We start from the raw sequence: 72,089 nt of genomic DNA on the forward strand, positions 1-72,089 counted from the left end.
TTCTAAACCCAACGTGTGTATCGAGACCCTGTAGAGGTTAAACGCTTTCGTTTACAACAAGATCCGCAATATTGATGACTCCTATTGACATGTATTTAGGGGGCTGCCCTCTTACATATTGATGAAGCGGATAGCCCGGATGTTTGCTGTTAGAGGCCTGTCATTCAAGCACTTTACAACACAGCACACTGACGTAATTCAAGCGAACGATCAAACTTAAAAGTCGAATTATACCCGATGGTTAATCATTAAATCTGTTATACGAAGCTATCGTCTTTTGCGTCCAACCTGAAGAACAATTCCTTCAAGAACATTATCGAAGGTCAAACCTCTTGGTTACCTGAATAGCGGTTAAAATCCAAGAAAAACTGCATGGAGTTGAAAGCTAACACAACTCACTGCCTATTGCTCTTATGGCCGCTCCAGAATGAAAGGCACATTGTTCCCGATTATACTTTATTAGCCGCAACATGCTACACTTAAGCCGACTGTACATAAAGCCATTTAATAGGCATGCGAATGACAACACACTCGTCGATTGAACGGTGGTGCGCTTGTGTAGTTTCTCTCCCGGTGAAATAAAAACTGCAACTTTGATCTCCTGTCCGCACTGCTTGGGTTTTTGCAACAGCATTTCGTCCGGTACAAATACGGTTGAACGAGCTAATGTTATATCAGAGCTACCAACGTTCAGTTGTTGATATATACTCTGTACGCTTTGCGCTTCTATACGGTACACATTGCCATCTGTTGTCTACAGTTGACAGCACATGTCATTTGCCTCCTCAGTGATTTGTCTGTTTTCATTGTATGAATAGAGTTGAAAAAAATAAACGTTAAACTTTTCATATTATATCTGGTGTATGGCATCGTTGACCGTTTCATTCGCGATTTTCCAATTAGACATATATGGAATTATACTACAAATACAAACATCGGCTCTCCTTTGAAAGAACTTAATGAAGGCATAAAACAGTTGCTAATCTGTTATATACTCAGGCTGGAAATAAACGTCAATATCACAAAATATTTCGTAAGAACTGAAAAAAGTTTATATTGGGAATATTTCAAGGAAAATATGATAACATATTTATAATTTTTCGTGGATGAAATCTTGCGTAGAGAAACGCGACAGATTTATGCACAATGTTGCCATAGATGCTTAGTAACGGCGAACGAACACTCCAAAAAAACACCATGAATAACAACGACAACAATTAGGGATTAGATTTTTTAATAATTTTTCTCTGAAGTTCAACCCATCTAAAATATTCATCACAGTTCAATCGGAATCTCGGTGGTGCTTCTGTGCTCCGTCCTACCCTGGGAGTAGACGTAGTGGTTTTATTGTTCAGACCTGTTGTTTGTTCGTGGTGTTTCTCTTGTCCCGGGGCTGGGTGCCGGTAAGGGTCTATAACACCATCACACACGGAGACCGAGGTTGTGCTAGTCTATAGCATCGCCACCAGGCCAGACCTATACGTCATCCGGTCAGCGCAATTCCTCGGGGATTCCCGCCTCTGAAATGGTGAGAGAAAAGGCAAAATGGGGAAAAATTAGGTTCCACAGTCGATTATTAATATTCTGCTAAGGCTATCCCTCGAGAGGCAGTACAGGTCATGAGCCATAGTGATGCCTGGCCGCATTATTGGGCTATTTGGGATAAGGAAACCGATACGGGCCATTTCACCCTAATGAACCGTCCGATTATTTGGAAGCAATACATTCCATACAGCGGCATAACGTTAGGCCCAATTTAATACGGAGGAGTAAATTTGATATATGCGTATTGACAGAGCATCAGTTTGACTCCTTCAATAAACGGCCATAGTATATCAAAATGAATGGCTCTTCCGAAGTGACTCTCCCGAAAATCTAAAGTGTCTTCAATCGTTACACTCCCTGAAGCGGCCACATAAGTCACCTATATGGGCGGTGCTCAGTCGCATATCCCCCAAAATATTGGTCCGGCAAATGCATTAGACAGGGTTTAAAAGCCAGTAGTATGATCTGATAAAGCCGTTTTATACGATATTAACACTAGTCTCAGCCACAAACGGCACGTCTGTGAAAGAGGCTATATTATATTCTCTTATCTGGATCACGCCCAGTATAAATATAGTTTGGAAAGTTTTCGGGCCTTGACGAATTTCACACCGCATCGCCAAATAGTGCATTGACATCATGTAGCGTGGCGGTAGGGAACACTGAGTACCTTATCCTTCCGATGGGATATAATGCATTACGTTTTTATTTGTTTATTTCATGACCTTAAGAGACTTACACAAAAAAACTAAAAAGAATAGAGACCATTATGTCACTGTGACACAAGACTGTGGGGAGTTTGTACCACAATGACAGCAGGAGAGATAGTCCCACCTAGATCGCAACCATACTGGGTCGGCTATGAATCATATCTAGACCTGTACTTCATTTATTTTCCCGGATGACCCATTTAAATCGATCTGCCCCTCAAATTTAATACCCCGGGGAAATTCTTTGGCACGTCTCTCATTTGTTTCGCACCAACCGTGGAACGGCCAGGGCTGATCAGCCTGACTGGCAGTTCTGGTACCCACTGAGCAAGGCCATAGCGGGATGACAGCAACCATGGTCTCTGGTCATTGTTTTCCCCAAATTCCTAGTCAAAGCTCGGTGCTCTTGTACAGTACTGGTATTAACACAGCCTTCACATATTCAAGGATTCTTACCTCTTATGTACTACAAAGTGATGTAACAATATTGATTGTTGATCTGTTATTTCTTTTTTGGTTTAAATAATGGTATGTAGAGAATACTTCACTACACTAAAATGATTTTTAAAAGTGTGTATAAGAAGGGGAATCCAGATGGCTTGATTATCTCATGGTTATCATTGCTCGAGTGCTAAATTGCCGGAGAGTCTGGCCTTTGTTAAGTGGAAGCAGTAGTTATAGCTGCACTGCTCCTAATATCTCAGCCACTGTTGTCAGCTGTCATATAGCACCATAAATCACCCCTCTCGTTACCAGCCATTTATAACCCCATGTTGTCACAGTTCCCTTGGTCTGCGATTTGGCTACACTAACCATGAGCATGTGCGCCATCGCCAACAAAATCGTGCGCCAAAACAAGCGGGAAAAGTCAACCTAGGGAATAAAAATGCATTCACCAAGATACAAAGAGCGAAAAATATTCCGCAACGAGGGGCAATATTACCAGCTGAAACTGGATTATCACTCCCTGTGAATTGTAGATGACAGTTATCCCCAGAGCAGAAAAAAGCAACAAAAACGAGCAAGTGAAGTCGTCATAGAACGGGATAAGGCATGAGTGGATTTTCAGGGGAGGTGGGGGGTGGGAGGCGACACAATGATGAACAAGGATCAAAACTGATGGTCTTTTTTAAAGCTCTCTAACTTAAATGATCAGCGGTGAAACTACAATCTAGTTTTGGAAGGTTATATCGACGGGATGCTGTGTTTTTTTATGTTGTTGTCCCTTGTTGACGTCAGTGGTGGGGGTGTATTGAAGCCTGTAGGATTTCCAGTGTCTGTACGTTCCCATGGCTGACCTATAGGGAGCATTTAGCCCTCTCGTGTAACACCCTCTGGGGGTAACCTTGGGGGAGAGTAGAGGGGAATGTGAATCCGCGTCGGAAAGATCTCTAATTTTTATTTCATTTTCTGATGATATGTGGCAAATTTGTTTCCTCAGACTGACTCGTTTTGCACGCCGGCACACCTAATTGTTTTAGGCCCAATGCGATTCAATAGAACGAAAGCTGGAAATGTAATAGAGGCGACGAAGGTCCAGCTCATTTATAACCCGGCTTGCCTGTTGTAACAGATCTCTTTTTTACACCTACTCTTTCAACACTGCCGCTAGGTGGCGTTCACAGGGATCAAACTGTAAAATACAACGCCAGGCGAAACCCTTTTACCTCTGTGATGCATTAGCAGCAGCTGCGCCTCAATCCAGCCTCTTTGCCTTTATCTGTCAGTTCCTGGCTTTCTCGCCATTGTCAAGACACCAGCGGTGATATCCGAGTCCCTTACATCATCACACTCTGAAACATTATCAAATTGGAACATTAATAGTACCAGATTGCACTTCTCCAAATGGCTGTCAGGCGGACAATCTGTCCTTCATGGTGATACGTTGGTTTGGATTACAAAACAACTTTGTACATGGTCTTCTATTGCTAACCAATAACTTTGTTGTAGGAGGGGAAAAAGTTGAGTGCTCACATCAACATCATAACCTATTTACAAGTTAGATAGTCAATGAAAACAAAATAATAAAAAAAAAAACACGGAATTGTGGTAAGATATATGTTTGCGCACTCCGCACCGTAAACACAACATAACCCTATAGTTCAGGGCATATCCTGAATCAGTTTAATAAAACGTGATATCAGTATATCAAGTCAAGTGGCCTAATGCCACTTGACTGCAAAACGAAGACATGGTCACAATGTGTGAACGAATGCAATGATTGGTGATGCAAATAATTGCTAATAAAAGATTACGGACAAGGTCGTTGAAAACATGAGGATATCCGCCATCACTAACGGGTAGATTTTTTCGTTTGGTACAGATTTAACGATTTGCATTGTATTCGCCAGGACATTTAGGGGCGATTTTCTTACGGCTTGATACTTATCTATTAAGAGTCTGATGATAACAATGTAGAAAAAAAGGCAAAACCAATGCTTGTTTTGTTCTTGGGTTCCGTTTAGTGATGTGTAAGTTCAATAGGCACTAAAACACCAACATGTACGATGAAAGTACAATTTGGAACAATGGATTCTAATGTGATCTTTTCTGCCCATTATTGTAACTAGTGACAATATGGTAAGAGTTTTTTCACTTAACACACTCCACCTGCTAGGCTTTTGACTTCAAAGCGCATGTACTTACAGGGCTACATGTATGAACTTTGAAAAGAACTACCTGAAGCATGAAGCATGAGTACTGATACTCAATGGTTTTTAACAGACCACTGTAGAATGTGACATTTTACCCGACTGAACAAATTCTGAAAAAATTAAATCGAACTATTTTCCTGGACAACGTTTAATAGTCTTTAATCTGACATATGCTTCATTTTAATGTTTTCTTTGCCTTTAAATGACTGTTTCAATGAGTGATTGATTGGCTGGGTCATCGCAGCCTGTGAACGCATTTATCTGTTCAGTAAGACTGTAACCGTAGAGTTTGATCTTCAAAGCGTGACCGAGGTTACATATTAAATTCAAACGGTTATGGTACGACATATTTTTCAAAGCTGAGAGCAACTGCACATCAGAAGAGAGCTAGTACTATTGACAGATACGGTTCAGATGTGCGTGTTTTTCCAACATGCACAAACTGATCCTATTTCACATCGCTGAATACTGGAAGACTTATTCATAAGAAAGCAGGGTATCAGCTTATTTCACGCCACTGTTGGATAATTGTAAACATATTAAGTACATAAGCAATGAGAACGATGTTGTCAGCTATTACCATCGGGGGAAGAATGGGTTCCGAAATGTTCGTATGTTTAGAAAGATTCCGGATATGTGTGGACAGAGCTCCCTTTCAACATTGAATCCTTCCAGTCATAGAGTGCGTATTAAGGTACCCCGTATACATACATGAACAAGACACGTCGGCATTGAAATTGCAGTCATCTATGTTTTATATGATACACACTGGCCCAGTCTCTACTCTATCACATCTCGCGTTCAGATCTAAATAAGAGATCCGTCATTCTGTTATATATCTTGATATGTGTGCCTAGGGTCGTTTGAGGCTTGTTGACAAAGCATGGACTCCAACACTGATAAAAAAAGAGACATTCGCCAAAGACGAGGGGATAAACACCGCTAGTTGCCATTCTATTAGCTAAAACGTCGCGTGCATTCTTTATTGCACGCGATTCTTCGCGTGCCCCTTAGTTAAATTATAGGTTGTATTCTCAAAGTGCCAGTAATGATTTGTACGACGATACCTCGACTAATACGAGATTTCCTACAACGCGGATTCGGTATTGGACCCGCTGTATTGACCAAGACTTGCGCGCGCCCTCTTGAGACCAAAGACACCGTTAAATTATTAATCATATTGATATAAACGTTATATTATTACCAAACAATATTTGTTCTCCTCGGAGGCCAGTGGGTCTGGCTGAAACAGTTTTCCCCATGTTTGTGAGTAACTGATACTTTTTTTATTGCAACAACCCCTGTCACTTGTTGTATGTGATCGTCTGTGGATTATTTTAAACTTGCAAAACAAAATTCACTGGAAGCATTTCGTACTGACCAATTAAGTCACTGCAAAAGTATGCTTAAAAAAGGGAGATAACACAGTAACAACCAAGGCCATCACAAGATCCAAACACGCTGCCCACAAAAGAAAGTCAAATATAAACACATGATAAAAAGATTACTGTAGAGCAAAGGTGGTCAGGGGGGGGGGGGGTACTTTACATGTTAAGGAGTACATTTCTCTTAACGACAAAATAATACTTTTCCATGGACCACGCCGAGCAATTTAACAGAACTGTTTACTGCTGCAATGCGATTGACCGTAATATGGCCTAGATCACATCTCATCTTGTCTCTAACTATCCATACCGATAAGGCGCAGTGACAAACCTTTTATTGCTGAAATGGTTGTTTGAGACTTCCTGGTGTAAGATCAAAACTGTACAGAGCCACGTGCATTTGCATGGTTATTAAGACCAAAGATGTTTAAACCGTTAATCAGTGGAGGAACTCTAATGGTTCTTGACAACTGACTTCAGGGTTCAAAGGTGGGGCGGCTGGGTGCAAACAGAAGGCGGGGGCTGGATTAAGCAGATTATTGTCACCGGTATAATTCGATTGCTCTGGGCTTGTTATCGCCACACAACAGATAACGGTAGGAATTAACCAAGACAGTTCACAACTTATGTGTCTCCGGTGGTCTACGAAGGGGTAAAAGTTTGAAAGCCAGGGATGAGTAAATATACCAAAGGAGGGTAGGGGGTGGGGGTGCATATACACGGAGGCGATACACTTCTGACGACATATATAGCGCTGCAAATGGCATATCATGCGGTGTGTCATGCAGCTTGTTTCAAGGGATGTCCACATTTCCACATCTATATTTCTCTTGTGTTAGTATTTTTGTTTCGATGACTCCACCGTGCAGAAGAGGCGTGTTGGCTTGTTATGTGGTACACCATGTAACCTATTGCGCCAGATGTCCCTTTCTTCAGGAGCATGCATCTATTTGTGTCACACCTGAAGTTAATAAAGACATTTATAATCGAAAATCTCATGAGCTTATGAAGCAAGTTCTAACCATGCTGTGCAAGACTACGGTGTGTACGTTACTGTCTGTAGAGATATGGCACCCTTTCTTGGTAGAGCCATGTCAGAAGTTTGGAAATGGACTGCTGTTGAGGACCTGCGTGTCCAGTATGTTCGGGCGTGATCAAGAGAACTTTTAGAGTAATCAGACCATTTGACTGTTCTGACAAACACACGGAAACGTTGGTGTAGACAAGTCAATAATTTTCTAACCGCACAATCAATTAGCTTCAAAGGCCGGAATTATTTAGAGAGTAATAGGATGCAGAACGGGTGGCCAAATCCTTGAGCGAGTTTGTCGCCACCGGGCTCGCCATCACGCCTAGAATTTTCACGACAAAGAGTAATGACGCAGTTGAAATTCTGCGCGCGTTTAACAACAACAGAAATATGATGGAAAATATCATGCTTTAAATAATACACTGGCCGCAGTGTTTTTCTCCTCTGATGAATGGAATTAATAGAATAAAACTGACATCATTAATTTTGCCGAACACAGTACAGAAAGAAATCGGTCGACCTTCTGGTCATAGCCGTGGCTGGGACGGAGGTATTCTACGCACGCTTCTGGGATGGGGCGCCAGTTTCTGGACGTGAGAGAAGCGGGCCTCAATTGGCGGTATCTTAGAGGCTACGGTCGCCGTCCTGACCCCCTCACTCTGGTCTGCTTTATCTAATATTGCCGCTGTAATGATGAATTCCGCGGGGACGAGCCTGGTCGCTTAGATAACAATGATTATGACTGGTCCATGATCAGAAGTGAAAACCGACGGTTATAAATCAACATCATTTAGCAATCTATGATGGGTTGGTCGTTATTTAGGAAATATCCCAGACCATGTAAGCCTGGCAAACAGCTCTGCACTTGGAACAGCACAGCTCGTCCCACAACACGCGATTTTAACAAGTTTCGCTCTTTTATTGCCCTTTGCCTGGCGTCCCGGTTTCACCCGCCCTCTATTGGGAGTCCAATGGAAGGGATATTCCTTAATCCCTTGGATGATTGTTCTTAATTTCTTTTGAAAATTTTACTCTCGGGATGAAGTCTTAGTTGAGAAAGTTCGTGACTCAGTTTGCGTGCATGTTGAATGGCGTAAACGAACAGGAAGGGTGTACGGTGCATTTATCTGAGAACTAGTAGATGACGATTTGGAAAAGGAGGAAGGGCGCAGATCAACGGGTAATGGAACATTGTGCAGGAATTGCTTGAAATTCTCACAGGAACATCGCACAATTAATTTTCTTTTACAGCACTGGGCTATGAATTGGTGGGTGCAGCGAACGACTTGTATTACCCCTGCCCTCCTGCTCCCAGATGAGGACATCCCATGGATGATGCGAAGACACCAGGAAATGTTATTATCAAAATAGCAATAAGGAATTATATGCGAGGAATGGAAGAGAAAGTTATTAACGCGATACCTTGTCGCCACGGGGCGTGTTAAATGAACAACATACGTTCTGTAGGTGCCTTCATAACTAGACTCGGCTCGGGATTCCTTATACAACTCAAAAGCTTAAGGTGTTCATTACGATTGCTCCAACCTCTCATAGAAAATTCCATCATCGTCGAGAAAAACAGACATCGTTGGCCTCTGCCTAATCGACCTTCATCTGCATAATTTTTAATACAATTTTCTGATGCCCCTGAATTCCTTTATTTGCGCCAATATCTCTCTGGTGGGAAGGCTTTTGTTGTTTATATTTCATGACCACCAGACAGTACTTTGTTATACAAGCGAAAAATAGAGGCGTAAATTAAATGCTTTTTGATATTTATTATTTATTTATTTGTTTATTTATTCGATTGGCCTTTTTCGGTGTATTAAAAATATCTCACTTACAACATTTACATGTGACACTAATAAGTTTGAATATTTGTACGTGAATGTATAATTAGTTCGCAGAATATAAACGTTTTTCAGCTTGTGGCCAGCATGTTCAGGTATACCGCAATGATTTGTTGTTTACAAAAATAAGAAATATATGTTAAAATTCAATCCACCACAGAGCTGTGTAGAAATTTATATGACGATATCGTTGGTTTCCACGTAGTTATTACACGAAATGTGGAGTCTTTATGGATTTATGCATAACATAATTTTCAAAAGACGAAAGGGCATAATACACGCTATACTTTAAAATATATCCACGTACATAAATAGTGAATAGGCAGATTGACAAGAGCTATAGCACTAGTTAATATGACAATGTTGAATGTAAACAATTCTGTACAGGTAATTCTGCTGCAAGAACTGTGTAGAACCTTCTGTTAACATGACCGGGAAAAACCATTGCTGTAAATATCGACTACAGAAACAGCCATAATCCATTTCGAATTTCTTCTTCAGCTAAAATTATCATTAAACTGGAAATCAATTTGACTGAAAGATTTACTCCGTGCAGCGTACAATGCTTCGACATGTCACGTGACATCGATTTAGTTTCAGAAGATTTTATATTGGTAATTAAATTATTCTTCCGCAAATTCGCCTGATTTGTTGCAAATTTTTTGTTCCGGCATGCATGTTTTTTTCCTTGATCCGTTCGCGTTTAACTTGAACTTACGCAGAGCAAAGTCTTCGACATTAGAACAATGTACGAGTGGAATTACTCAGCGACGAGCTATATTTGAGATAATGCCCACACGCATGGGGAGACAAACTGTAATGCGCAATACTTAATTGCGCGTGGAGATAGGACTTGTTCTTTTCTGGCTCGTGGAAGAGTTGAGCTTTAAATCTATGTTTAATTTGTGCTGATAGCCTGCTAGAACATTCTTTCCGAGAGCTGTATGGTGCGATTTCGCACGGACCATTGTCACACGGATTAGGCGTAGACGATTTGAAGATTCAGTCACCGTCGGCAGGTATCGGAGCAATCACGTACACCTTTCGTCCGGCTGATGATAGGTTTAAAAGCAGATTAATTTCAATGAGATATTTGCGCACCTGTCAAATGTTTAATTGCCTTTCGTCAATCTCGAGTGATACTTCGTCATATTAAATCGCGAAATGAAGTTGGGTTTTTTTTTACGCAATAGGCCAAACATGAAACTGTGGGTTATATAAAGAAACAGGTGTGCTCGTTTCCATCACTCATACGAGACGATTCATCTCAGTTGTCTAATTACAATTAAACAACTACGATCCATTTGGACTGATAACACTTTGAAATCTTTAAAGCTTTATGAAGTCGTGCTTGAGTCTCTTAATCGGTTGGCAAGGAAAAAAGCGTATTCCCAACCAGTGACTACCATTTTAATGCCTTTTAATGTACGCCTTAGAAAGCTTTGTATTTTTAAATAATTTTATCATGACTAAGCAATTTTTGGTGCCAGGCGACAAGGCGCAACAGACAACATCGGTTCTAAAATCAAGATGGCGTCGTGAAGGGAATTCTTTAATGAAAAGAGATCGACAGCTGAGGCTAGTCCGCTTGTTTCTAATCCAGACATCGAATGGACGACAACGCAGAGAGGAGTAAAACAGACTTGGTGGGCTAAGGGCTAGGATTATTGCTACTCAACAAGATCACAGCTTTCAAAGTCTCTCAACAGGGAGCTAAAATCAATTTTCTACTTGTTGTTGAACAAGATAACGGCTCACGCTGCAACGTTCACATGGTCTAAATGCTGAGAAAACTTTCATGTAATCAAACAGCCCCCCCCCCCCCCACACACACACAATTACATACACTCACATGTTTCGAGGAGCTGATTAAGTCATTAAAGGCGTGCAATTTTCCTGGAATAAATTAACACCTTCACCCAAACAGGAAATATAGTTGTGAGATCTAAAGTAGACAATTCCGAGACAGATTTTAAACTCTGATACTTATATTTCCCACTGACTGCATAGATCTGTATTTATGCGCATTTATAAATAACCGCATATTTCGTATTTACCAGACTTTTAATGTTTTAACATTGACCTTGCACTACTGTAACATGAGGGCAACTGGTTCATTTTTTGCTAATGTTCTGCTTCGTGCTTCGTGAAATCAGGAGTTTGTGTAACCAGTTCCCTTTACATATTTCCGTTCACAAGGTCAATTGCCATTATCATGGCAATTTATGTAGACCTCAGTTGCATAAGTGCCTCAATCACAGTGCCACATTCAAAAGTTCACAAGTTGATAGTTTATTTATTAATTTTATTGGGTTCTTACGCCTTATGCGAGAATATTTATTTATTTATTTATTTATTTATTTATTTGATTGGTGTTTTACGCAGTACTCAAGAATATTTCACTTAAAAGACGGCGGCCAGCATTATGGCAGGAGGAAACCGGGCAGAGCCCGGGGGAAACCCACAACCATCCACAGGTTGCTGGAAGACCTTCCCACGTGCGTCCGGAGAGGACGCTAGCACGAGCTGGACTTGAACTCAGAGCTACCGAATTGGTGAGAGGCTCCTAGGTTACTCGAGAATGATTCACTTATACGTCGGTGGCAAGCATTGCGGGAGGAGACCAGGCATAGCACGGTGGAAGTTCACGACCATCCGCAGTTTGCTGGCAGACCTTCGCACATACGACCGGATAAGGGAACCATATATAGAATATATACATATATAGAAAATGCATATTACATACTGTCAAGTTTCACAAAGTTGTAGTCATATATCGTGTTCTGTTAACTGTGAAAGTATCGCTATCAACAAGAGCACTTGCTAAAAATCACGTTTCACTTCAGCAAGTGCCACATGGCTGCGGCTATGTATGTTACTGTTGTGTGTCACTTATACACTGGCTAGAGCATACATTTTACGGTCTAGCATGATTACATGACTGGGACAGTGTATATTTACATTTCATCGTTATAAAGTTCATGCATTTCACAATTTGGCGTGATTGTGGCGACGTATGTTACCGTTACATAAGTGTCACTGTCAAGAAGTTCAGCGAACGCATTCTGCTCTTCAGCAAGTGTCGCATACTTGTGGTAATGTATTTATCTGTTGTATAAGGGTCATTATAGATCAACTCTTGTGGAATGAGTCAAAGTGACACACAAACCCATCTGATCAAGTCCCGGGAAAGACCTTCTACAATGCAGGTGTCATAAGGTCGGCATTGCACGAAGTGACACACTTGGTGACCTTCTTGCCTTAGATAATGAGACACCGGTTAAACCAAAATGTGTGAGACTACCTGGTAGATGAGACATATCTCAATCGCAATGTTCCGAACAAGCTGTCCAGGGAGAAACGTCTAATTGATGTGAAAGCGATGTTTTCATGTCCGCTAAATGGATTCATGTTTGGCAAGGTGTGCGTAATTGTTCTGCGAAAAGGACTTAAGCGCAGTTTCTACCTAAAAGGTGCCAAATGCATTACTGTAATGTGTAACAGTGTTTAGAGCCAAACCAAGGCATTAACTGTATGGGACAACAATTGGCAGCAGTGAACGTGTAAACGATCCCGCCGTGGCTGATTATATCGAGCGCCGTCGCCATTACGGTGTTCACACCCAACAACCGTAAACTTGCGGAGGGGGGAAGACAAGGATAGAGATTATCGGCAAACTAATACCAGCAAATGAGTAGGACGGATTCAAGTGTCTTGTTTTGTTCTTTCACGGACGCAGCAGAAGCAAGGAACGCTAACAAAACTTTAAACTTATGCCAGGTCCAAACTTAGTATATAGTCACGTTTATGTAACAGCTGGCATCATTAGTTCTTCACATTCAGCATCACCGTTATGAAAGAAATATAGATCATGTGGCCGTTTAGAAAATCACCGTAAACATTTAAAATCGTTTTACACTCATCAGCCTTCTATATCAGTTAGAGGTGGACAATACCTGTCACATATGACTATTTGTCAACTGTCACGCGGCCGTCGCTGCTCTGGTCATGCTCCCCATGCTGCAGCCTTTTATACTGGGGGCATTCGAGATAAAGGTCAACAAAATGCAAGAATAAGGAAACCGCATGATCATGTATATTCCCCACCAATTACTGAAATCAAGCATATAATGAAATATAGTCTCAGATCGTGTACATTTCTTTAAGATTTAAATGTGTACATGTATAGGTGACAAGCATTTCTTGAATGGGAAATGCTTGGAATTAGTTTGTTTTAAAAAGGCAAAGCATCACCAAGGTTTCATTATGTATCTATACGGAGTAGCTCGGATGCAGGTGTTAAGGTGGTAGATTCAGCCATGAAGGCAACTAGTGCGCATGCGCACGGAAATGTATATAACAGCTCTTAGCGTATACAGGACAAACCTATGAGCTCATACAGGACGAAAACGTCATCTGATATTTCCTATTTTCGGCGCTGTTTTGCTGGCCAAATATGAATGACATGTACTTTAGATCTGCGCAGACCATGTTGGCCTACTACAGCACGGTGTCGTAAATGGTTTCGATCCTGGTGTGTTGCATCTATCAACGAAGAACTTTGGTAGATACTCCATTTGGTTGTATTTACCCACATGTCCGTCCTGTTTTGTTCATCCTTTCGTCAACCCTGGTCGTATTTTACCGGTTACCGTTTGGGCACGTCCGTTATTCCCATCATTAACCGTTGATGTATGTGTTGAGTTTATGTAATCAAGGTCGCCAGGTGCTTGCTAGATGACACTGATCATGTCTTATTGTAACAGCGATGTCATGTAAAATCCACGGATGTGACTATTAACCGGTTTGTTACTAAACTCAACATGTCACGCGGAGCGATGAACTACATGTATACAGAGTACATACAGTTATTAACCAATCGACAGGCATCTTGCTGAGGCTGCAATTTCATTGGTGGACACATGGGGTCAACAAGGGTGACATATATCGAAAAATAAATTGTTAGAGGAAAAGAATTCGGCGCTTTTTAAAAAGTCTGTTAAGGAATTGGGTCGATGCGTTAGACGTTGAAATATACTACCGTACTCAATTTGTAGTATCTCTCACCTTGAGGAATGCTGGGAAAGGGATCTTATTAGACAACGCAATAAGTTTGTTAGTGAAAATACCCGCATGTTTCGCCCTGACAGGTTTAGTGTATTTTGTGGAATTTAGGGATAATTATACTTAATTACTGAGAGCGAGAGAGAGGTGGTTAGCGGAGGTAAGGGTAGGTGGGGGAGGGGGGCTCTGTTATTAAGCCTATGTCACAATACAACTTTTGTTCAGAGAGCCTGGGGGCATCTGCAGGTTAGGAGATCGCAGCTCTTCCTAAACCCGGAAATATTGTATTAATACCACAAACACGACATCGCACTTAATTTCAGACTGACATGGGTAGATGTTTTTTTCAAACCGAAATTCAACTGCACCGAAGAACCATGAGTGTCTTCAGTTTAGCGATCATTATGTGTACGTCGGACTAGTTTGTATTGGATGCATTACCGGCGTAATTCTATATCCCTTGCTAACCTAAAACTTTAATAATGACAACTTTGTACATTCTACACCTTCCTAGCAATCGGTGAGAAAACTTACAGCCTGTAAAAATGGACCACTATTAATCTTTACATTTCATATGAACAATGTTTCGACACGCTCATGTAGTCCAACACCTCCAGTGGACATCAACTGGTGGCACGCGCCAACATGACTAATTAATATACCCAATTAGGTCTAATCAATGATTTATAATGGATACTGATTCTCTGATTTGATTAAATCTAGTGACCAACAGTGTAAGGACTCATTTACTGGAATGGTGATAAGACGATAACGAAAACAAATGCGTGCACAATATGACATGGAAATATTATTACCAGTAAAGTGGTACAAGAAAACATGTACTTGACCAATTTGTAAATTGGTACTAGAAGTAATGTATTGAAACTACTAGTAAAGTGGTAAAAGAAGATGTTTGTTCGATTGGAGTTTCATGTCGTACTCGGGAATATTTCACTTATACAACAGCGACCAGCATTATAACGAACACGGGCGGTTTGCTTATAGATATTCCCGCGTATGACTGGAGACGAAGCCAGCACGAGATGGACTTGAATCCTCAGCTACCGCATTGGTGAGAGGCTCCTGGGTCATTGTGCTCTTGTTATACAGATACCATCTCAATAAAGCCAGTATTTTCTGTTTGTTATTAAATAGGCTACATTCATTTGACAGGCTTGTGTCTGTGCTAATAATTATAACACAAGGTGTTTATTGGTATATAATTAAACCGGTTGATTAATTGCACTGTAAGATTAACTGGATGTAGAAAAAAATGAAGGACTCATCGGAGCATTCACTAAAGAATATTTGTTGTGTTTTCATCATGAAGAAAATAATTAACGTGCTTTTGGCTTAGTCCATTGGAATTTCTTTGATAAGAAGCTAAGCAACTCAATTAAAGATGGTATCAGCTCCACTGTCCTATTTTGTTTCGTCCATTCAGAGAGAGTTGGTTTACACCTCACTGAATACGTTAACAAAATACTTCGTCATCACTCTTTTGTTGTTACGTCATTACCAAGCAGCCCACTTCTTTAACAATGCTAAAGCACGACGAATTCAAGTAAGACTGCGTGTTGAGGCTGACGTTTGTAAATTAGGTGTAAACAGTAGATGGTGATTTCTAAGTACAGCGTACACATTTGTTGTAGTTTTATTCTTTTAGTTGTTTTGGGGGAACGTTATTTATTTCCCCGCGAACGTTGATTTAAAATGTACGAGTCACAAAAATTCGCGCCTCCGCCAATACACTAATTAGCATTACCCTGGGGATTGAACAGGCCTCGCACCTTGTCGCGTCGGACGTGGATTTGGAGTGTCGGGCAAGAGTTGGATGTCAAAACTTGACAACTTAATTGAGCCTTTTTTTTAAGCATGTAGGTATTTATAGAGGAAGTCTTCTCCCTTAAAGTTACCCACAGTTCAGAAATTGATTAAGGGAATGGCTTGGAGGAATGTAGTGGTACAGAGTCCCACAGTTTCTCGTGGGAAGAAAGAGATCATTGACTGAGATAGTCCCGTGTGTCTTGCTCTAGGGCTCAGAGATAAGACTCGTATTTGATCTCATACTTTCCCTCCCTATCATAAGACGTTAGCCCTTTTTCTGGTCGATTTTTTCTCCTTGTCTATCCTCCTATATCTCTTTTGCTACGAACCGAAATAACTGAAGAATTTGTGAAACCTTCTTTAGGTAAGGAAACCTCTTTTTTTATTAGGAAACGTCTTTTATAGTTTTGAAACTTCCATACATCAATGAATTATTGATACACGATTTAAGAATAAAAATGAAGTCTCTGATTAGTTTTCCGTTAAACAACCGTTGAAAACTATGGATTCTCATATGCAACGAATGGTCAATCTTTTTTAAAAAAATTGGAGGGGGGGTTGGGGGGGGGCGGAGTTTTGATGGACAACTGGAATGCGACGTAACTGGGGCATATCACCGCATGAAGGGGTATAAACAATCGTTTACAAGTATCTATATGAGACAAGGAATCAAACTGTAGGCGTTTTCTAAATCTAGAGTAATGTCGTGTCTCACCCATGCACGCGTGGTTGGGCATCCAGGTCTGAACGGAGGTTAAAATACGGCGATTAACTCCCACGGTCTTGAGCAGACGAACCCAAGGCGAATCTGATTGATTTCAGCTGTCATTTAAACAGATAAAAAGGCCAGATAATCTCTAAACAAAACTACAGAAAAAAGGTTTTCTCTGAACCTTTATCATTGATCGCTTTGAAAAGGCCACAGATCATAGACATCAGCCTACTTTTACAGCTATGAGCACCCAGAAGCTGTATACTCTCCTATTCTCTTTATTACAAAGATTGCAAGAACAATCAATCGAGTATAGTGAATAATAGCGACGTGGACACAGGCTGCACAGATAAATATAGATTTTGTTTTTGCTAATCACACTGATATGTAGTTCACACATGCAGTGAAGATTTGAATGGAGACAAAGAAAGCGTGATAGAAACATTGGGAGAACAGAGAAAGATGTATAGATATCTTTTAAACCTTTTTCAGTCCTTTTCAAATGTCATTCTAACATTTACTTAATTATTTATTTGATTGGTTCTTTACGCCGTACTCAAGAACATTTCATTTATACGACGCCAAAGGATTATGATGGAAGGAAACCTGGGAAAATGGCGACCTCCTAGTTCCACCCACCCAGCCTTCCTGCGTATGTCAACTGAGAGGAAACCAGCATGCACTGGATTTGAACTCAATCCTGGGTAATTATGCTGCGTTAGCACGCTAGCCACTAGAACACTGTGGCGCCTTATTCTAGCGTGCATTTTGAATTCATGTGTGGATTGGAGAGCCACACACATTTGCAGCGATGGACAAAAAGTTGCCAAACCACACATACATAATGCTCGTTGCGACTACCAGGTCCATGACATATAAGATCGCGTTTTCGAATCCAGCTCTCGCTCTTTCGGTAGCGGCAAACGGTGTTTCAGGTGATAGCTTTCCGATTTCCTGCACAATAAACTTTTCCTGATGGCGTTAAACACCAATCAATCTACTGCATAACAATAACGCAAAACCATTACTCAGAGCTGTAGCTTGGTTGTTCATATGAAATGCGTGGAGAAAACATATATTTTTTGTCTGTATGTTCTTTTTTGTACGCTAACAGACCGATTCCTTTCGCCATTCAAATTATCATTTTTCGCTTTTGAATTTAACAGATTTTCTTTTGAAATACCAAACTTCAAAGCCAGTGACTGTTAACTGATTCAGCTGAGGGGAAATATGTAGCAGTAGCTCATAACATAACACTATTTAAGCAATTTAATTAAGCAGATCTAATCATACAGTGACTTTAGGCAGTACGCAATTAGTATTAAAAGTCATTAGGCACTGTGCCTGTGGTGAAACATATTGTTGTATAACGTGAATTGCATAAAATACACATATCTGTACATTTTATAAATCTTTTGGAATTAAACATTTAATTATATCTCCAAGCTTTTTGTTGCTATGATTGTTACCACAGAACCTTTGAACCGCACAATATTCTGCACGTAGTGTGGATATCTCTAACATATGGTTCAATGTGATGGGAACGGGGTCGGACATATTGTGGATATCGTCATCTCTAACATGTGGTTCAATGTGATGGGAACGGGACCGGACAGATTGTGGATATCGTCATCTCTAACATGTGGTTCAATGTGATGGGAACGGGACCGGACAGATTGTGAATATCTTCATCTGTAACATGTGGTTCAATGGGTTGGGAACGGGGCCGGACATATGTACTGTGGATATCTTCATCTCTAACATGTGGTTCAATGTGATGGGAACGGGGCCGGACATATTGTGGATATCTTCATCTCTAACATGTGGTTCAATGTGACGGGAATGGGGCCGGACATATGTACTGTGGATATCGTCATCTCTAACATGTGGTTCAATGTGATGGGAATGGGGTCGGACATATTGTGGATATCTTCATCTCTAACATGTGGTTCAATGTGATGGGAACGGGACCGGACAGATTGTGGATATCTTCATCTCTAACATGTGGTTCAATGTGATGGGAACGGGACCGGACAGATTGTGGATATCTTCATCTGTAACATGTGGTTCAATGGGTTGGGAACGGGGCCGGACATATGTACTGTGGATATCTTCATCTCTAACATGTGGTTCAATGTGATGGGAACGGGGCCGGACATATTGTGGATATCTTCATCTCTAACATGTGGTTCAATGTGACGGGAATGGGGCCGGACATAAGTACTGTGGATATCGTCATCTCTAACATGTGGTTCAATGTGATGGGAATGGGGTCGGACATATTGTGGATATCTTCATCTCTAACATGTGGTTCAATGTGACGGGAATGGGGCCGGACATATGTACTGTGGATATCGTCATCTCTAACATGTGGTTCAATGTGATGGGAACGGGGTCGGACAAATTGTGGATATCTTCATCTCTAACATGTGGTTCAATGTGATGGGAACCGGGCCGGACATATGTACTGTGGATATCGTCATCTCTAACATGTGGTTCAATGTGATGGGAATGGGGTCGGACATATTGTGGATATCTTCATCTCTAACATGTGGTTCAATGTGACGGGAATGGGGCCGGACATATGTACTGTGGATATCGTCATCTCTAACATGTGGTTCAATGTGATGGGAACGGGGTCGGACAAATTGTGGATATCTTAATCTCTAACATGTGGTTCAATGTGATGGGAACGGGGCCGGACATATACACTGTGGATATCATCAGCGGCAGGTGTTGGGACGGCGCTGTTGATGTCCTCATGCGCTACCCAGATGATGATGATGGCTTTAGTTTTATGTCGGCTACATTCTATTCAGTGACGCGCACCAACTCAGCGATATATGTTTACCAACTACAATCTTTGTATTTATTTCAAGTGATCGGTTCACTTAGGTCACTAATTTCTGTTTGGCCTTAGGACACTGCATTACATCAACCCCCGTCAACAAATTAATTTCTTTGCAAACTATATATAATAACGACTTCTTTCCGGATAAAAACGGTATATTGTCACGATTATGTTTTGGACAATGAACTCTGCAAGCAGACAATTGAGTATATCATGGTGGAATGCGAACTAGAGAACATCGATATAGGTTTCAGTCAACCATCAGCAGCTGGTTGAAAAGAAAACAAAGGTTTGATACTAAAAAGCCAGCATGATTTATTTGCAGCTCTGCATACAAATACTCAACGCTACGAAAACAAATCAGATGCAAATTAGGAGTAATGAATAAACTTTACAGTCGATTATGGTGCATTGAATAAAGACACGATAATCGGTATGCGGTTTGTTGTAATAATTATTCGGAATAATTTAACACAAATTAGTGTTATTGTTTTACTTTATCACAGAGGTTATGTTGAACGAGTTTACCCACCTGGTCATTGACGACATCAGTTTACATCGGGAGACGTTCGCACGTCAGCTGCTCGCCACCGTGTCACAGCTATCTACAGCTTGGTGTAAAATGACCAGTACTGATGACAGGTGTCAAGTGGAGTGACAAGTGTTCACCGGGAAACGAACACCTCCTGCAGAAGTTCCGTTTCCTTTTTTCTGACTTCATTACGTTTTCGCCGGACTCAGTTATCTTTATCAGACTCTAAAAGAGAAGAGTAAACAGAAATAGAGAACAATTTGACCTCATGAAAAAGTTCCGGCAGGTGACAAAAATCAGAATATTAGTAAATATTATAGTATTAATAGTTCGCATATATTTAGTACATGTAAATGATAAAGTACATACGTGTCTAACTCCGGTCAAGACAATTTCTGTCTTTTCACCCAAAACTTAATCATTTGTTTTCATGCTGCACGTGATACTTGCATGTACACAATTTTATAGTAATCTACAGTATTTCTAGGTAAAACTGTTATAGACGCGAGGCGATATATTTTCGCTGTAAGGTATCTGACGTAGGCCACTGTAGTGACATAAAGACACCCACACTGACATCCGTTTCACTTTACCTGTTATGGTGTGTATTACCAACGTCGTTGTCATTGTGACAGTACCGTATGATCTCAGAGCTCGCGAGATTGTGTGAGAGTGACAAATACACGGTACTGCCTTGTCCACAGAACGCCTTCCCTACTATATACAAGTTTTTTACCGTCATACACCAGCAGGCTGGCGAATGCCTGGTGTGTACTCAAAATCTTTACACCTCTGAGTAAACGCGAACTGGAAGCCATTGTCAACACCACCACATAGTGAAGGATAGGTGTAAGTAAGCTCGCCTTTCAGAAATTCTTGTGCTCGGACGAACAGCAGAAGATAATGTGTGTGCTGTACAAACAAGAGAGTCCAGTATCTGCGACCGTCAGTACACAGGGGCCAGACTTCAATGGGGCTCGACTCGGTATGATCCCCATTGTCAAACGTCTTAACACTAGTCTTATATAGACATTACAAACATAACAGCTGAATGGAAAAAATCTGATGAGCCACACTGACCCAGAAATACCCTGCCCTGGGCTCAGTTATGTACTGTTCACGGGATTGATGCGCCGACAAAAATGCCACCGGTGACCGTCTACATGAACATATAAGTAATCTGTGCAGCCTTGACGTTTGATGTATATAAAATATACAGGAAATAAAATGTGTCGAGACCATGTGCATCACATCAAATGATAACTGGTTTTGGGTTAGATTCTTCTTTTTCATTTTTTTGAAAAGAAAATAAAAATAGGCCTACATTGGTGCGGGATAAGTCCATTATAAGTTCTGTGGTGGAGTGCCTTGAGACAAAAAATTTTGTGGTCGCATCCTTGCAGAAATTCTCATAATACCGCCCTCATAGGGCTTAATCTGGCTTGGACTCGGTGCATGTCTACTAAGAGAATACTTGTCACAAGCGAGTTGATGAGATTGTGCAGAATTTTTTACTACCGATTAAAAATAATTGTTGATTTATTTATGGGATTAGAGATAACGAAAATTTCTCCATGTTCCTGACAAACCTACAAAATGCCGCGGTCAAGGCAGCCAATCGAAGCGTACAAATGTATATGATAGGCCTACAGCTGGGCATGAGATGCTTGTTAACTGTATTCATTCGATAAGCGTAGGAAGATATTGGTACCGGAAGTAGCTAGAAAGGGCGCAGCAACAACAGCAGGGCAGCATTTGGTGAAAAGGCCCTCACGATACATTACATGTAACGATGATAAACATATAATTGTCGTACAAATCGTTCTGTATAAAACATATCCCGCGAACCAACAATGCCGACAAGACCAACAACCTTTAAAATTCTTTTGAGGTTCTACCTTAATTCCACAAACGTGAAATAAGGTTTGTTCGTCGGAAATATAGCGTGTGCTTTTATGTCCTCCGACCAGGCCAGAGACTAAGGTAAGATCTTTGAAGATCAAATATCGTGCCGGCAACATCAAAAGGAGGGGCCAGCCGTGTAAACTCGGGTATAAGATATTATCCGTCCTACACTTCGAGAGTGGGCTATTTGGTCACGTTGAGTACACTATCTAAGTTAGGCACCTCGAACTTCGTAACGATTAGATGTCATACGTTTCCAATTAGCCGCTAATGATCTGCGCGTCTTTGCGAACCAGGTGTGCAAAATGTATCTCGTCGGCTTGTCTAAATACACTGAGAACATCGATTCAATAAAAGATGCCTTAATTACGTTAAATTTGTCATTCTTGTCACAATGTCTATCGAGTGTGGGCCGGCCTCATGGCCAATTGTTAATTCTTATGGACAACAAAGCGCGCAAAAGCAGGTTAATAAGCACACATCATCGATGAAACCAATCAATTACCACGATAAAATCAAGTTCGGTAAACCAGCCCATGGTTAATACATGTTAATGAAGTCATGAATTACATAACGTGTGTGTACCTGAGATAAAAGAATATTAGAGTTGTATTTCGCCAATTCTGTTTGCCAATCATAAATATGACGTCATCGTCAAATTTAAACAGCTGTAGACATCGTCTTTAACACATTAAGCAGTTAGACACGGGGGAAATACACAGACCAAAAAGTTAGCTGTACCCCTAAAAAGTCTTTCTTGATTTCTATTGAAGAACGACACTATAGAGTATTTACTTCAGGATTAAACATATGGGTTGTAAGACCATATATGTGTCGTAATTTTTTTTAATTGAAATCTGGTATATAAAAATGTCTTATTCGATTTTTTTATTTAAATTTTTTCTTATACATATATAAAGAACTTTTAGATCGGTAATGATAATATGTATGAATTTCTCAAAGGAATTTTGAAATTAATGTGTACCGGACACAGATAAATAATTACCCAGCAAGGCCGGTAGAGTTCCTACAGATATGGCTGTCTTTGCAGGAGTTTATCAATTATAACCAACAGCAGTAAAACAAATTTGCCATTTGTCTTCCGTAGTCTCTCAGGAGGGTCAACGTGGCAGGTTTATAAGTAAATTTGTGGTTACTAAAAGAGCGGGGTTAGAAGGGCCACCATCGTACAATCTACACAGGTACGCCTAGGGAATAAATTATTACAAATTTGTCGGGATTTGGTGCATGCGATTCTACACAGGGTTGTTCTGGTTATTATCAAGTTATAACGGAAAATGATAAGTGCCCGATCAGTCTCTAATTCTTTCACGTCCACATTGCTTACCCGTGGATGAAGAATAGCCCTGGCTATTCGCAGGGGGCAATTTCGCATGTGTCGGCAGTAAATTGTCTGCAATAATTTATGGATTTGGTTGCCAGATTGTATTATCAGGGTTTGTCTGGTTTTATTTGACCACGCTTGGAAGAGATTGGTGGCTATCCTCAACCTGACCTGGGATTAACGTTTACACAAAGTTTGAAATATCTCTGAGGAAAGAAAAACGAACATAATCTATACATGTCCACTTAAAAAAGTAATCTGTTTTTGTCTGAGTGATGCTAGAAATTATTCTGTTTTTATTAACATAATATTCTGTCATATTCAACATAATATCTTGTTAGTCTAAAGAATCTTTACGTTGAAATATGGAATAAGTGTTTTATTTTTAACACAACAATCTGCTGCATTAGCAGAATACATTCTAGCATCACTCAGACAACAGATATTGTTGTAAAATTAAGAGATTACTTTTTTGAGTGTACAATGCATACGTAATCATTCGTGGAAAATCTTGATAAAATAGTATAAATATCCAAAACTAGCGTAATTCTGCGACGATAAATTGATGTTCTGTCATTCCTCTTAATTTTTTGTTTTCTGTAATCCCCTGAGAGGCTGCAATGCAAAGCCATCAAAGAGAGTCTGGCGCCTAAATCCTATATATACTGGATGACTGACTGATTCATTGACTGCTTCACTAACTGATTGGCTGCTTAAGTCATACGACTGAATGAATTGTGAGCGTGTAGACGGACTGGCTGACAAGGCGAATGATCGGCTGATAAACAGACTGGCTGTTTTTTTTAATCACCCATTTGTAAATTTATTTGACTGGTAAGTTGAACTCAATAAGACGGACCTGGAGTTTTCGGATTAAACTACCGCCCTTTGTCAAGTACGTGACATACCTCTTGACTTAAAGCCGGAGCCGACCCAGAATGACCTGGATTCGAACTCACAACGTCTCTGGTCAAGAGCGAGCTATACCACCTTAACCAGATGAGTCATAGCGGATTGTATCATAAAATGACTAACTGATTCATGTTTCCGCGACTTAATGACCTACGAACTTGCCGCCTGTCAAACAGACAAAAAACAAAACAAAACAAAAAACATACACACACACACACACACACACACACACACACACACACACACACACACACACACACACACACACACACACACACACACAATCACAAACTGATACACCGTTCACTGACCAAATAACTATGTGAAATGTGAGATTTATATATAGGTTAAGATACTGACAGAACTAGTGCATAACGGACTCGTGAACTGAAAAAGTAAGTAAAGCACAAACCCGTTGTATATGAATATCTGCCTAAATGACATACTGACTAAGTGAAGAACTAAATGATTGTCACATTATCTGGTAAAGATCGATTTACCGACTTACGATATGAGTCACAGATATCGAATGACTAGCACAATGACGGTCCGGACAAACTGTCAGGTAAACAAGTAAAGTTCGACTCAATGATTTACGTTATATGATTGGCAGGTGTTACATTTAACCTACTAACAGACTTACGGACTGAGCGAATGCACTATCCCGCTCTGACAATTTGTCTGCCTTCCCGACTTGTCTTGATCATCACCTCTGCTTTACGTATGCACCTATATTTCACGCACTGTAAATATATAGCACTGACTGGATCCATCGCCAGTTAAGTACTCACTTATAAAACTAAGTTAGTATCGTAAAATAGGTAAAATTAGACCGTGTACTATTTAGTTATAAGCCACGGTGAAATAGGTGAGCAGGTCTAATCTTATAATACAAAACAATTAAAGGGATGCTCATCAGCAGAGATCTAACCTAGATATTAATTTATTAATAACTTTTCAAAAATTCTGAAAAAAGGACGCAGGAAAATAATAAAGAATGAAATAGCGAATAATGTAAATACAAAAATAAATCGGAAAAATCGGAACAGCGGAATAGAGATACATATATGATGTACTTAAAATTGGCTACATTCAGTATTTAATATGTTTATTGACCAAAATAACAAGATAAACCCATTGCAATCCGTTCTACATGGATGATGACCATGGCTGTTTGCGGAGGCTTTCCCGGCATTTTGGTCTTTGTCATAAAGCTGTTTTATACTACGTCGTCATGCATCATGTGGAAAACTTTGCTATACCGCGGCTCATTGAGAAAGATTGGTTGATTGGTCACTTGATTGATTGATTGATTAACTGATTCATCTGATGTTTGAAATGCTCTTCGGCAAACATTATTACAATATATGTGATAAGAGAAGAACGCTCGATTTCTTTGGTCAAGGAGAACAGAATTGTAGCCACGTCATAACAAACAGGTTATATCGGGCATGTGTCAAAGACATTTAAAATGAGTCTTTAATTTGTGCTATATGACCTTAACTCAGTCTATACCTCTCTAAAACATATCCTACAATTCAATGTCGAGTGTTACACTATCATGTAATATGTCTCTTGCCTTTGAAACTTTGTAAACTGTTTGAAACGGAACACTCTGTTAATGAGTAAGTGATGTGGGACTGCATGCTGAACATTGTGTAAACGATCTTTATACTCCAGTATGAAGTTAATAGAATGCGATGTTTTGTAAAAAGGGCTTGGTGAATGGAACCACACTCTAATACCTAGTGCATTGCTTCCTTTTAAAGATTAACAGCAAATATGTGAAACAGTCTGAGCGCAATACATGTATTTAAATGGCGGCAATGTGGAAAACAACGCAAGTGACATGGGGAGCCATGCAAAGCAATAGTGAAGTGTTCTTCGCAACGAGGAGTTAGCAATTCTCCAAGGCAATATGAAATATATATGAAGTGAAGCGGCAGAGGTCACATGGGCCACTTGTAATCTAATTTAAGGTGTGTCTTACAAGTAAATGAACTTAGGCAAAGTGATAGTTTGCTAATTCCTGGCGGGGCCTATCGGAGCCTTCCTCCGAGCATGGCAGACGGTTTTCCCGCGTATTCACCAAGAGGTTGCTGTGCCAGCGTTGTGCCGAGAGCACAGGCCTCAGTCACATGGCGACGGAGGTGACATTGAATAGATATTAACCTTCAAAACTATTCCACGCAGTGACGCATGCGCTCCACTGAGAGAGAAAGGAAGCTGACGAAAGAGAAGCACTTGATGTGCTGACATCGTTTATATGTTCGCGAGCACAGCTGTCATCTATGTAGGTGGCGCACCGATCAACTGATCCATCAGTTTTTGTCGGCATTTTCAAAGGAATCTAGGTGATTTGTCTTAACTTTAAAGGCCCAATTACTCCTGACAAGAAGTTCATTATACGCAGGCCAGTGATCGCTTTTGTTTTGTCTCCGCGTTTGACTGACGTACATCACAATCTTATTAACAAATTAATTGTCATTGTATAATGCTGTTACAGCTTCAAGCTTGATTTAAAATAATGTCTTTAATGAATGTTTTACTGGAAGACCAGTAGTTCGTTGCTTTTCTATCGTATCCAGTGGCTAGACCTTATCATCCAGTGATTCAATTTCTTATCAAGCAGCAGATTAAAAATCTTTAATCTTGAATGCATGAGGATCCGTATATATACGAGCTCGGATTAAGATCGGGAAAGCCAATCGTATATAGTCTGTGAACCAAGTAACTGAACTGACTCTTTTTACAGATTTAAGCTCCAAATTTTTCTAACTTTTGAGCTTAATCATATACATTATACTCTAATGTTAACCCCCTTACAATCAGGCTGATACCACTTAACAAACTCATAAACAGTGTTACTATACTTGATCTCTCCACTCTTAAACTAGTTGATTTACCAGTGGGTTATAAACAGCCAATTAAAAAAGATATGGCTTTGTCTGCCGTAAAAATACAATTATGGGGGGAAAAAGAGTGAATGAATGATGCAAATAATTCATTAATTTGCCGGTTGAACTACCGTACCTGTATTTGATTTGAAACTCTTTCGATTAATTCAGCCCTGAGTTCGGCGTGTTACATAATTCAATCATTCATTCTGTTGATGTCTTTATGTATTCTGTCGTCCATCAATTCACTCCATATAGCCATGCTTTACCTACCACCTTACAAAGAAAATCAAAATTATCACACGAAAATCAATATCTGCAATAAAAACAATATCATGAGATGGAGAAAAACATCATCAAAACATTCAATAAGGCGGTGACTAATCATATTCTCAAACTTATAACGGTGACCTCATCTTTAGAAAATGATACAGTGACAAGTTATACCTGAATGCAGCGTATTTTCTTCAGTCAAGAAGATTTTGTTACCGGTAAAAGTAAGGTTGGTTTCAAGTTGCCTAGGGGGAGAGTAAATTACGCAGTGGCCATTTCCGATATCACTTTCGAGCACATTGGTTCTGTGTTCGACAGATATGCCTAATTAAATTGAGATTAACTAATGGGGGCAATGAAGAAAGGGAGGCGTTGTTTGGGTTTAATTATCAAGATACAGGTATTTTAATGATTTTGATGAAATGTTTTTCACTGTTAAAATAATGCCAGACAAGTGCAATGAGAGATTTTAAATTGTGATTTAAAAGTTCTTTATTTGACTGGCCACAGGTCTCTTGTAAAAACCAGTTTTCTATTTTAAAGCCTTTAAAGTGCATTTGAGCCATTCATCTCTTCCAGCTGTGTCCCTCTGTGCGATAATTTACTTCCAAGTTCTTAATCTGTCGTAAATCTCAAACATTAGCTTTTAAAGTTTCCCCACGCTGTTGTTGCATAATGGCTACCTGCAATGACCAAAGTTGACGATCTTTGTATGCCTCGTTACCCAAAACACTAAATGGCTTTCACAGTCTTTATCCTCTCAGAATTGATACTGAATAAAGGACATCAAGTAGAAGATTCGACTATATCGCTCCATTCGCAGAAACGTTACAAAGTCATTTCTCTCAACAGCCACTTGACAAACCGTTCGACGCCTTGACTTTGAGATTAGAGTCGTTTCTTGTCATTTCACACGGTCCGCTGTCGTGTCTAAAGGAACGTTGTGTTTCCCTTTCGATAATTGGAAAATGATGTAAAAGGTGCCAAGTGAAGAAAGGTAGATACAAAGGTGATTGCGTAAGTGATCGACGATCAAAGGTCAAATTTAATTCAGTCGAGAAATTTAGGGCCGTCAGGATTGTCAGGTGGTCACTGACCGTATCAGCTAAATTCTCCAAGACACACGGGTGTGTGTAAACTGATAGGCCTCTCTCAATGTACTTAATCCTCGAGATATAGGTATATGAGGACAAAGAGCAAGTCGAGGTCCCGGCTTGGGATATATGAGACCTGCTGATCGCATGGGCAATGGGTTGTCCGTTCTGGGAAGATGGCAACACTCCGGTGATTGAAGTTTCTAGGGGGGAGGAGGTTTGTGTGTATGTTTAGAGAGAACACAGGCCTTCCCACAACCGGCTATTCTGTAGCCCAGTTAAGTTCAACTAAACTCTGGATATAAACCGACTCTTGTGAACAACTCACGTTTCTTCTATGTCAGGACTTTGTGACGACCTAACGCCTCGATTCGAACAAGAAAATGATTTCGAGTTCTTTCACACGAAGAAAAACCTCCAGAGAGCGGACTTCTCACAACGTCCATGGTTGGGGCACGCAGTGTTAATTGCGCTGTTCCCACCCCGAAGGCGCAGAGTAGGCTTGGGCACAGGCCCTCGGGAGGCCTGCGCATGGCCGACTCTTTCAGGCAATGGTGACAAGCTATTTCCACATGTCAGAGGAAAGACAAAAATGGCGCTTTAGCATGCAATGCTAGTTGGCGGAAAATGTCCCAATGCCAATGGAATGAATTCAACTGTAAGCGCTCTTAACACCCAAGCCCTGACTTTAAATTAGCCATGTCACATGCAGAAGGAAATCTTGAGAGGGCCTCATACAGCCGCTTTGAGGGCTCCGCAATTACTAACTACTGAACACACCAATTCCTTGTGGAACAATCGGGCTGGTTTTTTGGACAGGACCGAACTGAAATATGACGATAAAATAATAGCGATGGGAGACCGAGTCAGAGTTAGACGGGGTTGAGCGAGAATATTAGAGACCGAAATATGTTCTCATTTTAGACCATTTTTTTTTTCAAGAAATATTTTAATTTCGGTAACTATAGAAGTACTGGAGAGGCGCTTGACTGCGGTCAATGCCTTGTTCCTTGGGGAGCGATTAGATACCAAAAGCCCATTAGCAACGAGATCGCCACGTTTATATGCAAATTAACGGCAAGGAAAAGGTGCCACGACAACAGCTTGTTTTTGGGTACAAACTGCTTTGTCACATACCACAGGCCATTTACAGCAAACCTCAATTTGTGAACCCATATGCTAGCCATTAGCTAATATGCAAATCGCCTTGGAGCATTCTTTTCCCCTGTCCTATTTATCACCCCTTAATTCGCTTACCTCCCCCCTTTATCACTGCTAAGGCTCCCGTTGGAAGAGTTCTAACACTTTAGCTTAGTGTGCAAATAGAAATGGTTAAACCTTATAGCCTATACCAAACTCTTGGAGGTATGAATCTAAGTTATCCGAGACACACGAACAGCAACTGTTGAAAAACAAAAGATGAAAAACTGAATTATCCAGTTGTGAAAATCTGGAAAGCAGAAACTTCCGTGTCATGGGGTCGTTCATTTGTACTTTAAATGGATCTCACTTTAGAAACATTTTGAACCAAGCATATCAAAGAAATGTTTAGTTGTATGAGTTCATTTTTCAAAGAGCTTATTTAAAAAAAAATAAACAAGTGACTTACAGGTTACTTTGTTAGTAGTCATTATATAAAGGTCTTTCAGTCCAGGGTTTACGTGGCATATAAGTCAGTCTAAATCTGAGGATATTAAAACGTCTATTTCTTCATATCATTTAAGGTCACACCAAAATTGCAGGTATACTACACCATACTGTAATGTGGTTCGCTTTGATCTGTTACATCGCATTATCCAAGCAGGCGTTTACGCATAGGACAGTGCAAGCATGCATATTTTTATTTTTAAACGGAGTTTTGAAAAGAAATATATGCCTTATAAATAAAGAATTATATATATATATATATATATATATATATATATATATATATATATATATATATATATATATATATATATGTGATATATATATCACATTAAATAAAACAAAAAATGTAACAGTGCGATATAGGATATACACATCTTTCTCTAACAGTTCCAAGAATATGTGTTTAATGTATCCTTGACAACGCCTTCCATAATCTTCATAATCGTCACTTGATACTGTGCATGAATTAGTGTGAAACTGAGGCCAGAAAATCTTTTAGATAAGAGATAAAAAAAAACATTTAGATAAGATATCTACCACTGTTTCCTTTTGTTTATATGTGTGGCACAGTCGTCAGTGCCCTTTTCTATAAACACATGATTAGAGTTGAAAACAAAGTCTAACATTCTTAATCAGAGAAAATAAAAAACGTCCAAAACGTTCTTAGATTACGGAAATTGCTAATACTTAATGACTATTTCTTAGGCGAGCTGAATTAAATGAAATGCTGGCACATGTATAAATGTCGAACACATGAATTGCGATATTAAAGAGTGATTGGTGAAAAAACTGATTAATATGTCAATCAATCCATGAATCAATTCAATCAGTTAAACATTAAATACATCCGCGAATGAATAGATGTTATTGGTGGTAAGTGGCGTGTGAACAGAAAAACGTTGAGAAGAAACTGTATTCATTGAAGCTTGTGAATTTCGCGCCTAATTCACCGGCTATTTATTGCGCCTTAAGACATTGGCATCTCCGATGTTTCCCAGCGATAAGATCACACTGGCTTGGGAAACGATGAGGGTTTAGTAGATTATCAACATATATACACTGCTTAGCTTAACTATGTGATTGGTTTCATCTCAATATAATTCAATTTGTGCAGAGGAAAATTAATGGCGATTGCCTTGCTGTACTCAGCGAGAAAAAACGATCTTGGCAAATGCCTAAAACTCGTAAAAAGCCAATGGTCTAAGTCGGAACACAATTAAGGTCATCAAACTGTCTTATAACTGAAGGAAAGTGTGTAATTTGCCACAATGAGGATTTGAGTTTGCCCGTTGATTTATTTCACTTTTGTCAAAATTTGACGGCAGATTACGATCGAGAGGGGGAATGAGCTGTGCAATGGCGTAATCGGTCTTCTGTGTAGCCACCTTAGGTTACCTTATTCCAATAAAACAATTATGTAACAGACTAAATTAGTTAAGAATGCCGACTCACGCGTGGTGTCAAGTACTCCCACAGGCTGGCCGGGCTAGAATTTGGTTTGAGATTATACCAGAGCCAAAGGTCATCGAGCGCACTTCCGTTTCGTTTCGGGACACAGTTCCCGATTTCGTGAGTCAGCCCTAACGGCTCGCGACACCCCATTACGTTAACCCTATCCTGTCAGGCGCTTTACCCTGATCCCCGAGTCTGAACCCTTTCTGGAAGTCTTACCGCTCTTCGCCCATCTTCGTTTTGCTCGACTGCTCTTCCAATCAATTTTCCAACCTGTCTCTTTGGGCTGTGTTGATTTCATGCATTGTCACTCGCCATTCAGACGTAATACATGCAGCAGTCCACGTTGTTTGAGCTGCCGGCACTCGCCGCCTGACTCTGCATGCTGGCGGGTTATTTGGGAAAGAGAAAGGAGATAGAAAAGTCCAAAGATTAATAGAAATACACTAATTCAAGCCTCTAGTTTTAACAATTATTCTACACCAGCTAGTTTGTGTACAAGAACAGGGGTTTTCGAGCAATCGTCAAAATTGACCGTGCCCCGGACGAAAATGCCTTTCGATAAGACGGAAGAAAAAAGTCAAACCCTGAGACAAAACTCATGTGTGCATTTCGTGCCTTTAAGGACTGATTTTAGGACATTTTTCCTTTTTGGGGGCGGGAGGAGGATGCGCTTGTATTATTCTGTGTGCACACCGTCTTCGGCTGATGAGCGTCAATGTTTTCTGATCACATAACCCATTACAATTGTTATGGTGCGACGACCCGGTGGAATAAGAAGACTCGGTTTGGCCAATTGACACTGGGAAGACATCGTGGGGATTACGCTTCCTCTTTACATGTTTCCGCATCCACATTCGAGGACAAGCCCAGTCGCCCCAACCAATACTTAAAGCTCAACTCAAACTGTTTTCTTAAGTTCTCGCTTCTATCCAAAGCCTCCCTTTCTCTCTCTTCGCTTGTTTTCGTTCTTGTCGAATAACATGTCAATTGGATTGGTAATGTCTTACACCTCAATAATCATTGATTTAGACCTGGTACTTAACAAGCCAAAAAAACTATGGAGACAATCCATGTTCTTTCTGAACCAATATTGTTGCTTTTAAAAATGGGCACTTTACAAGTCTAATGTTTGTCCTGAATGGATTCAATTGTGCAATGTTATTTCTTCCCTACACATGATGGACTTCTGAAGTAGCAGCCTGAGCCAATGAAAATACTTGAAGCCCATCAGGGTCATATTTCATGACCAAAACAGGATTATTTCGTTCAGAGAGTAGTGAAAACAAATTTATTCACGATACGAATTAAAGTATACATATAGAGTATTCTACAGGAACAATTCTTCTATAACATTTCCCTGGATAAAATTTCCATTTTTTTATTTTTGGCGAATCTAGATTTTGCTGTTCTTGAAACATTACTGTTAGGTTTTCATTTTATTTCCTCTTTACCCGTTTATTTATTTTGTGCATTCCATTGACGTTTTACGCAACCAGGCACTCTAGAATAATAATAATAATAATAATAATAATAATAATAATAATAATAATATTAGATAAGAATTATGACGCAGAATTATGACGCAAGGCACCCGGGCAGAGCTAGGGGAAACCCACGACCATCGACTGTCTCTGCACCCATAGAACGCAATCTCTTGATCTATTGCTGGGTTTGAGCTGGCTTAGTGATGTAAAGCGTTGCACTTGTTACGACCGAACTATCTCTGACCAAGGAAGTCTCAGATTCAGGAGTATATATATGCCTGACATCCCAGGAACTGGTTTCCTCCCCCAATAAACCTGACCGCCATCATATTAGTGACAAAGGTCTATGGTTGTATGCTCCAGGCACTCTGGTTTCCTCCCCAAATAAACCTGACCGCCATCATATAAGTGACAAAGGTCGGTGGTTGTATACTCCAGGCACTCTGGTTTCCTCCCCCAATAAACCTGACCGCCATCATATAAGTGACAAAGGTCGGTGGTTGTATACTCCAGACACCCTGATGTCCTCCCCAAATAAACCTGACCGCTATCATATTAGTGAAAAAGGTCGGTGGTTGTATACTCCAGGCACTCTGGTTTCCTCCCCAACTAAACCTGATCGCCATCATATAAGTACCAAAGATCGGCGGTTGTATACTCCAGGCACTCTGGTTTCCTCCACCAATAAACCTGACCGCCATCATATAAGTGACAAAGGTCGGTGGTTGTATACTCCAGGCACTCTGGTTTCCTCCCCAAATAAACCTGACCGCCATCATATTAGTGACAAACGTCGTTTGTTGTATACTCCACATCACTGTGGTTTCCTCCACCAATAAACCTGATCGCCATCATATAAGTGACAAAGGTCGGTGGTTGTATACTCCAGGCACTCTGGTTTCCTCCCCAAATAAACCTGATCGCCATCATATAAGTGACAAAGGTCGGTGGCTGTATACTCCAGGCACTCTGGTTTCCTCCCCAAATAAAACTGACCGCCATCATATTAGTGACAGACGTCGTTCGTTGTATACTCCAGGCACTGTGGTTTCGTCCACCAATAAACCTGATCGCCATCATATAAGTAACAAAGGTCGGTGGTTGTGCACTCCAGGCACTGTGGTTTCCTCCCCCAATAAACCTCACCCACGTCGTAAACGACACAAAAAAAATTGGAACAAATCTTTCAACACGAACTAAACAAATAAACAAAATTGAAAGAAAAACATGTGATCGAGACAAACAAAAAAGTCTCCACCAGTCCACTGGCTGATTTTTCTGTATCAGCTGCGTGCGAGGATCACGCTGAATAGGCTTTGATGATTAAGGTCGAAGCAGCAAATCACCCTGATTAGAACTAGGTTATATATTCTGACGACGTCGAGGAGATACCGGTAATTCTATCAACTTCAAGTTGGCCCCCCGAGGCATTCGAACATGGACCACCTCTCTCGGCGTCCCACGGCTTGCCAGCAGAGCCACAGTCGTGAGCTTTGTTCGGAAAGCTTTGAGCCCGAAGGCAGACGGGCTTTTTCGCCCCTAATCGCGCAAAAATATTTTTCAGCTGAGAGGAAGTCGCTATATATGAGAAGTAAACAAGTGTAAGTTTTAGTAGTATATTGGATTGTGCGAGACATAAAGTTTTACGAAAATCTAGAAAAAAAATAGTGTCAATTGAACAGAGTTGTAAATGTCAAACGTAAATGATACCAGGAGGTCAGATGGGACAGTCGTGCTTTGTTTCCCTTGCATGGCACGGTCTAAGTGATAAACAATTTAATTATATGCACGAGTCCACAATTTAAGTAGAGATCAATAAAGTTTGTCAGCATTGAGAGTTAGATCGATAAAACTGACCACACACAAATTACCCCAGCGTTTTGCCCGCAGAAGAAAAAAAAAACAAAACGACAAAAAAAAAAGAAGAAGAAGAAAAATGCTCGCCAAGTATGATTTGCAATGCGAACTTGTGTTTTGCCATTTACATGAACAGTTATAATAAATCGTAAGTGAGGTAAGTAAGAGGCCGTATTTCAATAGTTACGCGTGACCATTTATCAATTACCCACTGTCACCGTTGTTCTGGTTTTGATGGCTAAGCTACAGATCTTTTATTATGTTAAGGCTATCTTGTGTTTTGTGGTGACTTGATGACGATGACGAAGCCATAGCGATAACTGGTGTCATTATGATGTTATTGCACACATGCTTTATCCGCGTCATTAGTTTTACGTTCGCAGAACCAAATCTCAGCACATCCCATCATAAAATTGTACTGTGTTGGACTACGAAAATAACGACGCCATTATCACGAAGTCGTTTCAACTGGGCTGTTATGGCCGGGCGAAAATTGGAAATTATCAATATGTCACTCATTTCTTCTAATATCTTCGTGTGGTCTCTTGGCAACGTACATTAAAAATATGGTCGAGTCTAGGCAACACCAAATGTACGAAAGTCGTCAGTCGAGACGTATTGTTATGTAATCTTACTGTGTTACGTCACTTCGTTTAACCATGGTGTGTTTAATGCAGCAGACACGTTAACGGTGGAAGAAAATTTGAAATATCATAACAAAAAACACTGATGTCCCGGCCTTTATATTTGTATTTGGCTTGGCATGTTTTATAACTTGCTTTAAACCACGTCGAAATTCTTTACTGACATACACAGTCTTACTTTTAAACCGTTTTCATTTATGGATTTGAATTACTTAGGCTGGGCTTCAGGATGTGCTCACTGTTACAAAGGTTAGTTTTATGAGAGGAAGAACCCCCCCCCCCCCCTTTGCCAGGCACCTGATAAACTTCATAAGTTAAGTCGCAACTGAAGTAGCCAGAACTGGATTCGAACTCGCTACCTCACAACGGACAGCTACGCTTTACAGGAATTAGCCACAAATTAATATGCTACAGATAGAGACTTGTGCACCGAACAACCCTGTCAGATTATACTTGATCGCTCTATTCGCTCAGCCCCTGGCTAAAATGAAAATGATTTATGCGCTTTTAATTAATTATCAATAGACCACCCATCACATTTTGGCATATAAGCCTACCCTGATTGTATGTCTTTGGGTACTTTGTTCTTCCAAGTTGGAGTGGGAAAAAATGCCGATGCCGAACTTTAAGTGGTTTCTTGGTCTGTACATATTGTGGTATAAGGAACGCATCGCCGCGCACACCTGCTGTTTCTTCTTTATCAGGGTTTAGATAAATACAAATCTTACTATGTATTTGTTCTCTGTATTCCCTGACTATGTATTTGTTCTCTGTATTTCCTTTCTATGTATTTTCTCTACTTTTGCAAAAGTTAAGGTATCTATTTTTAAACGGCATTGTCTTGGCTATATATATATGAAATGAGAAAACAGAAAATAGTTTCCGGTTTGATACACGAATTACGCACCAGCTTTATTATATATACTACGAAAATTAATCACAAAAACAAGATATTACAAGCCTATAGCACTTAAAGTTGTCTGAGCCCATGGTTTGTATCACCTGTTTTGAATGGCGGTTAGGATCAGTTTCCTTCAGAAAAACTAACAGCGCGTGCTATTGGCTGTTTTCATTTTAGCTACAGAGCGTCCGGAAATGTCTTACATTTCAAATTGTAGGTATATCCGATATAAGTAAATCGTGCCTTGGAGCTAGCCCATGTAAACTCAGGTTATTGTTTGTAGGTGTGAGGCTATATCAAACTACAGCTGTCAGACTACAGTCTCGGGTTGTAATTCTAATTGACAAGGAAATAATATAGAGCTCGCGTGTGTGCAAAATGTCAAGCGAATTGACCTCAATATACTGAAAATACACACACACACACAAATCACGCGTTATTTCTCATATAACGAGAAAAGACGAGACCTTATATACGCTCCGCCCAGAAATGAACGGACGCTGAATTTAACGTGCCATTTTCATAGGATTAATAGAGTTTTGACCTTATTTATGTACAAGGGGAACTGTAGTAGAAATGCTAGACACGTCAAAATATAACAATATCAAGCTTATTTACTGAGTAAGAAGGATGATGACACAAATACTGACATTAATGGATATTTATGAATTAGAGGTGTATAAGTTCAATTCTTCATTACAACTGTAATGCTCAGTTACAAGCCTGACATCTTATAAAAGGTATATATAAATGTTATACATTTTCAATAAATAAACCAGAAAGTTACATCGAATGAAAGCAAGCCACAAGTTAATCAATCAGTCAATCATTCAGAGAGTAAACTATCCTGCTATTTCTTATCACAAAACCTTAGGTTTTCTAAACGTCGTGAGTGACCGTAAAGTCCCACAGGAAGTACCGCACTGAATACGTATTCACACGTACTGTAAATGGAATAGATAGGTTAGTTAAAGACTCAACTAAAGGCGCCCTCCCACAAACTGCCCGCAGTGACCGATCTTTGACAAATGGTGACGACCGGAAACGCGACAATGGATCTATTACTGGACACCAAAAAAGAGGGGAGCACTAATAGCCTGAACAACTGCACTGAGGCACAGCGCTGTATCATTGGGTGCTAAATGAAAAATACATTTGATCTGACCTATGGTATGGGAGCTTTATGGGTTTAAGTGCATGTCACTCGGTGTAAATATCAAACTGTATGTACTGAAACAACGCAACATCAGCTTGTTCTGTGAACCGACACGACATGATATGTTTTGCCTATACCATGATATTAGTTTGCCGTTCAACTTTGTAAAGCAACAGCGGAATTACCACTAGAGTTATGAAATTACAACTTGTGGGAATTAAAGTGTAAGCTAAGAAATGTGAAATATTGTTTTCGTGCTCATATTTCATTTCATGTCGTTGTGTCTATAAAGCGGACAGTGAGCCAAGTCTTACAATAGTGACTCTTATAGCATTTGAAAGCGGAAAAAGGCATTTTTTAAAAACAGAATAGTGTTCATGAATGATATATGCTCTCTAATGGAAAACACGCACATGTATCAGCCTGTATAAAGTGTACCTAGGCTACATCTAATGTATCACTAAATTGGTTGTTCTCATAACTGTCTCTAAGTCTGTATATGTTGCACATTTCACTGTGTATTCAACTGCATCGACTTACAGGTGCCGCGAATCTTTTCCCCTGTCATACAAGCCCTAAGCTTGTGACGTACGGAGACCCTTACCCTATGTAATGCTGCATGTGTCCTTGGGACAAGCTACTTTGCTGGAGGGTCCAACAAATCCGCCTAATACGCCAAATCAACAGATCAATGCTTTATAAAACGATTAAAAAATCCATAGCAGGCCTCTTGCAGTGACAGAAACAAACATCTTTCAGTGCTGTCCTGCCCTCAGAGAATTCGCCCTTTTAAAGACACGCTGGTGGCAGTACCTTTGAGTTCCGTCGAGGATAGCCCTCTAATGTAATTTGGCCAGCCCAAACCTAGGCGAAGACTCGGAAATTTCCCCAGCTTGATGGTGGAGAATAGACACTACGCACGCGCTGACAGAAGTCACAATCGTCAGTAATTGAGTTTGGGGTGGCTAGTTAAATTTTCCTTTCCAATTATTAATAATTTTGCCAATACCAAACTTTAATTGCTAAAGGAAATTTCATTACGTTCCACCATACAAGCTGTAGCTACGTGCAGTCCACATAATTCTTCTCCAACTGCCAGATAAAAAATTGCTGAAGAGGTATAGGAAATGAATGTCCTCCGCCTCCGCCATTATTGACGACATGGCTGACCTCCTTTCTCTTATCTTCGAAGTGAGTAACAAGAATTCCAGCTCCCGTAGTCAATGCAATTTTGCCATTTTCTGGGGGAAGAAATGGACATTTACTTCTGGGAAGAGAAATGACAAATTCTCACCGAGACGCTAGATCTTTTGATCGGCAATATAGTATCTCATTCCCCCATATTTCGAGGTGATCATAAAATGCTCTGGGAATTTTTGATCGTTAGTTGAGCTTTTGACAAACGAGCAGATAAGCCGATCGAGGCCACTTGGCCTCCGCATACAGTTGCTCCTAGTGCACTGGGAGCTAATATCAAAAATACTTGTGACGATTCACAGTGGCCTACTATCCTAAACCTCTGATGAAATTTCTGCCTATTAGGACGCAGATGTGATAGGGTATTGGTGAATCTGGCGTTGACAGCCCCCGTCTCGTACTTTACCGCGATGCCGGCATATCATTGAAACGTGGCCATTCCAGCTGCAGATAACATAGCCCAGCCCAAGACGAGCTAATTTAGGCTGGAGAATAAATCACTTGTATTGTGGACATGACAGCCAGTATAGAGAACACTATTCTCATTTTCTTTTCAAAAAATCCTCAGTCCGTTTATTATGTTCTGGGCACAAGAAGAATGAGAAAATTGATCTGCGACTAAGTAATCGTCGTCGTAGTTACGCTGTGGTATGCAGCTCTCGGTTGTATAGATTTGTTGGTTTTGACTAACGACCTGATGTATTATCCCGCCAGAAACGCGGCCTGAATTTCAAACTTTGAAAAAGAAAACAGGATATTGGTAGACGAACTCACATCTATACGAGGCCACGCAGTCGCATTGTGTTGCTTTACTCTGCACGAATTTCAAGCATGTTTAAGTTCGTTAAAACTCGTCTAATTAATAACACGGTCGATTGGGGGCGACACATACAGTCATTTGTTTCCCGTGTTGACGAATTATATGTCAGTATTCAAGCTCAGTTTCAAGATAGTTAAATCTATTGGGAACGCTTCTCGCGTATCTGTAACCTAAAACAAAATCTGAGAACTATTTCAAACTTTTTCTGTCTGCATCATACTACGAATTTATAAGCTAGCAGGTCACGTGTTCATTAGTTTTAAACTTAGATACGAAAAATTCATTTGTATGTGCACGATAACCATTATAAGTAAGGGTTTATATGACGGCCCATCAGGGAATCTGGTTCTGCACGGTATCCAGGAGATTTTATAGATCCCTATATGCTGAATAGCTGACTCATGCGCGTGCGCAATTCTCCACCTACCGGGACAACGTTAACTTAACTATAATTATCATTTTGCGTGAGATCAGCAGGTATTGTGTCATTGTTGTATCCCAGTAACGTTGAGTTCGGCAATGGTCTTTGAACAGGATACATACTCTCGCCGTGTCAGCGATAATATTTTATGAAATAATAAAACCGTAACAAATACTAATCGGAAATACTGCCCATTGACACGACATCAGCAATGATTTGTTTTTAAGTTTCACATCAATTTGAAAGAGGTCACAAAATTTTTATTAGGATGTTATACTATACTTATGTCATGTTTAGTGATCAACTGGAGATCAAATTTCGAAAAAAAAAATAACAACAAAACTTTCTGTTCTTAAATGACATTAAAACTTAATTTTAATTATGATACATAGAGGAGATATTTCGTAAACTTTCTCATTAATCATCAATTGTTTTTTAAGTGACGAGTGCATCGCAGGGCCATTATCAGTTAGCAGAATACCACGTCTACAAAGCTTTCACTTTTTTCATGCAGCATTTACTGCTCACCACATATTAACTCACCTCTTCAGGTACATAAAGTCTCAGATGTGTTTCTTGGGTAAACCGTCCGCCCGAAAAGGCTATCCGCGTGCTGTCATCGGGCTGTTTGGATAATCCGGAAGTTACTGGAGTAAAGATGCAATCAACCTTGCTTTTCAAAACACACGTTCTTCGCTTTTACAACATCCGGGGGTTTTCCATCTCCTTAATTTGGACTTAACAAGGACAGGGTTGATTTCATGGTAGCCCTGTCCCTATAGAATACGTCAGTGAGGATAAAGGCCTATAGGCAAGCTTGGTCAGCGGCCCGAACGTCAAAACTTTCCACGTGAACGTCAAAGCCTATGTAGACGTAGCCATGTATATATATATACAGTCAGGCTGGTTTCATCGTGTTCTTTTAATCAGATTGGTTTACCGAAAGGCGTCGCGACTTTCGAAACGACTGAGGTTCACTGGTGACACATGCACGGGTGTTCAGGGGCGACAGCAGAGGTACAGGGCTTGTAAGATGCTCGCTGTGATTTGCGTTAACTTCTACCGTACGTGTTTACTGGAGATGTCCGCCCTAATGCCGGCGGTGTCACGTCAGCACACGGAATCTAGAACATCATGGAGTTGTGGGTCTCTTGGTACATACCCATGGTCCCCGTGTCCCCGTCTGCCCCAGCTTACCTCTCTATCTACCCCCACAGCCATCCTCCTTCCGCACTGTCCGATGAGAACACTGCCGTTTACGTGCGAGCTCCGAGTCACAATGAAAAAAGGGTGAATATATTCCCGGAGTAGTGTTCAGATCGCCTTACGAGATTATGGCATGGTTAAAATTCAACAGCTGTAGGGGGCAATAGGCCTTCATCGAGGCGACACCTCCCCATCTTAATTTCTTCCCAACACAATAAGATCCCGACTTCTCATGAATAATATTAATGCTTGATTATCGGCAATTTCTTCCCCCTATTTCTTCAAGACGGCAATAATATCCTGGTTTTCCCAGATTGACCAGTATTGTCAGGTGAACCACTCTGACCTGTTCAATACCCTGACCTATTTCACATTCCCGTATTGATATGCAGTGATCAACTTTTCAGCTAAACCTTGTTATCACGTAAGCACGGCTGGTCAGTCCAGCACACCATTCATTGGTAAGACACGGAGCCTGTACTGTAATAAAAGTAGCCTGATGAATAAAGATGAGACGGGGGTCAAAGTACCAAATTTTGCCGATAAGTACAATCAGTCTGCCGACTATATGATTACCAATGAATAAATAGTAAGTATATTACTAGACATGTCAAGGTATATAAATAAATATATGCATGAATTTTACGTTGGCCGTTGTATTTACTTGACATACAGAATGTTTCAAATTCAGCACCCTGAGTCTATTACAGAAAATAAATTTTGCTCGGTAAATACTCTTAATAATACCCGTGTCTCTCAGAAAGTTCGTGTTTATATAACAAATTGAAAATAGTTGTGTTGCTTTTGGAGTGGTAAATTGAATTACTCCCATTTAATGGGATAAGAATGAAAAGAAATATGTCATTGTATGTCTAATTTGTATATTACTTAACTTGACACTTGCATTCAGTTAAGTGTAGAGATATTCAAAGACACATCTTGTGATGGAATAGAGATCATACACTGACGACACTGACTGTTCCCCCAGGCTCTACCGGTTTCCTCCCACCATAATGCTGTCCACCGTCGTATAAGTGAAATAGTCTGCATTGCTGAAACACTAATCAAATAAATATATAAATATATATTACTGACCCTTTACTTTTTTCATATGTTTTTCCTTTTCACATCTGTTTAACGTTGTTTCACTCAAGTGCATTGATATGCAAGTATATTTAAAGTTACATTTTAAGTCTTGCAATTTGCTATGTCCTACAGGGCTGCTAATAACGTTGTCAATAGATGCCTCTGTATCTTGATTAAGATGCATGTAGTGACGGCGGCTATTCTTTAATTGACCGTTTAATTTTGTATTTTTTGTTATTTTCACGTCTGGCTAAGAGATAGCATCTGATGGATCGAGGAACCTCGGCGGATTGATCACTGCCCCGGAATACAGCCGAACGCTCTGCTTCGAAGTGACGCAGATTAATTACGTCTTCATGAAGGGGGTCTTTGACAGGAGGGAAAAGAAGTTGGAAACACCTGAGAAAACTACTAAATATTTGGTAAATTGTTGCGGAAACAATTTCTGGGTTTGAAAAGAGGTCCTTAATCCAATTGCATTGTTCAATGTAAAAAAAATCGCTTGCCCGGTGACAGATAGTTGGTCTGTCTGAAGAGTCGTTGACGATGTGTGAAAAACCGAACAAGTGACGAGTATTTGTCCGTTTGCCTTTCAAGGTGCCGTGTTATCGCTCTGTGGGAGGACAAAACCCCTAGTGCTGGCTTTTCATCGGGAATGGCTTCCCCCGCGACAACAGCCAAGCATTCAATAGAACTATACTACGGTTACTTTTTATACGGGCTTACCGACTTCCTAACTTCATTTGAGTGGATTTAATTGAAACAGTCGTTCTTTCCAAGGGACAATCTGGGCTCGCATAAAGCGGCGTTTGCTCTTTTTCCGGCCAGCGTATTCTCTGGGAAATTGATTCTGCTTCTACGGGTGCAAGATCCCACCCAGCGTCATACAAACTAGACACGAGTGCATGGCAGAGAAAAGACTCGATACAGCGGCACTGAAGAGGTGTTCATTGGTCGATTATCCGCTTGATTTGGACAGGTAGATTCACCCTTTGATTCTCAGAGCGTCCTTTTGTGACACTGAACTCACGGTAATCCTACAACAACACTTCACCTGACAGAGACGACCAGAGCATTCGCCCAGAGCTATGTAACCTACCGGCCAGGTGTGGCTTCACGGAAAACACTTACTTTTAGCCCGTCAACCTGTACGTGTGTACCCAGCCGCGCGATCTATATTTACTCAACAAATAGTGAGTGCATCAGATGGTAGTCACATCTTTTGTAATACCTACAGCTCATTTTCACAACCTAGATCCATGGCACGTAAACACAAACATGATAACGTAACAGACTTATACCACAGGAAAGGTATAACGAGTGCTAACATCGGTCGTCGTTTTCACACTGACAGTTGAACTTGTTACGTATTTGTTTTACAGGTATACACATCATGTTAACCCCTCCAGCAAACCATCTAACACATCTGGTACCTGCTTGTTTGGCGGGTATACAGGGTGTCCCAGAATTCGTGCACCATCCTGATTTTATTTTTTTTCTGTGTTTCAGATGTAATACTGATTTTAATTTTTTTTCTCTTTCAGAGTTAATTATGTCTAATAAACGAACAGAACAAGAAAGGCTTGAATTGGTTTTATGTTTGAAAGAGGTGGGGCAACACACCACTCAGCTTAAGCATTCAACCTCAACCTGGATGGTGCACGACTTCTGGGACACCCTGTATACTTGGTGATTTATCTGATAACTAGCCCTAAACAAAGGTGTCCTTAAAAGAAATATCTCTTTATTCATATCACCCAGGAGCCTCTCACCAATGCAGTCGCTGTAAGTTCAAGTGCAGCTCATGCTGGCTTCCTCTAAGTGGGAAGATCTGTCAGCAACCTGCGGATGGTCGTGGGTTTCCTTTGGACTAAACCCGGTTTCCTCCCACCAGAATGCTGGTCGCCGTCACATAAGTGAAGTATTCTTGAGTACGGCGTAAAACACCAATCAAATAAATAAATAAAGCTTTATTCATATCAGTTCAGAGCACTTTAATATACATATGGCGACGGGTAGGTCTATGGGAACAGTCAGCCCGTGTTTTCCATAGTATATATGGTGGCTGGAACGGCACATATATCAGTTCATACGCCTGCGAGCAGCCACTACGACCACAAATCTATACAAAGAATATTTATACATGTTACATGTGTATATATGTAAGATTTAGCACTTTACTACAAAGATGAAAACATGCAACAGTCTTTTCCTCCATATTATTGTGTACTATAAAGGTACCTATGGACTTATGGATGTAAATACAATATTACATGGGACTGATTGTCAGGAGAAAAGGCCATTCACTTTACAGCTGTGATGTCAGTTAACTATTGTCAGGTTTTGCCACTTTTAAGTATTCAACTGTACCAAGTATGTTACAGAGTATAACAATGTGCTGAAATGTATGTATTTTAATCAAAATGGTAGGCCTATATATCATAGTTTCCTACATGTAGTATTTGTTTTGTGCGGTCTTATTTGTTCAAACTTTAACAAATCTTGACAGATAAAACAACCAAAACCTTTTTCTTTAAAACCGCACCTTACATTTCTGTCGCCTATCAGCTTCCTTCAAAGTGTTTGATCTGTGGCATTACGTGGCAGTAGAGAGTATACTGTATTCTCCCAAGAATATGCCGCCAATACTTGATCTACCCGAATCAAGAATACATACGCTGTCTTTCAGATATTTCACTCATTTGTCGCTTTCCAACATGATTTAGCACTAAACAGACTAGAAAAGTGACAGGGGGTTAGATTAATGGATTAATTGCTTATATGATTGACCGATTGACTTTCAAGCGCACATGTGTTTTCTTTAAAGAAAACATTAATTAATTCTGAGATATTGCTGATATACAGACGCGTCATGGCATACTGTATCGCCTGTCACTGCGCACATGTGTATGATCACGGTTCTTCTGCAGAGTTCTGTGTAATGCTATCGTCCTATCAGAGCTGGAAGATAACCATGTGTGACCATATGACATAACATAGTGTGTAATGCGGCACCATTGTGGTGAGCAATGCATCTATATAGATGATCAATACAATACAGGCCTAGGCAATGCCTACACATTTACGACGAATGTCACGAGCGGTATGGGAAGACCTCGACCTGGGTTGCATGGGCTAGGAACACCGCGATTGGCTGAGTCTTCATCATAGAATAAGCCGTTAGTAGCGGTATACCTTGGCAGAAAAAGCATCCCCAGATTATATCAACCAAGGTTTATGCCCGCTTCCTTTGACATATAAGCACAGAAACCGGCGGTTTGATGGCTGGCCAAATTTGCCGACGTAATTTAGATAGAGGAAGGTAGTTTTGTCACAATCAAGCGAGAAGAGATGTCCCTAAACCCTTTCAAACCCCCAGGCTGTAACCACACAACGGCGGTTGATGCCCGGAGCTATTGAACTATAAATCGGAGAACAGATACCAAAATAGCACAATGAAATTGTACGGTATACAGAAAAAAAATAAACCTCATTGATTTGTAATAAGTGTTGCAGCGTGTCCTCGATCACGAACGTATACCACCTATATACCCTACATACGGGCCATGTACACAGGCCGAATAGGCTAGGTATTAAGGCCATCTTATTAAGGAACTAACTTAATTAAAATAACGAAAACGAAGACATCAGTCTTCGAAAAAGTAAGAAACCTCATTAAAAATATTTTTTCAGTCAAAACACTTTGAGTTTTACCAACTTTCTTTTGTGAAAGGACACCAAACGGTTTTCCCTATCCTGGGCCTGAGGTTTTGTGTGCTTAGTACTGTAAAGCCATTTCATGAATGAAATGAAATTTGTTTCACTGCGGTGTTCTTGAATAACTCTCTGAACTAAAACGTATTGTCACCAATGCAAGACGCGACCTGTATTGAAAGTAGTTGTGTAGTAACACAAACTAAAAGTAGTAGATCTCAATTTTTTAAAATTCAGAAATCTGTACCTTTCAAAAATAAAGGTGCCAGTAAATGTTCCAAATTCAATCAAAGGATTACTACTACTAAATGTTTCACTGCCAAATAATTCACTGCCAAATGTTTCACTCATAATGTTTGGCTGGATAATTACAACAATACGCGAAGTCTTTTTGAAGAATATTACTATAGAGGCTGATATGAATCAGTGGTTCCAAACAATCCTTTAAATACATGGGGGCGACGCTCGTATATCAAACCAGCCGACGGCTTGATATACTGGGTTCGTGACGGTTTCTTTCAAGAATTTCTCGACGACCGTGCTCGGAGACACGTCTTCGTATTCTTCTGTTATTATCTTTGCTACAATTATTCCAAAACGCGTCATAAATTCCACGGCAAACACTGAACGTCACATGTTTTTTTTGTGTGTGTGTGTGCCAAATGTTTGTTTTCGGGGTAATAACTTGTGGCAAAAATTACAAAAAAGTCGGAAATGTGTTTGGTTGTGTTTTCAGCCCGAGTTGATCAGCTGCTGAAAGGCATGGATTTGGTGGCTATTGGATTAGCGTGTGCCGGCTTAGCGAGTCCTGACCATCCATCCATTACCAGGCTTTGGCTGGAGATGGCTATTGATGTGGACGCGTGACGCTCTGCCATGATCGCTCCTTCCAGAGAAAAGTCTTCTAGCAGCATTTCTCTTTTCGGGTATTAAAGATACCTTTTTGTTCGTCAACACTCTTGTTCTGTGTGCGTTTTGTTATGTGGTATTACACCGGAAAATCGACGGAAATGGCGGGAAACTGTTGCACATGATGAGTAGCAACGCCGAAAACTGACTTGAGGGTTTACCGGCAATATACAATGTATGTAGCTTATACCACCATCGCATACAGCGTATATACTGCCTACGTGCAGCGCCGAGATCAAACAAGCCGTGGGTATACACACACCCCAAAATAAGCTGTATAGTTTACATCATTCTATACTATTTTGAAAACAGCGATGTTAAAATCGTTCGCGGATAAACTGTGATCCTCATTCCTACTCACGTCGATTTACCCGTCAAATAGAGTTTTGGATTTCGCATAAATCTGTTGTAACAACATGACATTTAAGAAAATAACCCTATTCGGGTTGTCAAGTTATAGGATGCTTTCCTGCCGGCGGGACACCTTATATCTTGCCCACTGACACCTAAGTAGATACTGTATACCATGTCATAATAAAGCTCTAGACGGTTGGACGCTACCTCGAGAAAAAAGCAAACACTGTGTTTAAGTTCTTTCAAAACAGACAATCTGATCTGAAAAAAATGAACAAACAGATACCCGGATCCGATCACAGTAGGCCACCACTAATTTTTCTGATTGCAAAAACTTACCTGGGTACCGATATAATTCAGTCATGAGACAAAACTGCTGACTGAATCGTGCAAACTGATGATCGGATTAAGCATCTGCGTCACAGTTCCTTTCTTGAAATTTTATTATGTTAAGCGATAACGACATATTGTTAAAGAGCTATTTGGGTTAAGAAAACAAGCATATTTATAAGACGATATACTGCACCAGGAGAGTTTTGAGATCGAACTCTTTTGTCGGTAAAGATTAAAAGGCTCTATTGTATTACCTGAGTTGTTATAGCCATAAATGACACATCTTTCCTTTATGAAATCCTTAAGCTCACAAAATTCAGACCCTCATTCATATTATAGTGACAGTAATCAAATAGTAGAGAACAACCTAGATAGTTCCCTAATTAACTATATAGTCGGCTTTAGAGGCCCGTCAAGTGTTACAAAAGTTACAATATGAGAGTGAATGAGCAAACTATTAGTTTGAAATAACTGAAGGAAAACTTCTCTCAAGCAATGTTGACTCTCAAGAAAATGGGATGTTTTCAGGTGTCTGTTCAGCATATATTTTTCATATCCCTTTTTCCAATTTTTTTCTTCAAGCGAATAGTTCTCTAAACACAAATACAAGAGCACTGGCATCTTTGTGAGAAACACAGAAACTATTCATGCTGATGACCCCCGAGTAATTGTATAGTCTTCCACAGTCTGAGATCGTCGTGTTCACCTCGCTCTAGTTGTATACTGTGCTAATAGAGAGCGCTGTATTTAAGTCGTTTGTACAACCGGCCCAGTGACGTAAAAGATTACCGGACTTCTACTTCCTCATTTCCTGCATGGGGATCTCAGATCTATAAGAAAGGCATGGCTTTGATTGTTTTTCTGTCTTTGAAGTTCTACAGTTTCAAAACCGTCAAAAAATCATAATTTCTCATGCAACAAATTGCCGCACGAGATTTTTTTTCTTTTAAGTTTTATCAAGTGTAATCGAAAAGTGGATGACCGATGAGATAAATAAAAACACTTTCAAGTATTCAAAAATACTTTTTTATAACCTTTAATGACAAAATATTGAGCGATATAACAGTATTCGGTAGAAGATGTGGATCTAGCTGTGTGTCCTAGATCCGAGTTCCTAATGCGGCTGTGTATCTGGGAAAGCGGTGTTTGCCATTACTCCATCACGTAGATTAAAGCTTGGAACGTGCACTGAGTACTTTATATTGTTATCCTATACTCCCACGTGTCGCGGTTCACCACTATACACGCTACGTCGTTCTGCGTTGTGCGGAGTCTTGTAGGTGTTCACAGCTCCTGGACCGTAACCAGAGATAACATGTTCAAGGGATGGAGGAACGTTCAGGTGAAAATTCCCACCCTTGCGTCTGCATCTTCAGGTGAAGTTCAAACGTAATGTTCAACCACACCCTTATAAAGACATGTATCAAAGACTATAACTGCATGTATATACAGCCAAAATACCCCGAGCTAATTCGTATTTTTTGAAACCCATGGAATTCGCATAACAAGGCCAACTGCTTAGCTTGCTGATCGAGAAATGTGCTAAAAATTAAGAGGATTTATGTTATATGGACATAGACTGACTCAATCAGGATATTACCGTACATTAATGACTTATTTACAAAAAAAAAGAATTGTGCTCCGGCATAAGACGGTAAGACTCCTTATCCAAACCTTAAAGCACTTTTTCTTACGGGTAATTAACACAAACTCCATTGAAATAGGAAGCTTAACACCATCTGAATGTTTTTGATAACCTGGGCATCTGAGACAAGGAAGGGATAAAACAGTGGAGATAAGGGGAAGGGGACAGAAGGGTGCTGGTAGGGGCAGAGACATGAGGAGGATGGTGAGGAAAGGGGCGCAAATGGACGCGGAGGTAGGGGATGGGTGTAGGGGTATCACTGTACAAAGCCAACCACATTACAACCGCATTAAATGGAATAAGAAAACAGCGACATAAGACGGTCTGGCCACGAAAGGCGAAAGTGCCCATTGTTAGGCAGGTACCATGGTAACTGATACAGCGAATGAACTGGGGACATAATAGGGTCAGCTCTCCCAGGCTAGGCGGCATTTAGACCAAGTCTGCTCCCCCTCACGTAAAACAAGCTTCAATCTTAGAGGCAGTCTAGCACGAGAATTTATAATATGATAACGGTCAATTTGGAGGTATTAATGGTGTAATGAGCACGGCAAAGACCGCGGACAATGCGATGGGATCTATTAACATCTTTTGCTTTGAAAAAACATCAGGCGAAAATACAATCGGAGATTCGGTAAACGAAGTCCACGTTGGGTTGAGTCGGCCCCAAGGCGCGGCGGCAGCTGTCTGACTGGGTTTCCCCACCGTCGACTTGTAACTGAGAACTCGCTGAGTAAACTGTGAAACTCGGGTAAAGACGGCGGTTCGATTGCACTGAAAAAGCAGATATTGGTGTGATGGCCCAACGTTAATGTCACAGTCAACTGCTGCGTCCAACTGTCCTTTCGCTGTTTCCGACGCCGGACGAAATACGAACTACAATGCGTGGAAATGCAATATTGGCAAGAAAACATACAGCGGCTCCTGCAAATGTCCGTTTAAGGAACTCTACGAAGGGAGAGAAGACTTTGGAGAACTAATTCTATTAGCCTGTCGCTTAACGACTAAAATCGACGTTATGCTAATCCTGAGTTAAATTGAGCGTTCTATCTCTGGACAAGCACAATGGGGAAACGGGCGGTCCAGTATTGGTGCGTTGAATGGACGGCCGAACACCTGTGCGGCTCTCCAACCGCCTCGTCCAGTACACATGAGACGCCAACTACACAGATCCATGCGCGTTTGCTAAGGATTATGAGTGGGACTTCAGGACATGAGTGCTCTACTACCAACGACGACACAGACAAAGGCCCATTTTGCTACGAAGTACGACTGACATGAAAGTCTATTACCCTAAGCCTTGTAAAAGGTCGGATATCTGCGTTCAAAACTATTTACTTAACACCCTCTCGATAGGGCTGGGATAGACTTCATAACTGAAGATCCCAGAGTGCATGGTGTCTTCCCATATAGCTTTCAGGTAATGTCACGTCGATCAGGTGCTTTTATGCGACAGGCCCACAGCCAGGCACCCTGCCTTAGGCTGATTGTTGATGTGCCATTTTGAAAGTGATATACTTTCCGTGTTAAACACTTTTGCCTATCGTGGTGTAACCCATAAGGTAAACTGCCATTCATATAATATCTTGAATGATAGGATGTAATAAAAATAACTTTTGAGAGGGACAATCCTAATGTAGGTGCTCTATCATTACTAGGCAAGCGACGTATTGGTAAATAGTAATAACTACAACAACGTGGATCAAACGTAAACTCTACATAGAATACAAACTCCACAAACAAAGTCAAAATAGTAAGCCAAATGTAGGCGTAGAACGTTTTACTTTGATTTAAAGGCTCGTTGTTATCGTTAAAGCTCAGGCTGGTACCTCTTCGTGTTGACTGGCTGACCACAGACGCTGTTCATCCCAAATGCCCAGACTTCCTGAAACTGGTTCTGAGAAACGCTCCAACGGCGACAAAACGCACTGCTATCAACTCGCTTATTTCACAGTTCCCTTTTGATGCCAAATAAAAGAAAGGCAATAGAAAAGCCCTGTTCAGGCGTCAGACTCCCCGCCATCTGGAAACTAGATTTAGACTCTTTTGGGACAAGAATTATTGAGTCCTCCACTACTGAGAGAAGCCGATGTATGAATCAAGGGCCGAAATGGCAGGGCTGGATCGTCCATCAAGCCGGAAAGCGCGGGTGCTTGGCGGAGATGTCTCACTGGACCTGTTCCACTGCGATTGCTGGGAGGCTTGTATGCGCAAGAGTTGGGGCAAGCTGCGTCCTTCTTGTGTACATGACACACACAACCATTTCATATTACCCCGGGTCAATATTGGCTCACATCCGCTCTGGGGCAAATTTTAATTTAACATTTTGTTGTGGCGGGATCGACGGGGGTTTCTTCTGGGCATTAGGTTAATTGTATACAATTCAGATCTATGATCATCTATTTATTTGTTCGTCCGACAATGTTTTATCTTCACCATCACTAGCGAGTTGATTTGGGAAACCCTCCTTTGCCATTAGTGATGACCGAGTACCATGTTTCAATGAACTTTCCGATTTGTTCCCCAGTACTGATCTATTCATCAATAACCAGCAACTCCCGAAGCTAAGCACAACTACACAGAGGCAGAGTGTTACTCAAATGTCGCTGCTCTCGGCCGCTCCGCCACCTCTGGATTGACGAATGATCCAGGCTAGCCGAGATCTTCATCCATCACCACTTAGTGTCAATTCAGAATTATTCAACCTTAGGGTGGTGCGAAATTTAGAAAGCATCGTTGGGCTTAAATCTTCCTGAAGCTAAATGGAATATCTTTAGCTGTTAACGCTGAGGGGTATATAATTCAACTGTTCTATAACATAAAAAAGAACAAAAAACTTTTGTATTCTCTGAAACCACTTCAAGGAAATTTGGACAGTGTATACTTTTTCTCACAACAAGCTGTTGTCAGTTACTGGTGAATTCTTGTTTCGTTTTATGTAAGAATTATGTGAGCCTCTAGAAAATAACGCTGATACGTTAAATCACATTCTCTAATTCTAGCACCAAGGCCGTATAAGCCCAAAAAGTTCTAGTACTTCTCGATTCATTTAACAAAAACTGCTTGGTTAACGAAGTAATAATAATGGGACAGTAATAAACAAATGTGACAACAGGTTAAACCAAAATAAGCGACGACGGATTTTGATAATTTGTTAACGGTGAAGCATCATAGTCAGAGCACTAAGTTACGTTTTAACTGGTCTGAAAGGGAGAGCATTGAGCATGCTTAAACTTAATACTCGGTTAGAACAGTGCAGAATTACTAAAAATATGTTGACTGTGGACAGATTCTTTTATAATTGCCATAACACATACCAGAAAAACTGTTATATCATTATGCACAAAGCATTCTGTCTTCCATTTGTTCAAAACAAACCCATACTGTTGCCACTATGGGTTCAAGGTGGTGGATCGTAAAGTTCTGCTGCGGACAGCTACATGCATGGATACATGGATGATGTGTAACCCTGATGAGGAATGAAGCAGAGGGAATTTGAAGTTGTATGTGAGGCGTCATAATTAGGGTATACAGCTCACAACGTGATAATAGGTGATGATATGCTAGGCTGTCTCATTAACACCACGTAATGATATACAATTAGAGAAGCTGCACTAATCTCCAAGGGATTTCTGGGAACCACGAATTGTCTCCGTATACATATACGAAACCAGAACGTCATAGTTGAAATGAAGCATGGCATGGATGGATATACCAGCCTCATATCTTTTTCTTTCTCAGTCTTTTTAACCGTTCAGCATGACGTGTAAGTTGTGAACGTGTCGCTTCATGTGATAAATTATGATAAGCGGTAGGCCTACATAATGATGTACATTCTACAGAGTCAGAAATAACGGCAGATTAACGTCCAATAGTTTGATTTATGATATACGAAATTATCACATTGAACTGTATGTTAACGATTGGTATATCGGTATGCAAACTTTGGAAACATTCATTGAGCTAAAACATGCGTTGGTGTTCAACTTACATTACCAATGAAACTATTGACATTACTTCTATCCTGTTTCTCGTAGACTGCGCACCATAATTCCTCCATACCACGACTGCATGTATTAACCAAACTTAGATGGTAATGTTTACATCGTTTTCACTCAACTTGCCATCTATGCCTTTTGTTTTCTTGTAACAACTGCTTTACCTGTCACAGCATACACAGGAAGATGCTCCAGAGAACGCATAATGCTATTCCACGAAAACAATCAAGGACAATTTATCAATCGCTATGTTTCCGTATACAATTTAGGCACGCGAAATAATAGTAGCAATTTTAATGAGGAAGCAGTTCACAAAGCTCTTCTGACATATCAAGCAAATAAAGCGTATTTAATTCAACAAAAAGACAGCACTGTTGCGGTTTATAAATATTCATGATCTTTTACTTAATAGTCGTTTATTAATGGACGATTTACATGTGCCATCTGACAAGGAAGATGTATCAATGCGGAAGTATAAATGATCCGCCATACAGTAAGGCAGCAACATATGCCATACTGAGCACCCATTTGAGCTTTTGGAATCTTTCTTGACGTTTGTCCTTTAAGCTATACATTTTCCTTTCCTCAATCGCCTGTTCCGATAAAGGAAATGAAATGGAAAAAAGCAATCTTTGTAATGTAAGGAAGCTGTGTATAGAGTTCTTGAACATATATATGTATATGACTTCCGCTATTTAGATGAGACATTCTTCCCCACTTGTAGAATCTATCTTCAGGAACTACGGAGCTCATTCGAGCTTAATTCATTGGTCTATCCAGCATGGATTAAGGATGAACGAACAAGTTAAAATAAAGATCAACTTAAGTGCTGTTTTAATAAAAAAAAAACACAGTAAATACTTGACTAGTAGATATAAATTGACTCTGTGATCCAAATACTAACCATGGTTTAACACAGACTATATAACGAGTGAGTGAGTGCTTGGGGTTTAACGTCATACTTAACACTTTTCATACGACGACGAAGGAATCCTTAGGGTTCTAAACGATGTTTCGATGCCTTGTCGCAGGACGGATTTCCACCGCTCTGACCCTGAATCTACCGTTCCCGTAGCGGACGATCTAGACTATATAGAGTATAAGTAACAGCTATATGGTGAGGTAATTGTAAACACTATATAAAGGTGTATTTAAGGTAAAATCAGCTATACGTTTATAGTATAGGATAAAGGTCCATTCGTTATTTTAACAAGATTGCTATTACAGATGCGTAAGTCTGGCTTAAAATTGTAATACAGATTTGAACAATTTACCGTATAACAATGTCTTCGATAACACTTCGAATGATGGAAGAGTCTAACCGTCATTACTGCAGATCGGCAGACAGACTATGTGTAACTTATTTTGTGGTGAAAATGAATGGCTTTTGCAAAAAAAATGTCGTCCTTCATTAGATTAACACCAAGTCCTCTTTGTATGCGCCAATAAGATTCGGACTTCCATACGCATCGGGGCTTGCGACAATCAATTATCAACCAATGGAATGTGGGTTTATTTTCGCCATGGGCTGAGGATGAACAAAAAGCTACAGTATATACTCTTCCGTCAACAGACTGCGAGCGTTTACAATCCGCCCATAGGGTTAAAAGATTAACTATAGAGGACTTCGTACAGTTTAGTGGCAGAAGATTAATTGAGACTTTTTCCAGGTATACCATGGTATCAGCACCTTCCTATTCGTCAAGCTCCATTCTTCTTCACGACCCGTCCAAAAAGTGCTAAGTTCTCCGAGTTCACTTAGTAAACCTTCTGTCCCCTGTGGGTAAAGCTAACCGGCCTATTGTCTGTGTCATTCTAGGTCATTTTCTCCACTAGTTTATAGTACTGTGTCCGGTATGCTGTATAAAGGCGGTTTTGCTGCTGCTGTCGACAGAGGCAATCCGATACAGACAGAGGTCAGAGGGACGGATTAAACAGGTGATTCTAGGAACAAGAGCTCTGGATAAAGATCAGTTCAAAGATAAATCCATAGATTGGGTTGCATAAACACTAAAAACTGAGGAAAAGAAGAGACATGTCAGAAGGAATGTCAAATTGCTTATTGATAAATAATTCTAAACGATGTTTCGATGCCAAAATTTTTAGCATAATCAAATGACTTGTTGCTAGTACTATATCAGACTTGTCCAGTTACCTATCAACTTCTAAATGCCACTTGAAGATTGCATTCCGATGCTGTCAATATGCAGAGGAAAATTATAACAACCCCTCAAATTACATATAGGTTGTCGGCAACTACCGTAACTAACACTACAAAACTACCTGTTCGGAATCATTTTCAGGTACACGGCGTCAACGAACTTCCAAAAAGTACCTTCAAAGCAAGCTAGGCCACAAATGGATCTGCACATACCACGTCCTCGTCTATGAGTTAAAGGACTATTTTCAAATGTTAATGTATATATACGAGGCTTAAGCTCCTTTATATGAGACCTTGGAGCCTCAAGTGTGATCTGCCAGCAATCTGCAGATTGGTCGTGGGTTTTTTCCCAAACTCTACCCGGTTTCCACGCACCATATTTCTGGCCGTCGTCGTGCAAGTGAAATATTCTGAAATATTCTTGAAATAAGTAAAATACGACGTCCTGTTCATTCCAGCTTTTTGCAATATCCATACTTTTTGCCACATTTCACAAGTGTAACAGTGACATATTAAGCTTTCTTCAGCTCATTCTTTTTTTCTGATATTTGCTTGCCCACATGGGATCAGCGTCGATTTCAACATTCTTTTGGTCACTTCAAGGTGATAATATTTTCTTGTCCAGCACTACTCCAGTGCCTATATGGTTAATAATGGAGCTTCAGTGGAACGCCATGCCGAAGACACCGGCCTCCGCGCCCATTCATTACATGCTGACACCAGACCGAGCAATACTTAATCTGACTATACTCTTAATCTGGGCATACCAAGCAAGAAAGTACTTTTAAAGTCCCAGACCTAACCCAACTCGGCAATGATCCCCAGCTTCCAAAAGCAGCCAAGCAGTCCTTTCCCATACTCATGGTGAAAGAGATGAATGGCACTCGATACAATTTTCCCAAATCGCTAATTAATAATGAGCTCCATGATCACCAATCAAGCGCGCAATAATCGTGTGTTGTGTCTACAGAGCTTCTTTGTTCGCTATCACAAGCGATGAGTTTGAGTGTAAGATCCTGCTAGCGATAACAAACAGAAAAACTGCAGGTGAAAACTCACTCATTAGTTCTCTTTAAGACCACTTGTATGAAGATTTCTGTCAGTCAGCTGAAGTTTTTAGATGACGATAGAGGATTTCGAGCACAAATAATAAGTTTATCTGTGCTTTGTTTTTCATAAATTAATAAAAACCTTCATCTGATAAGGGGAAACTCGTGAAGACTGGGTTTTATTCTTTTGGTTCAACATCTCATGAACTCGGAGAAGGACGAAATGAAGTGCGGGATGTTTTTGTTTTTTTTTTTTTTTTTTGTCTGACGCTGATGAGGTAAAAACAACGTATGGATGTGGGTCGGCCACAAACAACATCATAGTTATCGTGCCCGTATTAAATATATCAGCCTTATTGCCTAACGGGGGTTGAGGATACAGGTTCGACTGACGTCTGACAGGCACAGTTCGAATTCCTATTTTGACCAATTCGGCTGGGAGAAGAAACTGTACACAGCCTTACTAATTAATCTCGTTTCAAGCCAGCAGGTCGTGGATCACGTGTTTACCGCAAGTTTTGGGGGTGTACGGCGGAGCATATTAAAGAAGAAAGTGGGGAGTCTTCGTGAATCCTATAAATACAAAAAAGAGGTTAAAAAGAGCGAAGGTATTCCAGTGCGACGCGTCTTGGGATGCCAATGGGCTCCGTGTTCTCAGATTTACATCTTTATCTCTCAAATCCAGGTACGACGCAGGTGTAAAGTCACCTTGAACCTGAGCAATGGGGATCTCGGATATACAGGGATACAATTATACTGGGGAGCCTGAAGTACATAACACAGGAACAAGGACAAATTAAACAAATATATTCCACACTGCTACCGCTTCTGGCCACAACCACATGCATGCCACAAATATTAAACTGATGATGCTCTGTGAACACCGAGTGGCTACGGTTATGATAAAAAGTTATTTCATTGTCGTTACAAAAATTACACAACAAACTGATTACATACACGCCTATATTATTCAGATCGATATTTTGTCAGATGATATTTAAACCTTTTGGAATAACCTTTATTTGTGGCACACCACCCGAAACCATGCAAAAATTGGGATTTATTTGAGCATTGTATTCTTTGAAATCATGTTGCAAACTATCAAAACGGAATTTTCCAGTCGGACCATTCAAACTCTTTTGTTTCTTCCTATAGTGTAGAATACGGACTTGAAGGCCTTGTATAAGTTAGTAGCATAGTAGCATTAGTAGCATAAATAATGTATTTATTTCTTTTACTAGTGTCATTGAAATGAATTTTGCATTTACATTGTTTTCCTTCCACAAAATGTTCATTCACTTTGTGACTTTGGCAAAAGTCACAGATGTAGCCTATGACTGACACTGTCTGTCAAAAGTGAATTGCACGTACATAGTCTGTTCAAGTACACTGCCACTGTCTGACTCCAACAAAAGTTGTGGGCGTCAGTTTATACCTTGTCTAACAAAACTTATAGATGACCAGGTAAATGGTGTGCTTGCAACAAAAGTTATGGGTGACCGGGTAATGGTGTACTTCCAACAAAAGTTATGGTGACCAGGTACATGGTGAGTGAGTGCTTGGGGTTTGACGTCGTACACCAGGCACATGGTGAGGTTGCAACAAAACCCTATTAATGTCCGTTGTATGCCTGCAGTAAAAGTCATGGGTGTTAATGTATACTTTGGCTGACTCTAACAAAGGTTATGCGTTTATTGTACCTTGTCTGCCTGCAAGACAACTTATGGATGTTAATGCACTTTGTGTGCCTGCAATAAAAGTTATAGGTGTTAATGTACATTGCCTGCCCGCATTATAAGCCACGGATGATAATGGTTTGTGTGTCTCCAATATAAGTTATGAATGTTAATGTACACTGTCTGCATTTATCTAGTGGCATTGCTCATAATACTATGTAAACTCTAACGAAATAACTGCTAACTGTGTACAATATACTAATATTTATACCCTGCATCACATTGATATTTTTTTCCGTAATGACATTTATTAGCTTTATTTCCGGTCCCCCCTGCTAATACTGACACAACTTCTGCTGTCGTACGAATATCTCTAGGTCATACTTGCTAAATTATAGTTATGTCAGTTATAACTTATACAGTTAATTACTTGTTTACAGTGTTTTCTCACCTCTTCATAATATTTGATTGCAAGGAAAACTGTATTTTTACATTTTCATCTAACTATTTGCTCATCTTCTGGAGATACTAAATTACATATATATATATATATATATATATATATATATATATATATATATATATATATATATATATATATATATATATATATATATATATATACTGGCTCTCTGTTTCTTGTGTGAGTCACAGTGTGTAATACAAAATTATCTTATTAGCGTACTGTACTGGTTGTACTTACTGGTGTTTTTTTCTTTACCATTCACTTTATCATTATCACTCAACCTCATCTGCATAATCTTAGATGCTTTTTATCTGTCACATTAACATGTATAAAATCTTACAAGGCTGTTCACTGTTTTGCTATAGAACCATTTTTCCCTTTTATGAATTTGTCACTCAACTCTACAACGCTGTTTTCTTACACTGATGAATAAAATGGTTATGCTTAAGTAAATTCGTGTTATTATATTGCCCAAGTTGCTTTTCTTGTTATAGCTCATTGGTTTTCATGTGCACACGCACTACGCCAGCAGTTTTTCTTATTACATTACAACCCTCGTCCTAAAGGGCCGAAAGTGTTTAGCTTCTTACTGATGGCACAATGATTAGTCATTACCCGTTTGATTTACCGAATGATTGGTTGACTCGTTTATTTTATTAGCTGCATTGAGTACACGCGGCACATAAAAAATTGTGGTGGTCACGTATAAAGATATAGACCTTGCAGTACGATTTGTCGATTTATTAATTAACTGGCTTGATTACACACTGCAATGTTTCCAAAGTACCTGCTACGTATACTGAATTAAGTGTAGCTATCACTCATAAAGATATATGCATTAAAATGTTATAGAGTGGGTGGGTTTAACTTCGTGCAGTGACATCACAGATCTTTCACGTCTTAACTAGCAGTAGATGATTAAGTAAATACTTATATGTGACCATTTAAAATTGGCTGGATCAAGTTTTCAGGACACGGGAACTAAGCGTATTTATTCATTGTCTACATAGCTGATAACTAACAGCTCTGTGTTCATTCCTCATCGCCTCAATCCTTTTCCCATGGCTAACTGAAAGACTAGCAAAATACATGACACTATCACTGACTGAATTTGTGATTGATTCACCTGATTTTCTAACCATCTTATAGTGAGTGATCGTTTGCCGACCAAATATGTAACTGAATGACCGAGTATACGAATGACTAACTCTATTCGTGACTGACTCACACTCTGAATGGGCGTTGCTGCTCGAAGCGGCTCATAGGGGCGACTGATTGAGTGAACGCATGCGTTGTTTATACTTGATGGGCTTGGTTTTTGATTGATGGAAAGATTGTCTGGTGTGCCACTAAAGAGCTACATACCCTCATCAGTGTGATCTTTAAGAACTCGACATTCACACACGCATATACGTAAACTCTTGAACTGTCCGACAGTTATTAAAATCCGTGCTGAGGATCTGACCGAAAGGTGACAAGGTGACATGCAGTCGGCAGGTCTACATGCATATATTCAACCCGACCCCTGATGAAGTGCATGCAGTCAGGCTGGTAGAAATTGCAAGAGACGCAATACGGAAAACACACGCATGTATATATTTATATTGTTTGTAATTATAATGGAAGGCAGCCAGGCGTGACAAGGCAGTCGTCAGTTGGTGCAAACATGGAAGAGTCGGAGGGGTAAATCGTGACAGGGTCGTCACACAGGTGCTGTCTGTGTTTATAGCTTAATAATGACTGGCTATAAAGGTTGTATGCTATAGCAATGGACCACGTGTATCCAACGGTTGACATTTTAATTTAAAAAATAAACAGATAACTAAAGTCGCCATCATCAGAAACGCTACTGTAAGCCGAATCTAAGAAAATCTTTTTGTTTTAACGTACAGTTGAACTGAAGAAAGGTTATTTTTAAAAGAAATTGTCTGACTGACTGACAAACGGGCAGAGGAAATGGTTGATTGACTTATGTGCGATCAGTTGAGATCAGTGATTACATGATGGTATATAATTAATTGATTGGATTATTAATGTGTGCAAGGTTTACAAGCTCGTGACCGAGAACGCTGTGACGTAATGGGATAAAAAAGATGTGAGTTATTTGTAGAGTTATTTGTGTAAATGGCATAGCTTTTCCCGCGCAACTGTCACTCGGGTCCAAGCTGACCGGACAATGCCCAAGCAACGCGTCACCAGATCACCCACTAAACGTCATGAAAAAGGGAGAAATGAACGAAAAATTCGGTATATAGTTGGGAAAGGTTTTCACGTATCCATAACAAAGACTGATCTTATATAGTATAGTCAACGGTATAATGTGTCATTACTGTAAGACACATACGCACGTCATTATCTACATAGAAGTCTACTTTTACCTATGTCACAGCGCGGATATACAATTTAGTTTTTTGAAACTACTGAAGTACTGCAATAATGAGTTGTGAGTGGGTTTACCTCCGCGTAAAACTTATAATGTGCACCTTTTGACACATGTAATTGTGGAAATTAGTATACAAGTGTGTAATTAGATAAGTGTCCTGTGTATTGAAATTTTAATTTGTACAACTTCATTTTGCTACAGTATTAAAGTTCCTGGTATCATGTGTTGGATGCCTTGTTATTTGCTTTGTGGTTGCTTTTCATCACAATGGCCCCACCTAATGGCATTAACCTTTGGATATGACTATTAGCAGTGCATCCTAAAATGGTGATCTTTTTTCATAAAATTAGATGATATGGTCACCACAATGAATTTTTAAACACAATGCACAGATCGTGATATAATTCTTCATGATATTTATGGGAATAAAATATCAGGAACTGCTTGCTGTGGTTGAAACACAAGCATTCCACAATTCAGCTGACAGTCAATTTTATTGATAACACGAAATTCATTAACCTTTGTGTTGACATAACGTATTATAGCCACCGAGAGGTGAGAGCATATATTTAGCAAGGAAACATGGCAGGCTGGTCTGGTGTCAGTATAATATGACTAGACGGGGTGTCATGTCCGGTGTCTCTGGCATGATACTTCAGTGGCCGCATCACTTTGGCGGCATGGACTCGCCCTGCCACAAGAGGACACAGTATATGTACACACACATAATAACTCCTCCTCGTCATATGACTGAAAAATTGTTAAGTACGACGTTAAACCCCAAGCATACATACATACAAACATGAATGGTATTATAGCAATTTTATTGTGGTCGTCTGAGCACTGGGGAAGACCAAAATGTGAGTTAATAAAGTGTAATATACCAGAAATAAAGGGCTGCAACATACTGTACTAGAAAACATTTATCTGTTTTTATATTATTTAATGATCAAATCTGGGTGAATATTTGTAGAAGGGAAACAGTGCACGCCATGGACACGACGCTTCACGCTGAAACATAGGAATGAACCAGGTCAAAGCACGCGCTTTACAAATGCATTAAGTGACTCTTATGGAGCGTAACAACTATACGCAAATTTAAGGACAATGTGTTTTACCTAGGCCCACGCATCTGTTTAGCTCTTAAGTGCTTGGTGACAAATGCAAAGGGTGATGTTAGACAATTAATTACTTATATTAAATTGAACAGAAACGCGTGCGTATTGAGACAAAAAGAATCAGTTTTTCCTATTTCATATATCAGAAGGCATATGCTGTCATGTGACGGGATGATGTGCGTGTTGAATTGAAAGATGCAACAGTCAATAACGAATCCCACTTCTAGGAGCATATACCGACTATGGGTTGTTAATCAAAGCGTGTAATTAGTCCAATCGCGTAACGTTATATTCAGCAGCACGTTGCTTCCTTTGATCAAGTAAATAACAGGGTTGCTTACTCACACCTCATTGGTATGAGGTTATGTTTTCTTGAGCCAAAAAAATGTTTTAAATTGTTCTTACTCAAAACACGATAGTTAATTGCACAAAAATGTTTGCTGTGACGCAAAACAACAACGTGACAAGCAACGTGACTGAATGAAATATGATAGTCCTTTTGGGAATATCTGTAAACTAACTACACCATTCGACCTGTGGCAAACAAAATGTTCAAGTTTGAAAAAAACATATTGATCATTGAATATATGCTTGAAATATTTCTGTTGGTGACTCATGGCTATACTTACTTTGAACAAACAAACAGATATACAGTTAAATATGTAACAAAGTTCTTGAGTACGGGTTTAAACATCAAATCAGTCCAATCAAAAATCAAATCTTTATCAAAATCACTGGCAAATAGAGCAAACATAAATGATATTGCAAATGATATGACTTACATATTGCGTTAGCAGCACTGTGTGTGATAAGAGGTATTTGCTTTGACTAAATGACGTCGTGGTCACGTGATGAATACATGTACTGCAGCACCTGTAAAGTGAAAACAAAAACGTGCCCACGAAGCACACTATTTATAAAATGTTTCAGTATGGTACTCACCTGCAATGATTGAACTTGATGACCTGGGTCATGTGTTCGTTCTTAGCCGTTAGTCTTTAAAATGGTTGCAGTTTTCCGGCAAACATCGGAAACGGTCGTCAAACCTCGGCATTCGGGAAGTCGCCTATCTCGTACAATGGGAAAGGAATAGCGAGGTAGGTGACTGTCCAAAAATACGTGGGCCTTCGCATGCACGCAAAGGAATAGTTCCATTAAAAGTACATACTATTTGAAACTAGTTGTCATTCAATCAAACACACAGCGGGCGGCAAAGACATCTGGAATGAAGGTGAAACGTGCGGTGACCACAAGGCTTGAGGCAACACCACGGCTTCCGCCTAGGCCTGATAGCCTCTTGCTGTGATTTCTTCATTGACGCCTTCCTGGTGTGGAAATCAATGAGTTACTGTGGGACCTCTTGGTATACATCTCATCGTCTCCTTGGAAGATTAAAAGATGGGCACCAACAACGACACTGCAAGCTAATAAAACGTATTTTTACATTGCCTGGGCGACCTGAATGACAAATGCAACACTCTGCTGCTGGTGAGTGCCATGCAATGGCGGCAATGTGGAAGTACCCGGCCAAAAGGCTCATGTGTCATGCAAAAATTTGGTGACTGTATAATAGAAAAGCGGCACATTAGCAATTGTAATGATGTTGGAATAGGGCAGGCCCGGCATGCAGTGATATTAATATTTCATAGGGTAGCCTGCCACCCGAGTTAGTTAAGATGCGCTCGCGTGCTCGAAGTGGCCAGACAGTGATAATATCACTAGAGCACAATTGAATTTGTCTCACATTATAGGAATACAGCAAATACGACATTATATTTGTACTGCAAGTGAAGAGTTTTTGGCGAACAACGGAAAACTGTTTTACTGCTGCCCGTGGTGTAGAGACCGGGATCCCTCGCTGGAATCCGAGAATCCTATTTTTTTTGGTTAAGCCCAATCTGCTCGGTCATGGGTCTTCGTTTCTTAACGATTTCTTTTCTGACGGTTATTATATTAAATAAACCCAGTTGCTGGGTTTTCTTTAGCTCCAAGGGATTCGACATTCGAACAGGCGGGTTTAATCTTACCGGAGAAGTATAGATTTTCTTGCCTGGTTCTTATGTAAGCTAAGCGAGAAGAAACGCTCCTTGGGTAGTTGTACAATTCATGTCTGCATGCGTGCTAAATATAGTACAGGATTATCAAAAGTTTCGAATCACTGACGGTTCTACATAAAAATACACATACGGGTGTTTGTTTCTTCCGTACTAAATTAAATTATTTTTCTGGTCAGCAGGTGCTGCTTATAACACAGCCTATAGCCGTTATATAAAATAACGTATGCTTGCACGTTAAGAAATAAATAGACCCTGTCAGATATGTGTATCCGTTTATAATATAATATATTTATATATAAACATTGCTAACAGTCAACATGTCATATATAGCTCTTAAAAAGGCTATATAATCTATAAAAAAGATACGTCTTTGTTTGACAGATTTGTGTATAAACACATACCAGCCCGCGGCAAAAATAATTTTAACGACATTTGAACAATGTATCATTCGCTAAAAACATGAGACCAAGAATCGGCGAAAATGACAAACTACAGGAATGAACTTGTGGTGTTACAAGTGTCCCTACAGAACACAGCTACCATACTGGAATAAGCTAAAAATAATCATGCCACATTCAAAAATTTAATATCGAAATTTGGGCGTATGATGACTTTGGCAAAGCTCCATTGTTACATTACTAGATAACTGTTTAGATTCTGTGCCTATATTAAAGCATGCAAGCCTTCCTAGACTGTCAATAAATGTTAGACGCTGTATGAACGTTAATAGAGCATGCAAGCCTGTGTGGTCAGTGTGTAAATTTTAGACGATATATGGACGCAAAGTATGCAAGCCATTGTGATCAGTGTATAAATGTAAGACAATGTACTTGTATTAAAGCATGCAAGCCTTCCTAGACAGTCAATAAATGTTAGACGATGTATGGACGTTAATAAAGCATGCAAGCCTGTGTGGTCAGTATGTAAATGTTAGACGATATATGGACGCAAAGTATGCAAGCCTTTGTGGTCAGTGTGTAAACGTTAGACAATGTACGTGTATTAAAGTATGCAAGCCTTCCTATTGTCAATCTATAAATGTTAGAAAATGTACGTGTATTAAAGTATGCAAGCCTTTGTGATCAGTGTATAAATGTTAGACAATGTACTTGTATTAAAGCATGCAAGCCTTCCTAGACAGTCAATAAATGTTAGACGATGTATGGGCGTTAATAAAGCATGCAACTCTGTGTGGTCAGTGTGTAAATGTTAGATGATATATAAACGCAAAGTATGCAAGCCTTTGTGGTCAGTGTGTAAATGTTAAACAGTGTACGTGTATTAAAGTATGCAAGCCTTCCTATTGTCTCTATAAATGTCAGACAATATACGTGTATATAAGCATGCAAGTCTGTGTGGTCAGTGTGTAAATGGTAGACGATATATGAACGCAAAGTATGCAAGCCATTTTGGTCAGTGTGTAAATGTTAGACAATGTACGTGTATTAAAGTATACAAGCTTTCCTATTGTCAATCTATAAATGTTAGACAATGTACGTGTATTGAAGTATGCAAGCCTTCCTATTGTCAGTGTATAATGTTATACAATGTACGTGTATTACAGTATACAAGCCTTCCTACTGCCAGTCTGTAAATGATAGGTAAAGTACGTGTACTGAAGTATGCAAGCCTTATATAGTCAGTGTATAAATGCTAGACAACGTACGGACTTGTGCTTCTCTATACCAACAATTTAAGCACGATGCTTAATCATTACCCACGCGAGAGAAAGATTTTTTTTTCATTTGGAGACACTTATCTTCCACTTTTCCTCTTTTGTCGGCTGTAGTCTTACTGGTTCTGTCGGAGTGGTTAAGACGTTTTATTGTTTGTCTTATAATTGCTAGAGCATTTAATATATATACGTATATATATATACGTGTATACATCTAGGTGTACAGACCACAAAGTGGAGGTTATATTACCAAGTCTATACACGGTGTGCTTGTTTATGTACTTTCGTTAACAGAAACACAAACCAGTCCATTTTTACAGTCCACTAAGTAACCGTTCATGCACACCGTCCCGGTCTATAAAATAACATTTTAATAAACAAAAAACTAAAAAAATATTTAAAAAGCTCTTGAATTTTATATAATTCTTGTTGCTTATGTATGTCTTCACATTTTGTTTGTTTTAAAGGTAAACGTATACCCTCTATAGAAGGACTAATGTACGATTTTGCACATTAGTAATGGTTATGGATATCGTGAACAATTTGTGTTCTGTTTGAACCAAAAATTATGAAGATGTGTATTTTTGTCACCGGTATTGTCTAGCACAGATTGACATGTACTATTTTTTTTTGAGCGCACATTTTATTTTCATTTTTGCAAAGGACGCATTAATGATTTAGTTAACGACAATGGCTAGGGATTACTCTAAAATATTTTCTACTAATAACATCACTAAGATTTCTCTACCAAATCCGTGTACCTATAATCGAATAGCAGAGCTGACCGACAAAGCACTAGCAGTAAACTGTTAACATAAATGTGCATAATGGAATATAATATATGCATGAAAAGATTTTTTAAAAAGTTAGAATACATGAAGTTAAATATATTGAGGGAAGCTCATTTTCTATGACATAGTCCTTAGTCGCAACACCAGTTATACAGAATAACTAGCCCAAAGCACTGAGAATAAAATCGTGCATTACTGTAATAAACAAAAACACACCAGTCATCGAATCTTTAATCATAACATATCATGCGACAAGCAGAAATCATATTCTATACCTGACCTATTAAATGTATTTGCAATAATTTACCTAGAGCAACTAGATCCAATACATCATGAAAAAAGTGACTTTAAGATGTATTGAAAGACCTTTGACAGTTCAACGACGACCTACAGGCAATTTGTGTAACGGCACATAACACCTTCTAGACACTATATACCTTTGTATAAGGGGGCGTATTCCGAGCGTAAAGTCCAACTCCGTGGTGTGTCTATACAAATTATTGCACTGTGTTTCACATATACAAAAATAAACATGCACATCAGCAGATGCTGCACAGTATTTGACAGCTAATTTACACCCAAATGTAAAAGGAAGCTCCTGTCCAGTTTCGTACCACCATATTGTTGGTCGCCATTGCATATGTGAAACATTCATGTGTATGGTGTAAAACAAGGAAGAAAATAAATAAAAGAAAGCTAGAACTCATTCCTAGCGCATTGTTTTTTCTACAGATATATTTTCGTCCTCTTTAGAGTCCTCGGCATCATGACAATAGCGGAAAATAATCCCAATACACAGACATACAGAAATATACAAAGATGTCAGTAAGTCGATTCTTTTCCACTATGCATTTATCCAGGTGTGCTTTTGAGGAATACACAAGTACTTACGTTTATGTGTGCTAGGATGTGTTATGTGGGCAGTGGTGCGTACTTCTTGTATTTTCCACGTAAGTCTATGACACTTGGACTTCTGGGAGCAGACGTCTCCTGGTTATCATCTCAGCATGTCCATCAACTGTCACGCCTTTCACTGGACACCTGTGGTGTGCTGAGCATCTTCCCCACACATTGCCAGCCTATGTGTCAATTTCACGGCTCCGAAACGCACTGTCATTTCATTCAGTTTCCAATGACGCCTGCATGTTTCGTGCCATGGCATATTGCGTAAACACCTGCCGATGTCCACTTTTCGAGGCAGGTATAAATAGCAGGAAGCATTCACAAGCACTGGTGTGTTTGAAGTCATGTCATTAAAAGTTGATTAAAACGGCTAGTTTATATGAATGGGAATTATTGATAATTCTTCACGTTACTGTAAATAAAAAAATGTTTGCAATGTAATGCTTAATAATTACACTACACGTCTGAATGTAACAAAAATGAATTGTCTCACAGATATCATGCAGCCTTTCATAGAAACTTTCATTTACCCCTTTGACATACCTTGAAAATTTCCACGCAAGTATAGAATTTTTAACTAAATAAAATGCTGTGATTACGTTGAAAAAAAGATGCACTATTTTTAACTTCTCCTAATTAATTAAAGTTTATAATGGATACATCGATCAAATACAGTTCTTAACAGCGAGCTTAATTTATCAAGTAACGTGAAGCTATAACGTGCTCACGATGAAATAGGCAAAATTATTGCATTTGTATAAACATCTTTCAATGGGCAACGAATGATTTTAATCAACATACTTTAAAAACAGAGAACAGCTTGTTCCATAATCGATGCATTTATAGAAGCCATGTTCGGTCAATCATTATTGGATACACTGTATTTTCCTTTTTCTCATGCATTATGCTTTAAATGTTGTTATAGCGTAGGCCTACACATTGTTCATAAATATGTATGACTGCAAACTATAGCCTTGATCTACTTCAACGGAGATTTTTGAATAAAATTTAGAAATGCCGAAATTCTGACATACTAACCCATAAATCCACTATTTAACTTCTTATGTAGTTAAGATTATGTAAATATGCAATATCCTGCCATCCTTAGCATAAATCTGAATAGTATTATCCTCATTTTAGTTTACGTGTATATCGTGCCTTGACATTCTCATCATTCATGCTATTCACGTGACCTAAAAACAGTTCTTACAAACACTTTTCTGATAGGCAACTATTTAGATGTGAGACATATAATATTGTTAATATATTACTATTGGAAATCAGTCTCTTATTTATTGCTGGTTTACGAATGAAATTATCATATTCATAGCCATTGTTATAATGAAGAAATATTCAACAGACCATGCGTCAAAGTTGTCACTACGAGCCATAATAAAGGCCCGAAAATAGTTTTTATTTGGGTTGTGATGAGTGCGATTGATATATAGTGTTCACCTCTGTATAAAGACAAATGTTTCCGCGGTTGTACGTGCATGGGAGGTCTGCTATCAAAATGCAGATGATCGTGGGTTTCCAGTGCGGCTCTGCCCGGTTTCCTCGCGCCATAATATTGGCCCACATGGTATAAGTGAAAAATTCTTGTAGATTAAAACACCAATGAAATAAATAAACGGGAACGTTCTTAAGTACGGCGTGAAATACCAATCAGTATAAATAGAATTGTTTTCAAAACTCTGGATTGTGTACATGCAGAGACGAACAGCAACTATTAAGTGTGTTATCTATATGTTTTTAGTCTGGTCTATATTGTGACGCTGTACACACAACCGTTTGTGTGTGTACATACCATTTCCAATTTAGTAACAACATTTATATAGCAATCCTGTCGAAACACAACTCGATTATATTTCGTATGGATTCTCATCAATGACCTGAAATCAATTTTTGCATGTGCTGTTATGAATTTCATATTTATGGGATATGTTCAATTTTTCGCCAAATTAATGACACCTTGGAAAAAGGACTTGGTGCTTTGAGACTTATATCAGCTTTTGAGTACATGTATATACTGTATGTATTCTACTTAAAACAGGTAATTCAATTTGCCAGATAAGAGGCTGTATATACTCGTGTATAGCGGCGTATAAGATTGTAGTGCGTCCAGTAAAATAAATTAATAAGTAAAATAAAACTTAATATGACCTAATAAATGTAAAGGTCAATTTTGGTGACAATTACATGTATTTCACAACCTTGAGAGTCGAATATTTGTTATTGCACCATTTTGTCTTTATCTCATTAACTATATCAGCCTTGCACTCTAACGGTTTTGTGATTTAATGATGGATTTATTCGCTACCATCAGAAGGTTTAAAACAAGAAGGCTTACTCATATGGTACCTAAGAAACCGAAGATACCAGGTTCAATCCTGTTTGTGCATAGAAATGTTGAGTACTGATACTGAGTACATGTAGCTTTGGATAATTTTTTTTGGTGATAAGTATGACTTAATATACGCCTACGGTAAACATAAATATATAGCAAAAAGAGACCATATAGAGGTCATGAAAACATTTGCTTTCAATTATCTTTCCCGATGTAAGTAAATATTTAGGTATTCAAGATAGCTGAATTTAGTCAATAAACTGTAACAAACTCTGCTGTAAGAAAATGTCTCGTATACCCAGTGTGTTGTACATGTACACGGTCATATGCTTGAATGTAAATGCCTTTGCTCTATGTGATATAGCGCCTGGTCTTACTTCTTCTTCTCGTACAAGAAAGGCCAGACTATAGAAAAGACAGTTATTATGGTTATGTCAGAGCTGCGGAAGAGAAGTCATTCTGGATAAAAACTCGTTATATAAAGAGGATAAACGTTAGTTGACTTCCGCAGTCGGCTCGGCGACTCCGTGCTCTAGTGCTAACCGACTAAGGACAATACCATGTGTGCCTAAATAGCAATATTTTCTCTGTCGACCAGTTCTACTTTTCCTCAGTCCTTCGCGGCATGGGGGCAAGTGGTGTTTAGAAAAAGCACGCGCCGGTGACAGTGAAATCAACAGAAAAGAGATCAGTTTCGAAGGTAAAGTTTTGGCTAGGCGGATCCGGTCGAACAATGGCCGACCCACGTTTTGAATCGCGCTCCGAGCAGACGACACAAAGCCAAATGACTTATTGCATTCTACCGCTATGGAAAGTACCCGATTTGCCAAACAAAACCCCGCCTGCGCGGCTTTGTCCGCTCTCAGACACTCTCTCTGCCTATAGCCGCCATTCTGTAAAGAGTAGCTAGGGTAAACTATGAGGGTTTGCTGCGAGCCGTGGTTGTGGTCGGGCTAGGGCCATACACGAAGGCAACCCTGCCAGCAGGCTGCTATTCACATCAGTCTACCAGATCATTTTTGGCTGTCGAAAATTCGACTATAATCTTTTATCGATAATTTTCTAACTGGCTGCCCCCATACATAAGCGCAAGGCATAGCTGTGAGTGTGTGCCGCGAAACCCTTAGTTACGTACCCCCTCGTTCGACGGAGTTGAGCCACTAACCTGTTCCAATAAAACTGCCGTCCCGAATTTCTTTGAGCTACTTGAGACCCTTTCGGCGAGCTGACTCGCCCTGAGAACTTGTTAGCGACAAGCAATACAATTTACGTTATCTATTTAACAGCTAATTTTCGCCGGGGGGCATACCCCTTTTCCGAGCATGGTGACCGAAATGAGCACTGCAAACATCACAGGGAGAATGCCTAGTCATTAAGGCTTCCATTGCAACTTTGGGGTAGGCTTTAATACGATCTTACATGGTTCGTCACCTCTGCATTGTTACGGTTGCATCTGCCGCCGTCTATACCTAACCCAATGATAAGGAGCAAGCCCATGGATAACAACAACATCATAATTATGAGAGGACAACACAGCCTTCTTTGTACAGTATACAGTAACATTAGCATCCCGTGGGGCTTTAATAGACTGTCCGGTCACACTCGTCCAGCAGTATACACCCATAACTTCTGTGACGCTTTCCCTGTTATAATTATTTTCAGATATTTAAAAACCACCCCTTTTCGAGATGTATATAAAGCCCTCAAAGAAGTATAAAATGTACAGATTGATAACTTACTAAAAACATCAAATTAGCTACAGATGAAACCCGAAGATCTTCTAATCAGCAAATTAGGCTTAGCTTAAGTGTTAGGTAGATACAGAAAAGGAGATTTTTTTAAAAATATTGCAGAACTTTTTTCACACCCTAACATTACTAAGATTTCCTCTAAAAAGATTAAAAAATAATATTTAAGATTTAGACAGTCGGGATAGAATTTTCCACTTGAACGTCGTTATAATGTTACTTTATCAACCTGTTTGATCTGTTCAACTTACAAACGAAAACAATATCTGGTTATATCTTATTTAACATCGTGGGAAAGC

At 39.8% G+C, this 72,089-nt stretch overlaps 1 long non-coding RNA gene across 2 annotated transcripts; it reads right to left on the reverse strand.

Annotated features, from left to right (window-relative positions):
* Positions 1 to 1,251: 1,251 nt before the first annotated feature.
* Positions 1,252 to 41,407, reverse strand: LOC135461837 (uncharacterized). 2 transcript variants are annotated; one of them, XR_010443403.1, is made up of 5 exons: positions 40,715 to 41,407; positions 31,908 to 32,073; positions 20,161 to 20,385; positions 3,923 to 4,048; positions 1,252 to 1,520 (listed from the first exon to the last, which is right to left on the reverse strand). It is a non-coding gene; the product is annotated as an uncharacterized LOC135461837 (long non-coding RNA). The 2 variants fall into 2 exon arrangements; XR_010443404.1 differs by lacking the exon at positions 31,908 to 32,073.
* Between the last annotated feature and the right edge of the window lie 30,682 nt (positions 41,408 to 72,089).

The sequence above is a fragment of the Liolophura sinensis genome, chromosome 1, assembly GCF_032854445.1.
Source record: "Liolophura sinensis isolate JHLJ2023 chromosome 1, CUHK_Ljap_v2, whole genome shotgun sequence".
Taxonomy (NCBI): domain Eukaryota; kingdom Metazoa; phylum Mollusca; class Polyplacophora; order Chitonida; family Chitonidae; genus Liolophura; species Liolophura sinensis.